The 72089-nt window shown below is 37.6% G+C and overlaps 4 protein-coding genes and 1 non-coding gene across 8 annotated transcripts; 4 read left to right on the top strand and 1 right to left on the bottom strand.

The window, feature by feature from the left end:
• Positions 1–4933: 4933 nt before the first annotated feature.
• pnoca (prepronociceptin a) lies at positions 4934–23217 on the top strand. Of its 2 annotated transcripts, none has more exons than XM_030131081.1 (3): positions 4934–5086; positions 19603–19733; positions 21446–23217. In XM_030131081.1, the coding sequence occupies exons 2-3, from the start codon at positions 19614–19616 to the stop codon at positions 22055–22057; spliced, it is 732 nt and encodes a 243-aa protein (XP_029986941.1). In that variant the 5' UTR covers positions 4934–5086; positions 19603–19613; the 3' UTR covers positions 22058–23217. The 2 variants fall into 2 exon arrangements, with proteins under 2 accessions (XP_029986941.1, XP_029986940.1); XM_030131080.1 differs by having other exon boundaries at positions 4937–5086; positions 19600–19733.
• Positions 23218–24126: 909 nt separating this feature from the next.
• Positions 24127–24199, top strand: trnaa-agc (transfer RNA alanine (anticodon AGC)). The gene has a single exon. It is a non-coding gene; the product is annotated as a tRNA-Ala (tRNA).
• Positions 24200–25171: 972 nt separating this feature from the next.
• pdpr (pyruvate dehydrogenase phosphatase regulatory subunit) lies at positions 25172–38673 on the top strand. The gene is made up of 18 exons (XM_030123588.1): positions 25172–25306; positions 25936–26209; positions 26395–26528; positions 26659–26740; positions 27022–27185; positions 27452–27573; positions 27714–27831; positions 27983–28132; positions 29353–29545; positions 29760–29884; positions 31717–31872; positions 32104–32237; positions 32564–32712; positions 32791–32903; positions 33767–33861; positions 34100–34189; positions 34354–34536; positions 35872–38673. The coding sequence occupies exons 2-18, from the start codon at positions 25947–25949 to the stop codon at positions 36277–36279; spliced, it is 2679 nt and encodes an 892-aa protein (XP_029979448.1). The 5' UTR covers positions 25172–25306; positions 25936–25946; the 3' UTR covers positions 36280–38673.
• A 10127-nt stretch (positions 38674–48800) lies between these two features.
• mrps11 (mitochondrial ribosomal protein S11) lies at positions 48801–51310 on the bottom strand. Its single transcript, XM_030130883.1, has 6 exons — positions 51113–51310; positions 50901–50987; positions 50684–50782; positions 50005–50134; positions 49739–49804; positions 48801–48978 (listed from the first exon to the last, which is right to left on the bottom strand). The coding sequence occupies exons 1-6, from the start codon at positions 51199–51201 to the stop codon at positions 48871–48873; spliced, it is 579 nt and encodes a 192-aa protein (XP_029986743.1). The 5' UTR covers positions 51202–51310; the 3' UTR covers positions 48801–48870.
• A 473-nt stretch (positions 51311–51783) lies between these two features.
• Positions 51784–56159, top strand: mrpl46 (mitochondrial ribosomal protein L46). 3 transcript variants are annotated; one of them, XM_030130879.1, is made up of 4 exons: positions 51784–52066; positions 52903–53104; positions 53577–53747; positions 55750–56159. In XM_030130879.1, the coding sequence occupies exons 1-4, from the start codon at positions 51806–51808 to the stop codon at positions 56013–56015; spliced, it is 900 nt and encodes a 299-aa protein (XP_029986739.1). In that variant the 5' UTR covers positions 51784–51805; the 3' UTR covers positions 56016–56159. The 3 variants fall into 3 exon arrangements, with proteins under 3 accessions (XP_029986739.1, XP_029986740.1, XP_029986741.1); XM_030130880.1 differs by having other exon boundaries at positions 51785–52066; positions 55768–56159; XM_030130881.1 differs by having other exon boundaries at positions 51785–52066; positions 55771–56159.
• The last annotated feature ends 15930 nt before the right edge of the window (positions 56160–72089 follow it).

A 72089-nucleotide genomic window follows, 5' to 3' on the forward strand; every position in this document is an offset into this window, starting at 1 on the left:
ACAAAAAGGCAGCAGTAGGAGATAAGCAGACTGGAAAGTTCTAAATTGTGCCAAACACACATAGCAGCTGGGGAATGACGGAAGGCTGACTTCATACTGTGAGTGGGAGAAAGTAGGTGAGTGAAACAAAATGATTTCTGGTGGGAAAACGTCAGGAGGGAGTTAACGACCGACCAGCAATTGAAACAGATGAGTTGATCATTATGGACAGGACATGCCAACTGACCCCTTTCACAGCAGGAAAAACACAAGTGATTCTAATAATGTTAATGATGGACCTTTTCCACTGACGGATACTTTCACATCTACCTTGTTTTTTCCATTCATTCATTCATTTTCTGAACCCGCTTTATCCTCACTAGGGTCACGGGGGTCGATTGGAGCCTATCCCAGCTACTTATGGGTGAAGGCGGGGTACACTCTGGACATGTCGCAGTTCATTACAGGGCTGACATAAAAAGCCAACAATCAATCACTCACATTCACACCTGGGGTGACATGGTGGTGCAGTGATTAGCACTCGTGCCTCACAGCAAGAAGGTTCGATTCCAACACCAGTCGATGGGGGGTGGGACCTTTCTGTGTGGAGTTTGCATGCTCTCCCCGTGTCTGCGTGGGTTCTCTCCGGGTACTCCGGCTTCCTCCCACCATCCAAAGACATGCACTGATAGGTTAATTGGTTAATCTGAAATTGCCCATAGGTGTGAATGTGAGAGTGATTGTTTGTCTCTATATGTTCAGCCCTGAGATGAACTGGCGACTTGTCCAGGGTGTATCCCGCCTTCGCCCCTATGTAGCTGGGATAGGCTCCAAGCGACCCCCGTGACCCTAGTGAGGATAAAGTGAGTTCAGAAAATGAATGAATGAATGAACATTCACACCTACGGGCAATTTAAATTAACCTATCAGTGCATGTCTTTGGATGGTAGGAGGAAGGCGGAGCACCTGGAGAAAACCCATGTAGACATGGGGGGAACATGCAAACTCCACACAGAAAGGTCCCACCCCCATCGACTGGTGTTGGAATCGTACCCAGGACCTTCTTGCTGTGAGGCACGAGTGCTATCCATGGCTGTTTTTCCTGTTTAATTCAAACAAAAGTTTCAGTAGTGAACACCCCCAGACTCACAGAGGTGGTCTTGTGTGATCTGTAAACCCTTTCTGGATAGTTCAAACTTTAAGACAAATTGCAAGAAGTTATGCAAAAGCTGTTGTTATGAAACACAAAATAGGACAAAAAACTAATGGAAGAAATCAAAACATACTGGTGTCAGATGCACAGTGGTGATGGGGGAAAATAAATAGATTTTTTTCTTACAGCACTTATTGTGACTTGAGAAAGAGACTTCACAAGATTGACTTTTATCATTAAAATTATCTGTATTCCATTGATATTGTCAGTTTGGCTTGCCTTAGAGTTGTGTATAGTGGTTCAGTGGACTTGCCACGTATACAGCATCTACCTGGAACAATGCCATTGTTAATATTTATCAGTAACACGTCAGTGCCTTTACAAACCAGAACATCTGCACTGAAAAATAACAGTTTCACAAAGTCAAGGATCCTTCATGAGTCAGGTTTGGGCCCTTCGCACTGATCAATATATTTACCTCCGCCAAGGAGGTTATGTTTTTGCCAGGGTTTGTTTGTTTGTTTGTCTGTCCGTTAGTGTGCAACATAACTCAAAAAGTTATGGACAGATTTGGATGAAATTTTCAGGGTTTGTTGGAAATGGGATAAGGAAGAAATGATTACATTTTGGTGGTGATCGGGGGTGGGGGGGCCCATGGGGGGGGCACTGATCGTTAGTGTGCAACATAACTCAAAAAGTTATGGACAGATTTGGATGAAATTTTCAGGGTTTGTTGGAAGTGGGATAAGGAAGAAATGATTAAATTTTGGTGGTGATCGGGGGTGGGGGGGCCCACGGGGGGGGCCACTGATCAGCCTTGGCGGAGGTCTGCGCTCTCCGAGTGCTTCTAGTTGAGAATGGAACAGTCTTGTAAATGTGTAGGTTGCGTCACTGAAATGGTCCCACCCCCAGTATGATGACGATACTGGGGTGGGACCAGTACCATGACCAGGGTTATCATTAAAACATAAATAAAGGCGGTCACAACAAGCCAACTATACCTCTTCACACAGTCTACCTCACTAAGTGACATTTTATGAGGCTTTTTTTTTTTTAAATATATAACTTTACAGTGATGGTAGAATTTTGGTAGAGAACTAGTAATGACACAGCATTAAGTGTGTCTGCTCTATATGTTTTACTTGCAAAATACCCTCTTCTAGTCATTTTTAGAATTCTGTATATACATTATTGTCTTATATTTTTTGTAGCCTGTTCCATTGTGCTTTAAATATATTCTTAATTTTTTCTGTCTTTTAATATTTAAAACCTTTTTTAAATTTGTCTAGACATTCCATTTATTAGATATAATTTATGTACTCGCTGAATTCATTCATATTCATAGATAGATAGATAGATAGATAGATAGATAGATAGATAGATGTACTTTATGTATCCCAAACTGGGAAACAACAGTGTAGCAGCAGCATGGCATACATACAATAACAATAGAGTACCACAGCAAACATGAGGAAAAAAAGAAGTACAGCACAAGAGCAAACACTATACACTATACATAATAAATTAGAAATACAAAAAGATCTGGGTAGAATCTGGATAATAACTGTGATAACTGTGCTAAAATAGAACTGTAAGGTGCAAAACAAGTTGAAATCTTCCAAATGAGGATGTACAAAAGGACATTTTAGTGCAAATAGATTTATGACCAGAGACATCAGACAGAGGTGAGTTATTATAGAGTGAGATAGAATGTGACAGGAAAGATTTCCTGAACCTGTCTGTTCGATAGCAGAGCTGCAGCAGTCTTTTTGAGATGGTGGTCCACTGTCTGTCCAGTATGTGGTGGAGAGGCTGCTCATCATTGTCTCAAAAATATAGCCCATTTACATTGAAATGCATGTTGCACTGGAGAAATGGTAAGCTCTCCTGATCAGATGAACTTTAATGATATAGCATCTCATAGATGAAGCTGCAAAGGATCCCACCCTAACTTCAACTGAGTCTGGAGATGATCAGTGACAGCTGTAAACCAACTAATATCTGTATATCAAAAGTAGACAGAGCCACTATAATGCCGCTCATTGTTTTCTAAACTGCCAGTTTTGAAGTCAGGAGTTTGCTGTCTTGGCCATGGTCGTGTGACCATATTTGGACAAAAGATGGAGCTGCAACAAAGTGAGTGGCATGGTAAATCAATAAACTTCATCAACCTATTGTGTCCTCTTAAAATGTCTTACTAGCCACAATACTTGAGCTATTTGTCTGGACAAAAATACATTTTGTTCAATAAACCAGCACTCTCCAAATCCATAAGTGAGTGTATGAAACACACCTGTCAATCAAAGTTTCTATTCCAGGGGTGTCAAACTCATTTTAGTTCAGGGGCCACATTCAGCCCAATATGATCTCAAGTGGGCTGGACAAATAAAATAAAAACATAATAACCTATAAATAATGTCTTCAACCCCAAACTTTTCTCTTTGTTTTAGAGTGAAAAAAGTGAAACTGTATAATGAAAAATATTTACATCTATGAACTATCCTTTAAAAACATATGAATAAACACAAATGCAGTTTTAACAATATTATGCCTCAGTATATTGTTTATACATGTGCATTAAAAATGACAGATCACAGTGGATCACAAAACTTTTAGTAATAGGCAGAATATTGCTAAAATTTTTGTGAAATAATAGTTTGTAAAAGTACATATTTTCATATAATTTTACTTTTGTTATACAAAAACAAAGAGGAAAATTTTAATTGGACTGTAATTAAAAGGATTTTGATGTCCTAAATTTTGCATTTCACAAATTCATCCCATGGGATTGGTCCTGGTTTTGGCCTGCAGGCCGTATGTTTGACACTCCCGCTCTATTCTAATAGATTCAATAAAAGCTTATTAATGTAGCCAGTGACCATCAGCAGTATTACACTTTCCAAAACTTCCACAATGGCCTCAGTTGGGATCTGAGGTCACACAGTCTTTATAGTATCATTATTAAAAATGTAGGGACTAAAGGTCGAAATTAGCCTTGGCTATAATCTTGTATATAAGCCCATATTGTGTTTATTAATATGCACTGTCCCTTTGGGAAAAAAACAACTTCAAAATAATAAATTTTTATCAAGCATACTGGGGGAATTTTTAGTTATTAAAAATCCTTCTACAGCCAGTGGAGGAATCAAATAAGATAATTTACACTTTTTAAAATATGTTATTTAATGCATTTTTTTTATTATTGTTATGTGTTTTGAGCTTGTCACATTACTAACCAGCCTTATTGGAATTATTTCATTAGACAGAATTATATGAAATTATGGTTAGAAATTAATAAAAGGAGATGTGTATACTTGTGAGGAAATAAAGCCGACAAGCAGACAGATTTATAAACAAACTGAAAATTTGCTAAACAAAGACATGAGTGTAGAAAATGGACAAAATATTAAATCATCCACTGACTGCATCTTGTCAGTATATTGTCTCTTAGAATTATGACATTTAAGAGATTATTTTTGTGCAATTACATAATGTTTTTTTGTGACTGACCTTTTACAGCAAAGAATAACAGACACATTAAAGATGCATGGGTGCATTACATTTCATTTTCTCACCCCTCCTTCTTTTCTCCATCCTTTTTCTCCTCGGTCCTGTTTTTTCCACTCTCTTCCTAACTCCTGCTGTCTTTTCCCTTTCTTCTTCTTCCTCTCCTCCCTCTCACTTCCCTTCATCTCTCTCTCCCTGCTCCAACACTGTCCTTCTCCCTCTCTCCACCACCTCTCATTCTCTCTGTGATGAAAGTGGGAGTTTTAAACAGAGAGGGAATCCAAGGAGGAGGTTGAAGGGGAGGGGTGGCTCCCTATAAGAGCAGCATCGTCCAGCCTCCACGTCGCCAGAAAACCACACTGACACCGAGGGAAGGAAAACGTACGTTGACAACACCGACCTGCACCCAAGGGACTCCCAGGCACCCACAATCTCACCTAAACACAGGTAAGGCACTGAGAAAGAAAAGATATGAGAATGGGAAAGGTTTGACCTTTGACCCTAGATGCAGAATCCTTGACATTGGTGTTTTATATTCATAGGTGAAGGGGGTTATTTTGTGTATCCTGACAACACTATATTGATCAGATTATATTCAGCAAAGTCTGTAGGACAATTTGACATGTTTTACCCAATGCTGTAAAGGTTTGTGGCAGAGTTCAAAGCATCCATCTATTTTTTTTTTATTAATAAGTGCATCATTTTTATTAATAAGTGTATAATAAGCGAGTAAAGCTTTTATCAGCCTAGTTAAGTTGGTCCTGAGAGCTGAATGCTTGTAGTAATCAGAAAAAGTTAAAATTACAGGTTAAGATAGTATCTTTACACCAGCAATTCTACTTCTTACTGAATCATTGTGTCACCTCTAAAAGGCGCAGAATGATTCCAAGGTTAAAATACTATGTGTGAGTGGGTTAAAAGCTTCACCCAGCAGGAACCTATACCCAGTCTACAGGGAGCATGAGGTGCTGTGTGCAATTTGTCTTTTGTCAGTGAACTGGTATTTAGTAAAAGGTCAAAAATCCTTCGTCCTGATTAGTCATTAATCGTTAAGGCCTGATTTACTGTTGCGCTCTAATGGTTTTCATGAATGAAGAAAAGTACTACTAAGTGGCTATGTTTACTGCTTAAGACACAGAGTAATTGAAGGTAATTTAGGTGAGTGCAGGTTGGTTAATCACGGTTAGACTCGGAGAAAAAGTTTATTTTTTTAGCATTTACCTGAAGGTGACTGAGTCAATATTTTTTTGATGGATTACCCTGTTAAATTATTTATCATGAAGTGGTATTTAGGGGTATTATTTAAGGAGCTTTTCTACTCCAGATATTCTGGTGTTGTATCTATTTTTTAAATTGTGTATCTGTAATCTCAGTCTGATTTAAGTTTTATTTGGTCAATGCAGTGATACTAAATGGTCAGATTTTACCTTAATAAAACCTTTACATGATGCTGCTTCATGAAAATAAAGAACTGTTCATTTAATTCTCCTATAGTACATTCTTCTTGTAAGGCTTTACTCACTTATTATTTATGTCATGCTATGTAAAACTCATTATGTGATGGATATTTTTTTCATGGTAAATGAAAAGTATGTGCAGTTAATATAAAAGTTTTAAATTAAGCCGAACCTTTTTTTTTTTTTTTTTTTTTTAAAAAAACAATGAATAAATTACATTATGTCTTAGCTTAGCCTGGGGCTCTTTTTATTTGACCTTGAAAGCATATGTTGAAAATTAATTATTTGAAGTATTTCACCAACCTCTGATGTGTGTTTGAATTTAATTAAATGAGTGTAAGAGAAGCTTCTGGGATAGAAAAGAGGTTACAGATCTCAGGCAGAAACATCGTGCTCTAGACAGAATTAAAGGTGGATTCATTGCACTGTATTGCTTTGGGGTAGCTCTGCTGTTTACCTCAGCTTTGATTTCTATTAGCTGATGTGTAAAATGAGGGCAGTTAATTTAATGTACTGTAGACTGAGGTTATATATAGGATTACATTTCAACAGGCATATTTAAAACATCTCATTATATCATGATCTTCCTTTTATTTATCACACTTAAAGTCTGCAAACCTCTTCTAAAGAAGTGAACTGAAAAGGTTTGTTGGTTACCATTCCTGTTTTTTTTTCAAACATAAGATATCTCCACTGGTTGAATTCTATGACCATCGACACACATGAAAAGAAAATTAAGTCCAGGAGGTATCATGGATGACTGTGTCGATAGGTTGTCTTTTTTTCAGGCAGATACAAAAAGATGAATCACTTTGCACTCTCTGAGCAACATAGGTAGAAAGAAAACATAAAGATCCACACTGCCTCTCCAAGAAAACAAGAAAATACACAATCTAACACAGAAAATGTTGCCTTTTACTACCAGAAGTAATCTTCAGATGTTAGAACACAGACAGATCGCACTAAATATCAGTTTCACTCTGACACAACCCCATTTATCATTCGTGCCTCATGTATCTTATGGCTTAATGGTCATCTTAAAATCCATCCTCTTCCCTCCCCTTTGAAAGATTCAGTAGTTTCCCACATAACACAGCACACCTCATTAAGTTTATGGATAAACTACCCTGACCTTAGAAAACCAGTCACATTCAAATGGCTGAATGTGGAAGATGGAGGTTGGATAAAGAGTGCTGGTGTGTATAGCTCTAGTGGCAGCTCTGAATTGGCTGCTAACGTGTGGAGTTAATCTAAGGATACAATGTTCCTAGCACAGCAGGGACCCTGTTCATCCTTTTGTACAGGGAGGATTTTGTAGATCCTTCCTCATGTTTCTCTTGGCCCAGCGTGCTCTCGGCCTCCCTCTGTTTCTATATCAGAGGGAAAATGGCTCTTGTTTGTATAGATTACAACTGTCAAATGTAAAGCTGCAGCTTATTAAGTCCTTATGTACAATATCTGTGCATTTAAAGCCACAAAATACTAAAAATTGGAACAATTATCATAGACCTTATCTAAATAGTGGACTGAACTCCAGATGATACCCATTAGTTTGTAAAATGCAGTTTTTAAGCATTGCAACAGATGGGTGCATTTTATCTAAGCAGGCGTTCATCATTACTGTCTAATTATGTTGTAATAAACACCATGAAGTAATTTCAGCTTGTTAATGTTTAGACATAGTTGTGTTTGATAGAAATCATGTAAAAGTTGTCATAATTACCCTGACCACCTTAGGGCCCCTGCACTCCCTCAACACCTTCAAAAAAGCACTTGACATTTCTGTTTAGACAGACTTTTCCCAGCTCTCAGTAATGTTTTAGCAGTTGATTTTACTCCATTTACTATTTTATTATTTTATTTTTTAAGATTTTAATGTTCGTCATCATCCATTCCTTAAAATGTTTTTTTTATTTCTCTGTTGCAATTGTTGCACTAAATGAAAAGTGTTATTATTATTAGCAGGCTAGCTGACAGCTGACAGACCATATAATTTAATATGAATTAATGCTAACATCGGCTAATGCAGCTAAATGACATCATTTACTGTAATTAACCACCAGTAAACTTCACAAGAATATCATTTGACAGTTTTGTTGTGTATTTCCTTCCACACAACTATGACAGACCTGCCTGTCATGGAGAAACAAAGTTTTATTCAACAAAAAAAGAGCTCCATGTTAATGCTTACTGTCAATCAAAGCTGATACACCACAACAGACACTGATACTCACCTGTCAATCGTAGCGCCCGCTCCCTTGATGATGCATGAATTTTGGGCTTCGGATAATTTTAATGAGTTAGATGTATAAATTCACCGCCCCTGCAGGTGTCACAGATAGAGACCAGGCTGTAAACATGTTTATTTGAGCTGTAATCTTACCATGGAGGTCTATGGGAATTAACTCCCTTTTGGAAACAGCCCCCAGTGGACATTCAACTTCCTGCAGATTTTGACACCACCCTGCCTTCACTTTTCAAGGTTCAAGGTTCAGTTTATTGTCATTACATGTAGTATATACATTAAATGAAATCAGCACTCAGGACCAGCAAAGTATCATAAAAATTCCTATAAAAATTAATCTTATATTGAAATAATAACAGTAAAACCTGATAATAACAGTAACAGCCCTAGTGGTTACTGCTTGACAATGTCAAAGGAGAACTGGTTCCAGTCAGATGCAGTTGCACTACTTTAAATGGACAGCAACACATGTTTCTGTTTTCTGTTGTTGATCACACAACATCAGACCTTGTTAAAGACAGTTGATCTACTTTGTTATCTTGTAATGGAGGAATAGAAGCAAATATGGACCCTTAGTGTATTGCAAAGTAAGGCTTTCTATTTATTTCTGCCAATGACTGCCTCCTTACATGCAGCAAACTCACACACAGCATCACTGAAAGATGTCAATGTAAGATAAGGAACATTATTACCCCACCCCCCGAAGGGGAGGCAAGGGCTATTGTTTTTGGTTCGGTTTGTTTCTTTGTTTGTACTTTTGTTTCTTTGTTAACACTCTAGCAGCAAAACTATTGGCTGAATTCATACCAAATTGGGTTTATAGATTGCCAGTGACCCAGAATAGATCTCATTACACTTTGGGAACAGTAGGACGAAGTTCAAATTTTGTATGAATTTTTCAAATCTTTTTTCCCATTTACTTATAATGGACAAAATTTCAAATGTCTGTAAGAGCAAAATTATTGGTTGAATTCATACCAAATTAGGTTTATAGATTGCCAGTGACCCAGAATAGATGTGATTACATTTTGGGAAAGGTAGGTCAAAGTTCAAATTTTTAATGAATTTTTCTACTTCTTTTTTTTTTCTTCTCCCATTTACTTATAATGGGCGAGATTTCACGTCTATATAAACATCTTTTTATTATTTTTTTTCAATTTACTTCCAACCTGGCACATATATAGAGGCAGTTATGTTGACATCAGCACAGGCATAGACATGATGACAGCAGCTGGATTTGATGCCAAAATAAGCTACAATACGTTCAAGGGTTGTGTCTGGCACCACTTGCTACTCTTTTACTTTAGTTTTATGCATGGAAGAATCTAACAGGTTCACATGATGAAAAAACCAATAAGAGATTTATACTTTTCTCATATTTAGCAGAACTAAAATATATCTCAGTACAACTATATGATGATGATACCTTTTGGTCTTTTGGATCACAGCTGTTCTCAGTTTATTTCGCCTGGTATGACTATATTTATGCTAGTATTACTTTTGGTTGTTGTATAGTAGGATAGCCTACATGAATGTACTATTATGGTTGAACAATGTTCTGCACAGTGAGCACAAACAGAAGTAAAAAGAAAACTTCTTTTTTTGCTCATTTGTTTGGTTAACAAATGTAAACCATGACTTCTTATAATACATTTATTTTGTGGCATAAATATTCAACATCATCTTCATAAAGTGACAACACATTATTACATCTTGTTTATATGTATAGATGTTGACCAGGACTCCAAGGATACAAAAAACTATGTTCATTACATTAACCCTTTCATGCACGAATTATTAGAACCTTAATCAAATTTTTTTCCTGAGTGTTTTTATTCCTCTTTAGGCATGAAAAAAACAATGCGGTTGAAAATTTTCTTCTGAAAAATAAATTAAAAAATAAAATAAATAAAAAAATAAATAAATAAAAAATAATAATAATAATAAAAAAAATAATAATAACGAAAAAAAATTCTTATGAGCGTATTTTTCATGAAGTTGCAAAATGTCCACCCAGCTGGACACCACAGGTTTCATTTTTGACACACAGAAACATGTATTTACTGATAAATTGTGTGAAAACTATGGAGAGGGCTTGTGATTCTGGGGGTTTATGCTCAGGACAGATCTACATAATGTTACCAATTCATGCCAGAAAAGATATGTAGTGTCTCAAAACTTTAATAAAGATATGTGTAAAAAAAACAAAAACAAAAAAAAAAACCCCAAAACAAACAAAAAAAAGAAAAGAACAACAAAATCCATGAATATACAAGAGAACAGCTGTAGAATAGCTGTCCACTGGAGTGACCACTATGCATGAAAAGGTTAATATCAGCACATGAAACCCAATAATACAAACAACAGAAAAAGTACTGAGAACCAAAAGTAAATCTCAGGATTGAGATGAAGTTTAGTATTATGTATAAAAAAAACGAGGCTTTTGAGCTTTCAGCTCGTAAAGACATGTAACCCTTCTTTGTGATCACAAAATCTAATCAGTCATCCCTTGTCAAATCCATTGATTATCTTAAATTAAACTGTACACGCCTCCAGGCTGGCAAATTATATCTTTCTGCCTTTTTTTTCCTGTTTTGTTCATTCAAGCAATTTTCAATTTTCCTCTTGCTTGTACGTGACTCCAGAAAGTATGGCTCACCTCAGGTTTGACTTTCCGTTGTTATTTTCTCAGTGTCACATACCTGCAAGGAGGCAAAATAGAAAAATTATGATCACACCTTATGTCTATGAAAGGTATCTTCATTAAATTAATTTTAGGCTTCTCTTACTTTGACTCCTTACGAAATAAAGGTACAACTTAGAATATAACTAATGACCCTGGTATTTTTGCTTCCTGCAGTCGTGTACCTCTGTTTGTGTGTTTGTTTGTGTGTTTGTTTGTTTGTTTCACAGTCAGCAGAATTACATCACTGCACTCATGCACCCACAGGCCTTAGATTTTATGGAAGTATAAAGTATGGGGCCAGGATAAACCCCAAATATCTTCTGAAGCAGATGGAGAGGACAATGAGCTCCATAAAAACATTAGTTAACATCAAAAGGAATATTAATACAAAACAGCTGAGGGTAGCATCTAGTCAGCCTAACCCAACAAGAAGTAGAAGGTAGTGAAGGCTTGTTTTTTTTGTCAATTTTCTGACTTTGGAGGTAGAGTGGGAAGAATTATAGGTCTGTGAGGGCCCTGTTGAGGTGTGTACCATTCTAGTCTGTAAGTAGTGTCATGCAGGGATTTGGAAATCTCATAAAACCTCATAAACAAATGAACAGATGTAGAAAAAAAAATGTAAAAGTAATTTTGAATTTGGTAGCAGCAACACTTTAAAAAGTTGGAACAGATGACCAAGTATGGAACAATAACAGAATAATGTTCTTGCAAAGATTCATTATACTTAATCATCTACAGTGCATAGCATAACTAAAAGATTAAGAGAATCTAGAGCAGTGGTTCCCAACTGTTTTTGACTCATGACCTCATTTTAATATCACAAATTTCTGGCAACCCCAGACATTCAAAAACTGAGACATTTCTTTTGCTAAAATTAATTTGTTTTTGATCATGTAATAGTTTGCTATACTATGTTGCAAATAAACATTAATTTTAGATGACATTTAGGCTAAATAATGTATATTATTATGGACGGAGGCAGTAAAGCCAGGTGTAGATTACTGCACAAAGTGATAATTTTATTTTCCTTGGTCAGGATATGTACAGTCAGTCCAGCTTGTATTTACAAGGCTGACAATTAATACTGAACAAACAATAACTCAAACTATGAATTATGAAAGAGCTGCAGCATCTGAAACCGGCCACAACAAACTTTTGAAAGATAAACAGTACCACAGTGCTTCAGTTTCAGCTTCACTGAAAAACACTGATCTAGAGAAACCTCTGTGCGCAGTAGACAAGATCAAAAATCAGAAATGGATGCCCATGATATTGTAGTCCATCAGGCGACACTGCATTAAAAAGAGGGAAATAAGTGGATGGGATCAGGAACACCTCCAGAGATCACTATGTCATCCACATATACAGGTTGAAGCTCTATCATGTGAAGAAGAGGCCAAATATGATCAGAATCTAGAAATGCCCCCATCTTCTCTGGGCCAAAGCTAATTTCAAACCAATGCTGAATCGCATTCTGCATCCATTTCAACTCTGTTTCATAATAGACCTGTCTGGGTGCTGAACTGGCCTGCCTGCAGTTCAGATGTTTCACCTATTGAGAACATTAAGTGTATCATGAAACAAAAAATATGACAGAGAAGACCAGGGACTGTTGAGCAGCCAGAATTGTATATATAGGGACAACATTTCTCCCATTAAATTCTATCATTTGGTCTCAGTTTCCAGATGTTTACAGACTGTTGTTAAAAGAGGAGATGATGCTACAGTCATAAACATGGCCCTGTCCCATACTTGGAGACATTTTGCTGCCATGAATGACCTATTTTAAGCTTATTTTAAACATTTAATATGCTTTCAATGTTCCATTGTGATCGTTGTGTCCCCAACTGTCTTTTGGAATTGGGGTTGTAGGTCTAAGGGAGTCACCCCACAGAATCATCAAGTGAATGTGAAATGACTCTGATGTGACCCCTGTGGAAAGTGTTTGTGTGGGTCCACCTCCCAACCATTAATCGACTCTAACTGATTAGATGCATTGAGGGGGAAATTGACTTAGCTTAGCATGTCTGTCTGTAATGGCCTCAGCATGTAATCTTCTACTACACAGTCTGACTGACAGGGAACGTCATGACAGACCTCTATAGGTTCCTTCTAAATATGGACTCTGGTCTGAAGTCCTGTATGTCAAAAGGGACAAACACCTGCTGACCTAACATGAACTGAGAAGTACTTTTAATAATACTGTTGACCCTAAAGTTGGAATAAGTTTGTTTTCAGACACATTCCTGTTTTTATTCCTATTTATACACATCAGTAAATACTTTTGACAAGGTGCAATGATCACATACTCAGTCAAAGTTACACTTTATCTATCAAGAATTGTATTGAATGTAGTATTATACACTATAACAATCCATTAATAAACCAGTCCCTCAAAATTAACTCTTAAAAGTTGTTAGATTATAGATAGATTGGTTATTAGATTTTAATTTATGGTCTATTTTGTAAATAAAGTTTATTTTTCATTTTCTATTCTATTCTATTCTATTCTATTCTATTCTATTCTATAAGGACACTCAATAAATTTGTCTCACTTTTTGTTCATCTGATGGAAAATCATTTAGAGTCTTTTTTCTTTCTTTCTTTCTTTCTTTCTTTCTTTCTTTCTTTCTTTCTTTCTTTCTTTCTTTCTTTCTTTCTTTCTTTCTTTCTTTCTTTTTTTCTTTCTTTAATTGCTACAGTCTTTAGCTGTTAAATTTGCCGTATTTTAAAGAAGACATCATTTAATTTATAAAGACAAAAAATAATTTAATCATGATTGATTTATTTGATTTAGTGATTTATTCTGAACATGCAAGGAAATTTAACATATATGCCCTTGCAAAACATACATAATAATACAAATATCAAGAATCATAACAATCTTAGTCAGAAGAAAAGCACAATAATTCCATTTACATGCCCGAAAAGGGGTGGGAAGAAGTATAACTTAAGTAAAGTAAAATATACTTGAAGTAAAATATACTTGATTCTGTTCATTTTATTTCCCTCACATATTGTGTTTCACTGTATTTCAGCAACAAACCCTCTGAACCTTTGAGATCTTAAGCAGCTGTCATAGTGGAACAGTAAAACTGGAGGTATCAGCAGTAGGTTTAGTTTTCTGTGTGTGGAAAAAAAAAAAAAAACATACTGTGATTAACCGCGTGTGTCGAAGAAAGACAAGGAGATAAAGTGAGTGAGTGGGTGATGATGAGGCTTAAAGACGCAGGCGGTCGTGTCTCCACAAACACAGGTTTAATGACAGGTTTATCAGCAGGTAAACAGTGCATGTGGGCAGTGACAGAAACAGTTAATATATAGATATAATTTTTTTAAAATGAGCCTGACCTGTCAAATCAGTGACCTCTCTACTAATGCACTGGTTAGCTTTGGGTATTAACACAAAGAGTGCAATGTGTTTTGAGTAGGCATGGAACAAGTTGTCAGTCAAAGGCACTTTTTTGACAGATAAAGTGGTCTGCAATCTGCCTCCAAGCGAAAGACAAAGTAACATTTAATTACCTGTCAAACTCACTCATCAACTAACAAAGACATCTCTGTGAATATGCTCTAATTAATATTTGATTTCTTTTCCTTAATATGCTGGTCCTGTGTCCTGTAAGGAGCTATTGTCCTTGTGAATTATCAGTATCAAATATAAAACAGCGGTTTATCAGTGTAAAGTTAAAAACATGAAATACCTCAAATCAGAACAGGAATGCGATAACACAACGATTTAATTCTTACTTTAAAACTAATTTGAAAGAAACAGCCAAAAAACATGGAGTTCATTTGCATATTGATTAAACTGCACTGCACTTTACATGTAAACACGTTTATTGTCATCATTCTACTTTTTTTTAAAAATATATATGTTACGCAATACTCTGCGGCTCAGCTTTTAAAAATAACTCCAAAAAACGCATGTACACTGCTTCAATCACCCTCGCGTGAATAATCCGGCTTTAAGACGTTCTTCGGGCTGGGAGTAATTTATTTCATATTTCCCATTCTTGATGGGAAAAGGGCAGTAATGTAGAAAAAAAAATAATGGAGGAAAAGCTGATAACACTGTGTGGGAATTACTGAGGACTAAGAACAGGATGTGGACTGGAATTTACAGTAGATGCTCATGATGTTTAGAGACATTTTAACTAAGCAAACTTGAGAAAATGGGAAACAAAAGTCTGAGCCTATACAGTGGATTAGTGAAGGTTGCTCATTATTTACCTACTGATGAGTTTTTGGTGTGAATAACAGATGTGCCAGGTATTAATTATGATGTTTTTTAGGTAGTAGATGAGATGAAATGGAAACAAACTGTAAGAGATGAATGGAGATGGAGCAGATCCTGTTGCTGCTCCTCAGTTTTTGCTCCGATATACTTAAGCAGATTTGACTGATTCTTTAGTTAGAGGATGGAAACGAACAGGGAACGTATTCTTGAAGGTGAAGCAGATCAGATACAGTAGCACTTTTTCCAAACCTGATGGCAAATCACATCAGACGTAGACGTGGGTTCCTTTTAATCTGAAAGACGATCTTTATTCATCATCTCCTGGACTGTAAGACCTCCATCAGCGGCGCCTCAGAGCAGCACCAGACAGTAATGACTTAATTAACTGGTTTATTTAATGGTTAATCAGTTCATTAAAAGCAGAGTAATTGGGTTTTAAAAGCTCTCGAGAGAACCTGGAAGGCGTCAGAAAAAGACCATAGGAATGATCGGTTGTTGAGAGGTGCAATTTGTTTCCAGGCAGATGATATGAGGTGAAAAAGTTTATTAAAAAGACAGAAAAACAAAGACAGAGGCAGAGTTTTGGCTGAAGGCTGAAGGACAATAGATAGGTTTTACTCATTAAGGATGAAAACACTGGGAATCTGTGTTCAACAGAAAAGAAGCACATTAATGATCAATTATTAACCTTTATTAGTGCTACATGAGGACACACCTGGGTATGTGACTTTGTGATGAAGTCAGGAACAGACACAAGATGATGAGAAGACTCCTTCATGCATTATCTGCAGTGACAGCAGTTACATCTGGGAGTCACAAGGAAGAGTGAAAAGCATTTTGGACAAATGAATGCACTTGAGCTGTTTGTCTAAATCCGGTGCCATCTGGCAAACCCAGCCCGCCTTCAGATGTCCTTCAGTGTTTCTGCCCAAAATGAGTTACTGGGGCCTTTCTCCTTCATTAAACAATACCTTTTTTTCTCAAGATAAATAAACAAACAGGTTTTTAACACATAAAGACCCAGTGCTTCTTCTGTGGCAGTTTCCAAATGATTTTGTCGATCTATTTAATAATTCTTAATTGATTTATCACCATTTACTATATTATCCCTTATATTTTTTATTTTTATTTTTTTTATATTTATTATTTTTCTTTTATCATGTAGATGTTCATAAAAGCTCAGATTAAATTTGTGTTTTATTATACACAGAAACAGAGAAAACTGAAGAAAAAGTGACCTTTTCAACAAAATATATCCATAACTGAACATAAAAGTGTGTCCATCCACTGTCATTGATCCAACTCCATGGGTTTTACTGGTGAATCAATGTTGTAGAAGATGACGGTGTTTCCATGTTCTCTACAGAGCCTCTGAACATCCAAATGGGTCATATCTGATGACCGTGAAAAGATGACAAACTGCATTTTAAACCAATAGAATTAGTGAATCAACAGGTATTAGACAGTTTAGATCAATAGATGATTTTGGTCAACAGTGGCTGTTTGGGTCTTTATGGGTTAAGATGTGTACATGTTAATTAATTTGTTTTTTTTGTTTTTTTTTGCTTTATAGTTAGTTACAGATCTGAATAAACTATTCTGCAATTAAACTTTTATCAGTTTTTAATTACTTTGCATAACATCCAAATTTCCGAGATGTTCGACAATAGCATTTGAAGATAATTTAGTTGTACTTTCTACTCCATCAGTTTAATAGATAATGACAGTGCAGTGGTGTGTTGATGTGTGTTTGAGTGTGTCCATGTACTGTATCTGGGGAGTACACAGTACATATGTGTTGTAATGTGTATTCATGTGACTAAAAATGCCAGAATGTCATGTGTGTTATGCATTTACTTGAGTTTGAGCGAGTTGCCGAGTGTGTATGTGTAACACCAACAATAACAAACAGTGAGTCAAATTGTCGCCAGAGGCATTAATCGAGGCATCAATTAAAGGAGTTAACGAGTTTGTTAAATGAGATGAAAACTCTGTTTGTGTTTCTGACGTCAGACTCACCAGTCTGGGCTGTTCGTATCAGAATAAGGTCAAAACCATTTTATGTTCATACGCACATTCTTAAAGTCTTTCTCTGTCATATTTTAATTGTGTCCCTTGTCTTATTTTCAGAGGTCAACATCCTTAGCAACACAGTATACATAGCTTATTTATGTGAAGTATGACGTGGCATATTAACGGACAGCCACTCTTGAATCAATTTAATGTGACTTTTAACATTAAGGGGCAAACAGTAGACACTCCAATAACATAAAGCACTTAAAAGACTCTTCCATACTGTGATTGCAGGTATAATGAAGGACACTGTGACCTCTGATTTAATGGTGGACAAGTGCTCACCTAAGAGCTTAAGGGAATCAGCCACTTGCACCCAAACTACATACTTACATACATCATATTTACACATATGTTTGTAACATATTACCTTTCTTAACTGATTTATCACCATTTTTTCATATTATCCTCTGTGCTTTGCATTTTTTTTAGTGTAAATCATGTATTTCCTATATTTAATCCACAAATCATGCAGATGTTCATGAAAACTTAAATTCAAAGTTGATTATACACTGCAAAAATTAAAACCTTACCAGGTGTATTTTTCTCATTTCTAGTCAAAATATCTCATCACACTTAAAATAAGACATAATCACCTAAAGAGTAATTTGTAATTGAGATATAAGAACTTATTTTTAGACAATAGATCTTGAAAATCTTATTTCAAGAAATCTTACCAAGATAACCACTGGCAGAATTTTTTGCTCGAATTAAGCAAAAAAAATCTTGAATTAAGCAAAAAAAACAAAACAAAAAAAAAATCTGCCAATGGAACAAGTGAAATTCATCCTGATAAGATTTCTTTAAAAATTTTTTCAAGATCTATTGTCTAAAAATAAGTTCTTATATCTCACCGAAAAGTTACTCTTTAGATGATTATGTCTTATTTTAAGTGTGATGAGATACTTTGACTAGAAATGAGAAAAATACACTTGGTAAGATTTGGATTTTTGCAGTGTATCAAAACAGAATCAGAATCAGTGTTGATTATATCAAAACAGAGAAAAATGAAGAAAAAGTTACTTCTTCACCAAAGATGTTGCTAAATGAGTGTAAAAACAAGTGTGTCCATCCACTGTCATTGATCCAACTCCATGGGTTTAATTGGTGAATCAATGTTGTAGAAGATGACGGTGTTTCTATGTTCACTACAAACCCTCTGAACATCCAAATGGGTCATATCTGATGACCATGAAAAGATGATAAACTGGATTTTATACCAATTATTTACATATATTGATAGGATTAGTGGATTAACAGTTATTAAAAAAATTGTATCTGTAGATGGTTTGTGGGTCTCTATGGGTTAATGACTTCCTCTATGGATTAACAAACTTAGCAGTGCTTACTAATGACTATTTATGCACTTAAAAATGTTGCCATTTGTCTGAATGATATGAGGAAAATGTACAATATGTAAAACCATTGGTCAGTATTGGGATGTCAGTATGAAATATGAGTTTGCATATAGGCTGTACAGTTTATGTGTCTTTGTGCTTTACACCAAACACTGATACCAAACTCTGAATTGTAAATAAAGGCTGCAGTTTTTGCTTGATGTGTGTATCATATACATTCGAATTGAGATGTTTATCATTTAGGACAAATCACCAACATTTTTCATTGTTTAAGTTTCATATAAAATATACAGCACCTATAAACATAATGACTAGCATCATTTTTGTGGGATACATATTAACCCTTAAAGACCCACAATTATTTTTTTTTATCATAACTTCCAAATTATTGTTTTGTCTTCCCAAAAGGATTTATCACCATCTTCTGCATTTTGTATTTTTCAGTGAAATTCAGGTATTTTCCTGTATTTAATTAACTGATCATATTCATAAAAGTCTATTGTACATTCAAAGGTTATTAGACAAAAAATTTGGAAAAAGCGACTTATTCAACTAAATATGTTATTAACTTAGCATTGAAGTAAGTGTCTACAACCACTGTCATGGATGTTACTGATGATAATGTTTCCACGTTCGCTCTGGAGCCTCTGGACATCCAAAAAGATTATATCTGATGACCATAAAATGTTAAGAAACTGCCTTTTACCTGAAGTTTTTACATGCATTGATATGATTAGTGGATAAACAGTTGTCAAACATTGTAGATCAGTAGATGCTTTTGGTTGTCAGTGGATCTTTGGATCTATATAGGTCTGCAGATTTGTGCAGCTGCATGTTAAATAACCTTTAACGCATGCATCTGTCATTATACTGAAAGTTTTGTGGTTTCTTTGTCGTGCAGCAGACAGTGGGACCATGAAGACTGCTGTGGCTCTGCTGCTGCTCTGTCTCTGTGATCTTGGACAGAGTGACTGCCAGGCCGACTGCCTGTCCTGCAGCAACATCCTGCCCAAACAGCTCAGTTTCAACACTATGGTGAGGAGTTGTGCACACACACAGACACACACTCTGCAAAACACATGGGAGCCAGGAGCAGTTTGGCTCCTCTTAACAACAAATGAGTTCCACTGATTGTTTTATTAATATTTTTTGGGGGGTGGTGGGTGGGGGTCTGTAATATTGACAATATGCTACTTTTGCTATAAATTAATTACACATGATCATCGTGGATCATGTGTAAAATTACTGATGTATGATTCATGCATGGGGGTGACTCATCACTAATTCACTGTAGTAATGACAGTGTGTGTGGTATTCTGGCCCTCCCATCATAAATTTGTTCTGTTTACTTAACCCATAAAGACCCAGGGTTACTTTTGTGTCAGTTCCCAAATGAATTTTTCTCCCAAATTAACTTTTCTCAAGTGATTTATTATAATATTATCCTGAGTATTTTTGCATTTTTTCAATGAAAATCATGTATTTTCCCATACTGAATTTACTAATCATGTAGATGTTCATAAAAGCTCAGATTAAAGTTGATGGTTATTATCTCAGAAACAGAGAAAATTCAAGAAAAAGTGACTTTTTCAGCCAGGATATCATTATCTGAACATAAAAACAAGTGTGTCCATTTACTGTCATTGATTCAACTCCATGAGTTTTACTGGTGACTCAATGTTGTAGAAGATGATGGTGTTTCCATGTTCACTATGGAGCCTCTGAACATCCAATGGGTCATATCTGATGACCATGAAAAGATGACAAATTGTATTTTACACTAATTATTTACATGTATTGATAGGATTAGTGGATCAACAGGTATTAATTTTAAATCAGTAGATGGTTTAGGTCAACGGTGGATGTTTGGGTCTTTATGGGTTAGAAGATTATGTACAATGCTGCTGTAAGACAAAACAGTAGAAAAAGAACTGTGATGGAGACCAGTATAGTGGATTGACTTTCATGTCAAAATTCAATAAACACTCACAATACAGAACATCTATTAAGATTTTGACTTTCTCAGCTTTATAGACAAGGAAATAAGTTAATTTGACAGACAATGTGACTATTGACACAACCATTAATACTGAAACTGGATCACTCTCCATGCACCTAAAGTGTTAGAACATGTACAGAAACAACTGCTTTGCACCTGTCTTCTTCTGTATAGTCTAATTAATGGCAATAATGATCAATAAAAGCTAAGTTTAGTGCTGGATGTGTCACTTTTGATATGAAAAAGTGAAAAACTCATTAGCTGAACGTCACTGGTTGAACATCATTGCCTACTGCGATACCTTCAGTTTTGCATTAATGTTTTCAGTTTCAGTAGGGATTACTGTGGAAAGGAGAAAAATATAAGAACACTTCCACTCTTTTAATTTGGTGATAATATTAGGTGGAAACTTTCATCTTGTCCTCACTGGTTCTGACTCAGCATAACATACTCCTTTGACATTTGAGTTTTAATTTGTTGCTGCTAATTGATTCCTGAGGATAGATGTGTATTCCTTATTCAGTGCTTGGGTCTGTCATTTTTTGTCTTTGGTGAATTTCTTGCACAAAATAAGACATTTAATTTAACATGGTTTAAAAAAAGAATATTTATAAAAATGTGAGTTGTTTTTTTTTTTGTAAGACTTCACTATTGATTAGAGGTGAATATGAAAATTGGATGCTAAAACTGTGATTTCTCTGCTTCAGAAACTAACTAAGGATGACCTTTTTGTCTTCTTCCCTGTTAGGTTTGTGTCATTGAGTGTGAAGGCAGTGTGTCCCCAGCCTACTCCTGGGACTTCTGTCGTAAGGCGTTATTGTCCTCCATTTCGACCCTTAGCGGCGCCACACGGAAAAGATCTCAGGAGGAGGTGGAATCCCTGTTTCCTGATGAGGAGGATCAGGTGGAAAGAGGCCTGCTGCTGCCCATGGCTGCGCAGAGGTTTGATCACATGACCCGGGCGCTTGCAGTGGATGATCTGGGTGGCAAAGGCAGCCAGATGAACACGGCCTACAACCCCCCAAACCCCCTGTCTGTTGAGGATGACTATGAAGAAGAGGCAGGACAAGAAGAGGGTGATGCTGACATGACAACAAGAGGACAAGGTGACATAGGCCTGAGTGTCTCCAAGAGGTTTGGCGGCTTTGTCAAAGGGAGGCATGGCTACAGGAAGCTGATGTCGCCGGGGAGGTCGTACCAGAAGAGGTATGGAGGTTTCATTGGCATCCGGAAGTCAGCCCGCAAGTGGAACAACCAAAAACGTTTTAGTGAATTCCTGAAGCAGTATCTGGGAATGAGCGCTCGGGCCACTGAGTTCAACAGCGTGTCAGAGGACCTCACCTCACAGAATGAAGTTTAGCAGAACCCAGCTTTAACTGCCATAAAACAATTTCCTGAAGTATTTCCACTGATTTTGTTTTGGTTGGTTTAAATCACCAACATGTCAAACTTTAACAAGTGTCCCAAAATGACCAATTGAATTTACAGCGTATTTACCAAAAGTGTAAATTATATGATATTGGAGCCTTATACGTCCTGAGACTTTTTTTTTTTTTTTTTTAACGGGTTCAATTATGTTGCAAGTCATCATTAAATGACCACCACTCTACAGTATACAGTCTTTACCAGCGTCATCATTCTAAATTATAGACCTCCTGGGAAAAAATGGAAAAATACCTGTTCTCCACACTCTTTGTCTGATACCTTTTAAGTTTTCCTTAGCTGTCCAAGCTAACTTTACAAGTTTTCCCTGTTTGAGAATTCCTGGAGTGGTTCTGGCATGGTTTTCAACAAAACAATCGTTTCATTTTATCTTGCAATTGGTTAAAGGCAAGAACATTAAAATCTTATCATATGTCTTTCTGTTTATTATATTATACAGTGTTGTTTTTTTTTTTTTTTTGCTAGATTATAGAACAATTCTTTAATTCTTACTCTTGAAAGTGTGCAACTTAAATCATTGTCTTTATTATACCACCATCTTGTGGCAAAAACCATTATTTGGTATCAGTTGAAAGCTGTAGCAGTGTTTTTGCATGTTGTCAAACTATGAAAAGAACGTACTAAGTATTTGCTGTGTGTATGAGTGAAAACATGCAAAAACATGCTTTTACTAGACAAACATTTACTAGTAAGGCCTTGATCTTTGTAGTTTACAGACACTGATTTATCACTGTGCCAAAACTCACCAGAGACAGGGCTATGGAAGCAGGTTTACTTAAAAATCCTACAACCATCCGATGCAAATAAACTTAACATCAACACAAGTGAAAATCACTCAATATCTATGTATATTTACAACTCAGCTATGTGCCAAACTGTACAAGTGAACATCATCTCTGCCTGGATTTTATGTTCAGATGCCAGATGTATGTATAAAACAGTATGTTCTTTTCGAGCTGTAATGGTGTGAAATGTTTTTTTCTGTTGCCCACAGTAAAAACCTGTAAATAGCTGAATTTAAACATGTCAATAAAAATAGTTTACTATTTCCTTCGTGACTTGTCATGCAGCAACTGATTCTGTGTCTTGAGGTGTTTTGTTCTTATTATGATATTTATTGTGATTCAGGAGTGATGCAAGAGTCACTGGTCAACACTCAAATGAGTTTTAGCAGGAACTTTTGTCTGTTGCTCAAAATGAAGTGAAATTTTGCAACAATTTCTCCACCACTCAGGCTATGTACTCAGTTACAGACGGGTCAGAAGGCATCTAGTGCCCCCTAGTGGTAAGATTTTATAAATGCACCACCACACCACAAATTTATAACAGGTACATATTTCCAACCAGTGCCCCTACCCCCAGTGTTCCCAGTGACAGCATCTGAAGTATGTCTGTCTGTCACCACGTGTCTGTTATTATTAGACACAACATGCCCACGTGTCTTTGATATGTGATTAGTTATTATGGTGAGGTTGAACAATAAACTAAAGGGAACAGACCAACACAACAGCGGCTTGGAGAGAACCCATCATGTAAATATGATGGTAAATCAGAAGAGTTAGGACATTCAATATTTGATAGTGCAAAAGGTTCTCAGAAAATGTGGGCATTGATCACGCTACCTCTGTCGCAAGCAAGCGGTAGAGGGTTCGATCCCCGCATCCTCCAAAAGCAGATTTCTTCTGTTGAAATCAAATTCGTCATCTTGCAATTCTTCATCTCACTTCCATTAAAGCGTAATACATGCATGTTATTTATTATATTTGGCAGTCAATCTTGTCTTTTGCCTTTGAATTAATAATGTTTTACTACTTCCCACAATCAAGCGTCATTTTGGAGGAAAAAAACCCATAGTGTTTCCACTGGTCGGTGCTCATTTCCCTGTCTCTGGAGCTTCAACCGTGAGAAGTATGTATGGAAAAACAATAATACCAATACAAACAATTTGTACTTGAACAGTTTAGTCGGAAACATATGATATATCGAGGGGGATTAGCTCAAATGGTAGAGCGCTCGCTTAGCATGCGAGAGGTAGCGGGATCGATGCCCGCATCCTCCAATCTTTTCTACTTTATTTGCAGAATAAGTTTTGGAACGTTCAGTGAACGATTCCAATATTCCGACAGCTGTGTGAATACGCAGTTCGCATCTGTATATTTGGAATGTGTCCACTCGAGCGGCGAGCGCTTCACCATTTCAGCTAATTCCCCTGTACGACATCATGGTTTACCAATAAAAGAAGACCCTAAAAGTATGACCATTTTGGAAATAAGTTAACCCGACATTCATGAAAAACCTTTAAGCATTTCAGTAACTCAATACTCTCACATACACGAAGTAGGAGACGTATAGTAGCTCCTAAAACTGCTCCACTTTAACTAATGTTGCAGTTCATGCATCAAGGTGAATCACAACCAATACATAAAGTACTAAACAGTCTGTGAATAATATACAAAGGCTATAAAGTAATGTTAAAATATACAGTGTGCACTGGTAGAGAAACATTGCTTTGGAAATATTTCTCTTGAAAGAATGTATTGAATAACTTTAAAGTTTGTAACCACAAACAATTAAAACTAAAGAAAATGAAATATTAAATAAATAAATAAATAAATAAATAGTTTTGAGGTAATCTCTGTGATTTTCCATACCCTTCCTGTCCAGCAAATAAATAACACATGACAAACATGTCAAATCATCTTATATAAGAGAACACTGCTGTGGACTAAAGTATAAGAATGAATGTAGTGCAGCAGTACAGCAGAAATGTACTTTAAAGCAACATTTGTGATAGTGAAACTCTGAAAAGGAACCATTTTACTGCACAGTATAGCTACTTGTCACACTTCCATGTTTTGCTGAGAACAGCTACTTATATTTTGCTTGAGTAAGGTTCTGTTTGTAGGGGAGTACTTACTTCCACAATTTTACATGTATTTAAGTAAGGGATCTGTATACTTCTTCCATGTCAGTCATTTAAGAACGTAAGAACGTCAACAACGACGACTTTTATGTGGATAGTTTTGACCGGAAGTGCTCATTGTCAATGCTGCTGGCTAACATGTCACAGTGACAACTGCACCCAAACAAGAGTTTATAAGATATCAGCTAGTTCTCTGTTTACAATTTGCTCTTAATTCTAAAACATCTGACTTGAACTGAATCGGTGAGTTGTATACCGTTGTACATAATAAAGACAGAGTCAAAGAACATGTTTTTGAACATGTTTGACATTTAGCTGCTAGGGTAAATAATCCACATTAGCTAGCCTTTCGATAGCTTAAGCTATATATAACATTAAGCTAGCTACCAGTACAAACAATGCTAACTTTAATTTGGAGACGCTCGATAAACACGAAATATACAACCTCCTCAAGCTGTTATTTCAAAGCTCGTGTTCCAGTATAATTTAGTTAGGTTACGTATTCGTATGTGTGCTAAAGCTAGGTGTGGAGTGGTAATAACAGCGATCCTTTGAAGCTAACACTCTGAAATATAAGTGACAGCTGAAGGTCTAACTTATTGTTCACCTTGTTGGAGTCTCAGTCCGCGTATTTCTGTTCAATACTGAATGCTGTATTTTATGTTAGTCTGCATTAGTTAGCTAAAAAGAACTCACGAATGTTGGCATTAGACACATAACTAGTTGTCTGTTAATTATGGAAAAACTGCGTCTATTGCAACAGTATGAAAGTACAACAGTGGTCTTCTGTTTGACAGTCCTTTCCAGGAGACTTCAACATGTTCTTACATTATTCTGTGTCTGTCTGTTTTCTGATATTCGTGTTGCTGCAGAAAACACAGCTATGTGCAGCTGTGTGCGGAGCTCCAGGGCTCTGTCCCCTGTCCTGCTCCCCAGGCTGCTGCCTCCACAGACCGGCTACAGACTGGCTGGCAGGGGTCTCTGGACCTCCCCCCACCTCTTCACTGTCAGTGGAGACTCCCAGCTGCTCCCACTGCCTGGCCAGGCCCGTGTGGTGATCTGTGGAGGAGGTATTGTGGGCACATCAGTGGCTTACCATCTGGCCAAGTTAGGATGGACTGATATAGTGCTGCTGGAGCAGGGCAGGTGAGATTTGATTTCTATCAGGAAATTTTAGAAATGTGTTGGAAACGTTTTTAGTGCAGCAGGTACAATCTATGCAATGAAATGCAATCTGAGTGCAGTCTGAGTGGTGAAAACAAGTGTGTATTGTTTAAGACAGAGCCACTAAAGACATCTGATATCTGAAAACTTGTTTCCTTTTTCTGCAGACTTGGTGCAGGTACGACCAGACTGTGTGCTGGCATTGTCAGCGTCGCTAAGCCAATCTCCATTGAGTGTAAAATGGCCAACTATTCCAACACGCTTTATGAACAGCTGGAGGGAGAAACTGGTGTTAAAACAGGTCAGCCACTTTGACAGGTTTTTATTTCAGAGCTCTATTTTCCTCCATTATCATTACTATGCAGGGGTCAAACTATTTTTTGAAGTTTCATAATATGTGATTGCTATGTGTGTGTATGTGTGTGTTTTAGGTTATGTGAAGACAGGCTCTTTGTGTCTGGCCCAAAATCAAGATCGCTTTATCTCTCTAAAGCGCTTAGCATCCAGGCTAAAGTAAGACTGCTCTTCCTCACCTAATATCACTTTTACTATACATTTATATCACAGAAGACCCTCTTTATTTAGAGTGCCTTTAGAATTATTCACTCTATTCTGGCAGTGATCATATAAGATGTTAAATGCTGCCAACAGCAATTGCAGTGAATAAGTACTGTACACTTCCACATTATTCACAATTATATAAAATATATTTTGTGTGCAGGGCCTTTAAATCAAAATGTCTGCATTATCACAGGCTCATTTTTCTTATTATATTTGTCTTTCTATATTTTCAGAGTAATGGGGATCAGCTGTAACATCGTTAAGCCTAAAGATATAGCTAAACTACATCCTCTTGTTAACATTCATGACCTGGTGGGGGCGCTCCATCTGCCTGGGGATGCTGTGGTATCTCCGCCAGATGTTAACCACGCCCTAGCTGTTGGTGCAGCTGGTCAAGGTTAGGGAATGAAACCCATAACTGTATACATTCTAAATTGAATTTTAGAGCAAGATTTATCAATGGACGTATCCTACGTTCTACTCTTTTTTTTGTCTGTTAAAAATCAGCTTCTTCCTTGAGCATATATGACTGTTTTTTTGTCATGCCTGAATATAGAAAATTGAATTTGCATATATTCATGCATTTCTTATTGTCACTGTATTTTATTTTATTTTTAGCTTTGTCTCATCTTCCTTCTCTTTTTCTTCCTTGTTCATACTCAGGGGTTCAGATTCTAGAACGAACCACTGTCCAGCAGGTTCTGGTAGAGAAAGGGCACGTGATGGCCGTTGAAACAGACCGTGGCTCCATTGAGTGTGAATATTTTGTCAACTGTGCTGGACAGGTATAGATAAGTGTATTGCATGAATGTTTTAAGTCAGTTTTAAATCTGCAGTTTTAAGGATTGGTTGGCACAATATACCTGTGTTTAGACCAGCAGTTATATATATATATATGTATTTGCTCTATCTGTTTGTCGTCCAGTGGGCTTATGAGCTGGGCCAGGCTAGTGAGATGAAGGTGTCGGTTCCTCTTCATGGCTGCGAACACTTCTACCTCCTGACCAAACCTCTACAAGAGGCAGTTCCACCCAGCACACCAGGTCTCAGACATCAAACACACATAAAAATATATTACAGTGAATTGTACTGTTTTGCTGACAAAAGCTTTGCAAGATTGAAATCACTGGATAAACTGAAAGCATATTGATACCAGTTTAATGAAGTCTAACTGTGTCTGTGTCTTGTCTCCAGTGGTGATTGACATGGACGGCAGAATATATGCACGGCAGTGGCATGGGGGCTTTCTGTCGGGGGGCTTTGAGAAAAACCCTAAACCCATCTTCACTGAGGGTCGGAACCAGCTGGAGATCCAGAACATGCAGGAGGACTGGGACCACTTTGGTAATGGACGGAGGAATGGGAGGGATTTGTGGTGGAAATTAACAAATATTGTTAGTACTGTAGTGGACTTGTCTCAAAATTAGACATGAGGAACATACTTAAATTACATTTTGTCTGTAACACTGCCATACTTTGACATAAGTAAGTTTTTGAACACAGGACTTATGTTTATGCTGGAGTATTTTCACAGCACCTTAACTTAGGTAAAGGATCTGAAAACTTCTACTACCAGGACTGAGTAATGGGTAGATTGTCATTCCTGTAAAACATTCGCAGTTTCAGTTTATTTTCAAGATTCCAGTGAAGTGTTTTTACACACTGTATGTGGATACTGTGCTGCACATTGCAACGCACTGGAAGCACTGATTGTACAAATTTACATAAATCTTCAACCTTTTTGAAGGATCATGTATTGATTTATCATTGGACAGACCTTATGTATTTTTAGACTGAGCTTCCTGCATGATTTGGAGTGTTTTAAGAACATTGCGACATGGTTATGAGATTCTGGACCTAAATTTAGCTGACCGTAAATGCTTTAGCTCTTGGCTCTACATTTGAAGTTGTTTAACATATGCCAACAATGTCGTGAAAGGTTTTTCCCAATTTTCTTACACTACATTTTAGATATTTCTTTGAATCGTGGTAAGTATTGGTTTTCTGTTTATTCAGTAAGTAATTTGTCATTTGTAGTAAGCTTGGGACACTGGTTTGTGCACAATAATCCTTTCCTGTGCTTCAGTCATGGACTAAAAGTAATTGTCCCACCTGCAGTGAAGAAGACTCACTGGGTCAACACACACTGGGTCACTTCAGAACATATCCACCATACTTATGTAAATGGACACCTGTCTTTTTGGCCTTGCCCTCATGTTATCTGAGATTCCCCACACAGTCCCACAGCTTGCTCTAAGAACAGCAGTATAAGCAGTAGGATTTCTACACCATTTTTTTCTCTTGTACAGTTTTATTTTGCACTGGGCTGACATTCATGAAAACCAGGAAAACCTGCTGGACTGTTTATGATTAAACATAGCATAAACATGTGCTTTCTCTGTAAGAACTCTCATAGTAAAGGAAAGGCAATAAAATCCATCTCCAATGTTCTTTTGTGTTCATGTAATGCAGCAACATTAAAATGACAGTGAGGTTTTCTGAGTTAACACAACACATTAGTGCAGAATTTGTATATATCTCATCCTGTTGCCTTTGACCCTCAGAGCCCATGCTCACTTCATTGCTGAGGAGAATGCCAAGTTTGGAGTCAGCTGAGATCCATCAGCTGGTCAACTGTCCAGAGTCCTTCACCCCTGATATGCGCTGTCTGATGGGAGAAACACCGGGTGTTTCTGGCTACTATGTGCTGGCAGGAATGAACTCCTCTGGCCTGGCCTTTGCTGGAGGAGCTGGAAAGTATGCAAGTTCAAAAAGTTTGACCTACCAAATAGTTTTAACTTGGATACGTAGACCATAATTTGTGTAGGCTAGACTAAACACATTTTGTCTGTGGGCAGCTGAAATATATTCTATTGAAAAAAGAAAAATCACTTTATTTCAGTGGTAGATATTGTGAAGTCAGGTTTAACTTGTGAATCACAAAATGTAAGTTGTGTGTTTTGCTCTTCAGGTACCTGGCAGAATGGATGACGTATGGGTACCCCACTGCCAATGTCTGGCCACTAGACGTCAAACGATTTGGTAATCTACAGAGCAGCCGAACCTTCCTGCGACACCGTGTAATGGAAGTTATGCGTGAGTAGTCAACTCTTCTTAGATTGCTTTAAGTGTCACTGACTGTGTTAAGTTAGTCTAGGCTACTTAACTAGAGATTCAAGCATAATTTAAAGATGCATACCTATAAAATATTTAAATCTAAATGTAAATAAATACTTTTATATTTCATGTTTCACAAGTGCATATCTTATCTTATCTTATATGGTGTAGGACTGAGGCAAGAAAAGTGCACCATATCTGAGCACTAAATTTGAAAAAAGTTGAGCAGAGAAAAAATATCACTATCCAAAAAAGTCTACTGAGGATCAACAGCTATGATTTAGGTCTGGGAAATGTGATTTAAGTTTATTTTGATGCTCTTCTTAACTGTTTTTTGAAAATCGAGGAAACATTCTTGTCAATTCGTGGAGCAGTTAGTTTTGACTTTAACTCTTTAAGTGCCAGACAGTTAAGGGGCTAATAAGCCTTAAAAGTGCCACAGATTTTGGCCGTTTTTCAGTATTTCGCGTCGTTTTTATAATATTTGAAGAATCCTGCAGGAAACCGCTCCGTAACATCCGACCGATTGCTGATTAGATTCAAAACGCACCGGACGCAGCCGATTCATTATTGATCGTAATTTGCAAAATTTATAATAATAATAATAATAATAATAATAATAATCTTTATTTATATAGCATTTTTCATACATTAAAAACTGTAGCACAAAGTGCTTTACATATCAGTTTAAAAATCAGTACCGCCCCCCACCCACACCCACCCACTCACCCGCACACACACACACACACACACACACACACACACACATATGCAAACCCACAAGCTCACACATACTTAAGAAGACTGACTGAGCACGGGTAGACCAGAACAAAAATGTACAAGTAAAAGTAAAACATCAGTTTAGGAGGCGCTGTCTCAGGGAGCCATCCGCACCAGGAGGCAGCCGCCGAACCCGACGACCAGGCACCAGCAACACAGCCCCGCATCCCAACTAGTGGGAGAGGGCCAACTGGGACCCCCACCCACCAGAAAGGAGCGGACCCCAGTGAGAGAAGGCGCCACAGCCCCCGGAGTTCACAGCCGCCCCCCGGCATGGAGGGCTCCCTCTGATGAAACACCGGAGAATAAGAAACATTAAAAAGATATAAAAATATTATTCGGTCGCATGACCTCAAATTCCCGTCTGCTTGGTCTCAAAAGGGGGACACAGAAAGAACGTCATCGAAATGTGAGAAAGAAATGGGGGTGGATGGTTTGTTTGTACACAAATGTGGCGTGTTCTCCAAAGCCGATCTGATCGGCCCGTGGCACTTTACAGGTTGTTTTCGTAAAGCCGATTTAATCGGCCCATGGCACTGAAAGTGTTAAGGCAGTGGACAGAAATTTGTACCATGTAGTTTTACAGTACTTGAAGACTTATTACCAAAGACCAGAATACAAATATGTACTTGTACCAAAAGCCAGAGAATAAACTCTTTGTTTTTTCTCATTTTACAAACAAATGCAATATGACTTTTCCAGGATAAGAGATGATATTATTACCCTGAAGTATTTCTGTGAAAGTACCTACTTGTTTTTTTCAGTATGGATAACAATAGGAACATTATGAGTGTCAGATGGTGAATCAAATACAATTTCCTCTAGTTTCTTCCTCGTCTACACTGTAATGGAACAACAGAGAACAATAGTTGATTCAGTGAAGGCCAGCGACAGCATTAAGAGCCCTTTAATTACAGACTCATAATTTAGTACTTCCTATTCTTTACAGGTTCTTAATAAGTGTAATGATGTCTTATTTCTGTTATGATTTGATCTATACTCTTTAACTGTCTGTATATGTTTGTGTCCAGCTCTGCTGTATGAACTGAAGGTCCCCCGATGGGACTTTCAGACTGGACGGCAGCTGAGGACCAGCCCTCTATATGATCGTCTGGACACCCAGGGGGCTCGCTGGATGGAGAAACATGGTTTTGAGAGACCCAAGTACTTTGTTCCTCCAGGGAAAGGTATCACACAGATGAACTGAACTGCACCATGTAACAATAACCTTTATGTTGAAATCTAAAAAAAGAAAGAGTGCTATCACAAAATGAAACAAGACATGCGATAGATGGTTTTAACAAATAATAGCCTTAAAGATTCAGCAAGTTTAGATTCAGTTCTAAAATGTTTTAAAGTAAGTATAGTTCAGTATAAAACCTTTGATTCACCACCTTTGTTTTTGTGTATGTGTTTAGACCTGCTCTCTCTGGACCAGAGTAAAACCTTCTACAAGCCAGATTGGTTTGACATTGTTGGAGCAGAAGTGAAATGCTGCAAAGAGGCTGTCTGTGTCATCGACATGTCCTCTTTTACCAAGTTTGAACTCACAGTGAGTCGCATTACTGTATAGGTAACTCATGAGTATTAATCAGCATCTGGATTAGACAGAAAACTGCTGCTTCAGTGCCCTCTCTGAGGTCAAACTTCTTAGAATATCGCTCTACTGCCTCTATCAAATCACAGCATATGTTTCCCTTTGTTGTTCAGCCTTGCCATAAAATAAAAGAACCCACTGAATGTCTAAACCTTGAATAACAAAAAGAATAATATAAAAACCCATCATTCATAGTCATGTATACAGTATTTATAAACACAAGGAGGCAGTACTTTTTCCTGTGATTTAGGTCAATCTATGGTTCTGTCTTCATGTTTCAGTCAACAGGAGACCAGGCCCTTGAACTGCTGCAACATCTGTGTGCAAATGACCTCGATGTTCCGGTCGGACACATCATCCACACTGGCATGTTGAACGAAAGGGGAGGCTATGAGAACGACTGCAGCGTGGTCCGTCTAAGCAAGAACAGGTTGGAAACACCTGACAAATAAATATAACATTACAACTGATAATGATTATTTAAATTAAAACATTTTTTCTCCTGCAGCTTTTTCATTGTGTCTCCAACAGACCAGCAGGTTCATTGTTGGTCTTGGATAAAGAAACACATGCCCAGTGATCCACACCTCCACCTAGAGGATGTCAGCTGGAAGTACACAGGTCAGAACGCTACCAAGAAAGGCCTCCTTTCACTGCCATCTAGTCAATTTAACCTATAAAGACCCAAACAGCCACAGACGACCAAAACCATATACTGACCTAAAATGGTTAATAACTCCTGAACCCCTAATCCTATCAATACATGTAAATAACTGGTGTAAATACAGTTTGTCATCTTTACATGGTCATCAGATATGACCCATTTGGACGTTCAGAGGCTCCATAGTGAACATGGAAACATAGTCATGTTCTACAACATTGATTCACCAGTAAAACCCATGGAGTTTGATAAATGACAGTGGATGGAGATGCTTGTTTATGTTTAATTAGTGATAGATTTTGCTGAAAAAGTAACTTTTTCTTCAGTTTTCTCTGTTTTTGATATAATAACCTTCAACTTTAATCTGAGATTATGTGAACATCTACATGATCAGAACATTAAATATAGGGAAATAGATGATGCTCACTAAACAAATGCAAAATATAGACGATAATGTCATAAGAAAATGGTGATAAATCACTTAAGAAAAGTCAAATATAGAGAAAATAAAGTATTTTGGAGCTGCCACAAAAATAACACTGGGTGTTTATGGGTTAAGGGTGAAAGCAAAACACTAGAAGACACAGTAACTGGCAATAAATCTACTAGGCTTTTCTCAGCTGTTACATTAGGATGTCATGTGAGTGGACGCAGGAAGAGTGGCTATTTATAAATGTAATTAAGTGTTTTTTTTTTCTGCTGAAACCATTCATATTGACATTGTAAAGAGCCCTGATGATGACAAATATTGCTTTCATAACAATCAATTTCTTTTCATTAGTACAGGATAATACAGTGTTTAATATGCTCTGCTCATCAACAGCTTTAAATCTGATTGGTCCTCGTGCAATGGATGTTCTGGCTGAGTTGTCATATGTTTCCATGACACCTGACCACTTCCCATCCATGTTCTGTAAGGTAGGACGCTAGTACTATTTGCAGTACATTAATTATGTAACAGTTATAATATGAAGATGATAATAGGACAGATCATAATGCTAAGTGTATGGCTGCAGTAGTAGCATGAATATTAACTGTATCACTGACAGTACAGTTTTTTAGAAAACAACTGTTAAATGTTCATCAGTAGATTGTTGCTTGTCCTTTTTTTGACAGTAGCAGAACAGTATCTGACTCTGTATATGTCCTTTTACAGGAGATGAGTGTGGGTTACGCCAATGGGATCAGAGTAATGAGTATGACTCACACAGGAGAGCCAGGGTTTATGCTCTACATCCCTATAGAGGTGCAACTCACTGACATCTGCACACATAAACATGCATACAGCTTATTACAGTGTGATTGATTGGTAAAGTCACATGGATTAACTTGTAGAAACATGCAGAAACCCTGCTTAAAGAACTGCTCTTAAATTCACTATATCAAGTTTTATTCCTTTGCTTTCCACAGTATGCTCTGCATGTGTACAATGAGGTGATGTCAGTGGGTCAGAAGTATGGGATTCGTAATGCAGGGTACTACGCTTTACGCAGTCTGCGCATAGAGAAATTCTTTGCCTTCTGGGGCCAAGACCTTGATGCCTTCACTACCCCGCTGGAGTGTGGACGTGAGTTCAGGGTAAAGTTTGATAAGGTATGTAACTACTCCAAGGTAAGGGCTGTCACCTCATGACATTTTAGTTGATGAGTAATTGTCATATAAATTATTTCAATTATCAGTCCAGTTGTCTTGACTGTTCACTTTGTGCCACTAGCATAACACCATGTTTAGTTTAGTAATACATGTACAACTTATGAGGAGCCATTTCTAAGTATTGAGATGTAGGAAACATTTCTAGTTGCTTTTCACAGTGCAGTTATTGTAATGTTAATTCTAAAGCATGTCGAGATAAGGTTGGTGGATCTAATTGTCCACTCAAATACCAGCATCTCATAGTAAGAGGAGGATGATAACAAGATGATTCATTTAAAGGATATCAAACCTCAAACTACAAAAAGCTGAAAATAAATGTAAAATGGTTGCACTAAAGTGCAGTTATTGCACTCAGGTAATCATACAACAAATGGTGCAAATGAGCTGGTCAATACCCGCTCACACCTCTCAATGTATGCTATCTGCTGCTAGTTGCGAATGCTTATGCTAATGCTTAGTACTGTGTGAGTATTAGGATGGTAAAATGCAGAGACTGAATTTCCCTACAGGAAATTAGGTACAGGTAATAAAGTGAGCTAACCTTAAACTGTAAACCTTTTAAAATCTGACAGGTGTTTTTTGTAAAAGCATTTACTGATAATAGTATTTAGTCTGAGTATTATTTATTACTGCAGTGTTTGAGTTATCATCAGCTGTATTAACTAGACTGTTTTGATGAGGGAGAGCCTCAACCATAAGCTGTATTGATCTACTGATTTTTTTTATATTTATACACAGTGACTTCAACTTTTATACTTCCATTGGTTCCTAGAGAAGATAGTCACAATGATAAAAGGTTGGCAGTCTGCTTTGTTAGACCCTGGCAAAACATCTGGCTTAGACCGTTAGCTAGGCTGTAGAGGGATGTTTGTCATCCAGTAGCACCTGCAGGCACAACAGGTGGCACGTTAGTCCAACAGTGGGAAAGTTTACTGTCACACTAATTTGGAAAACAGTTCAACATCAGGTCTGCCGCACAGAGCCATTATGTCGGCACATTGTTAATGATTAGATGCCAGGGTGTAAAATGGTTTTCACAAATTGCTTTCAGGTCAGCAGTCAGCAGAATCTCATTTTAAAGTCAAGTTGAACAAATTAATGAAAATAAAGGTGTTTTTTGTCTTGCTCCACTGTTTATCCTTACAGAGCTGCACAGTGTTGACTCTTGATTACTTATGAGCTGTGTTATATAAATATGTAATGTCGGTCCTTTTCATATCTCTTTGCTTCTTGACCACTCCTTTACTGACATCTCCCTTGTTTCCTACACTTCAGGACACAGATTTCCTTGGTCGTGAAGCCTTGCTGCAGCAGCGTCAGGACGGCGTGACTCGGAGGTTTGTTATGCTGGTTCTAGAGGACCATGACACTGAGCTGGACCTGTGGCCATGGTGGGGTGAACCCATCTACCGTAATGGTCAGCTGGCTGGTACGACCACCAGCAGCGCCTACAGCTACACCCTGGAGCGCCATGTGTGTCTGGGCTTTGTATCTCCACCGCCAGGCCCAGAGGGGCTGCCGACACCCATCACTCCAGACTTCATCAACCGTGGGGACTATGAGGTGGACATTGCTGGCCAGCGCTACCCAGCTAAAGCCAAACTGTACCCCTTCAGCTCCCTGTTCACCCAACAGAAGCGCCGCAAGGATGACCTGGAGCTCAGCAACCTACAGGGGAAGTGATGTGGAGTTTTGGAAGGCTTCACTTTTGCCTCATATAGAGGCTTCTGAGACACTCCAGTTCACCAAATCCTCTCCAGCACTTTCCTCACAGTGCCAACCCGTGCTCCCTTTTCTAGGTCCCAGACAGAGGGCTGATTGTACAATCACTCCATATCTTTGACTTGCACACTGCATCTCCCTCTTTCAAAGTGCAATATTAAAGGAGGCACCAAATACTTGATCTGTATCAAACACAGTGCTCCCATGTTACCAGATTCAGCCCTTTCCTGCTTCACTCTCATATACTCGAATGGCTGCCTCACTGGGTTTAAGTGCCTTTGTTAAGGCAACATCAGCATTAGCTGTCAAGGACTCTGGTCTTTATTCTCTCTCTCCCCCCCCCATTCAGAAGGGATTTGAAACGACAATCTCAAGTTGAATGGACACTCTAAAGTTTCAGCACTGCACAGACACTGAAAAGTCCAAAATGACTTTCATTCTGTGCTGATGTGACATTGCCTAAAGAGTGAATTTGTTGACTTTCAGAGTTCACTTTTCTGAGACAGGTCCTTGAATGGAAACTTACTATCTTGGAATTCAGGTCATTTTTTTAAGATCTGAGGAGTAGTGGTCAAATAAAAATATTCATCAGTTTGTTCAGCTTCCAGGCAGGTTATGACCAAATTTTAAGGTACTTTTGGCAGCTTATTGGTGGTCTACAACTTGGTCCTGTTATTTTTGTGAAACCTTAATGAACCTCTCCTACATTTTCCATGTGGAGCTTTTACAACCAAGATATATGGACTAAAATCTGAAAACACAAATGATGAAACTGCAGGGTAAATCTGAGCCAAAGGGGGTGATGCGAATGCTTGACTGAAGGGACACACCCGATAAATCTGTGTCCAGGCACAGATTAGTAAATTATTATTTAACAGCAGTAATAAGAATGAGTTGAGAATTGGGAGATTCCATGATTTTCCTGCTTGTAATCAACATGTGGATACATCTTTCCATACTCATGGTTAGTCATTTTGGATTGATCATTCTGAGGTTTTGGTCCATGAATTGTGACAGAAAATGCTGCATATGACAAATCTAGGGTATGCAACTGCGTATGTGCATCATTTCAGAAAAAAACTAGACTGTTGTAGAGCTCTAATATGCTCCATCACATGCTTACAATAGATACGTGGAACTAAGCTATAGATTTGACATAAGGATTTGAAATTACTGCAGACAAAAGTGCGTAAAAGTTTGGGTATCACCTGGTTAATCTGAAATAAAGTTGGATGATTATTTCTGGTTGACCACTACTAAAAAGTTGGAAAGTATGGCTAATTCTCAGGTAATATGTTTCCAGCAGTTGGGCCTGTCTTAGACAACATGGCTGGTATCATAGTACACGTTGTAAATTTGTTGCTGTGAGTGATGTGATGTGTAGAGTGGTGTGGCCTGATTCAGATTTACTGTCCGCTACATTACACATAACAGTGAATGAACATATCCTTCTCAGATGAGGAGAAAGGCATGGACAAACATCCTGGTGTCACATGTTAGTAAACAGTTAAGTATCCTGATAGAGTATAACCTGTCTTGTTTAAAAAGCAACAAAAAAAAAGCTTCCCAGTTTTCCTAATGCCTCAAAGGGAAAAATAACAAAACTCTTTGACGATGTTTCCATGGACAGTCAGCTGTTCCGATGTTATTTTGCTGTGTCCAGCTCGTGGTAATGTTCGTATGGTAATATATCTGAAACTCTTATTTATGTTTTGTGTTTTTTTCCGAAGCAGCGTTGTCGTTTTAATGCTGAGGTCTTATTTTGTTGATGTTTGGTTGAATGTGTGGCCATTGAGAGACAGTAGAATGGTTGGTGTGTTGGCTGAAGTCTACACTATCGTACAGGGGTGATTTGATTTGTTGTTTTGTTTTTTTTTCCCCGATCAGAGTTGAGATGTCTGTAAGAAAAGAAAGGGAGAAGTTCGTTGAGATTTGAAATAAAGCAATGTATTTTTGTAACTAGTGTGTATGAGATCTATTTTCAGTACTGCACATAGTCAAGTTTCTATATCAAGTTTTAAGTTATATCGAACTATCTATGCTTTGATCAGCTGCAGTTATCTGCAGTGGTGTGACAGTTGTCTTCATGTGCATTTGAGGTTGGACTGGAGGTGTAGTCGAGATGTTGTCTTATTGTTTTGTCGCACATCAGTTAAGTCTGTCTTTGGTACATCCGCTGTGTTTCCGAGTATGAGCAGGTTTTGTGTCTGAAACTAAAACATCACCGCACTCACCTTAACCTGAAATCTGACAGTTTGCAGCTACATGAGACATTAAAGTGTACCTGTACTGGTCATAATTGACATTAATTGTAATTTGTGTGTTACTTATAAGCAAGAGAAGCACAAATTCAGTTAAAAAATGGCGCCACACTGGACCTTTTTAGTACGTGAATTAGCAGAACCTATGGGGAGCAGCCATTGCGGGTCATAAGTGATGTACCATCATTGTTTCCTTATGATTGAGTAAAAAATTAGTGGTCAGTGAGCAAGATTGAGTGGAAAAACTCATATTCGCACTTGTTTGTGCAGCCATAAGTTTTGCATTCAGTCATTGTCCTAAAGATGCGACCCAGCATTGGTTGATAATGTGTCATCTTAGACTGGTGTCTGCTGCATGGGGTCAGTGACCAATCCATTACAGCCCGTGAAGGAGACAGCATGTCTCTGACCATGCCTGACTGACGGAGCAGTGACTAATGGTGTGTTCCAAAGTGCTGGGAAGTGGGAAGTTTCTGATATCCAACTTGGTAAAATGGATTGGCCTGTCGAAGCAGGAGGTCCTAGTTGCAAATTGGGGCCAGATCGAAGTACCCCAACCTCACCGCGAAGTACAACGAGGCTGCAGCTCAGTTGGTAGAGTGGGTCATCCAATGACCAAACGGTTGGTGGTTCAAATCCTGGCTCTGACTGTCCACATGTCGAAGTGTCCTTGGGCAAGACACCTAAATTGCTCCCAGTAGGGTCTGGCAGTGCCTTGCATGGCAGCAGCCCCCTACTGGTGTATGAGTTTGTCTGCGAATGGGTGAATGTGAGGTCTTATAGAGCGCTTAGGGCACCATGAAGGTGTAGAAAATGCGCTATATTAAGAGCAGTCCATTTACTATTTACAACATGACATCAACACAACAATGGCGGCACACAGTGTGCAAGTTCGCAATGAAAAAAAAACTTCACAGTGTACAAGGGTCAAAAACCCAGTATTTGAAATCTCTCTGACACGACATTTTGGAGACAATTTGACAGATTAGTGTTGCTAAATGACCCACATTTTTACTTTTAAATTCACTAGCTGCATTGTACCCGTACGATAGCGCCATCCCGTGGTGCAACAGCGGCATTGCACCCGTATGCCCTCCCATGCTGCAACACGTGTTGGACAAAGACGCACCGAATGGACACCGAACACGGGGCGGGGCCGAAACGTGCATTATATAGTAGGATTTTTACTTTAGTTGGATCATAAGGGATTATCCAAAACAAGAAGATACTTTATATTGAAATAAATGTTGGAATGGCAATCAATTGCAGTTCGCTTTCTGACGGGACATTACTGTGTTTTGACCCATAATTAACTCATCCCTCATTTCACCTCTTCCATCTCGTTTGCCTCTATGAGAACACTGTACTGTCAACAGTCAAAATGCCTCTTCGGTGACAAAGCGAATAGGAGCTTATATCTGCGATCCTCCATCTTTGTTGTTAATGTTCAACATGGATTGTCTGGAATGCTTTGAGGTGGGATGTAGTTAACTCCAAGTGAGATATATTTTACCTCCCAGCACTTTGGAATGCAGCATTAGCACTGAATGCGTACTTGACAACAGCCTATGATGTAAGTTATCGGACAGAAACACTAGTACTATACATGATCTTTTGAGATAACCAGCAATGAAAATTTACTCTATGTACCCTTTGTTTCAGATATTTTTTTTATTGTGAAGCCTTATAGTACAGCCTTGAGATCCTCTGATTGGTACATTATGCTTCATTTTTGATATGAATATAACAAATGCTCAATCAGAAATGAACTACAGGTACCCTTTAAGAATCAGTGATGCTGTTGCCTCCATGTTTGTCACTGGACTGCACTGTAAAGATGAGATCTACTGTATGTCACTCCTGCAGTTTTCACTCCTAAAGCCACTCATTACATCCACCAGCAACATGCAAATAATTGAAGTTATTTGCATTTTTCAAGGTAGTTAAAGATTTGTTTACTCGGCACCTCCACCTCTTCTCTCTGTAGACCACACTTAAATTACTGACTGGTCCTATGTTTAGACACTCCAGCAGCAGCTTAATTTGTTTGGGGAACCTCTGAAGCACTTTTACCTCTGAGAAGGGAAAACATTGCAACAACAATTCTCCAGTCTGACATACCTATCTATATTTTGCTTACTTTACAAGCTTTTCTGCTTCTAGAAGACTGAATATGAAGGAACAAATGCACCAAAAGATAGTTGTTTTTTTTTTTTACTCAGAAATCACCTTGTTCATATAAAATGCTGCAATAAGGTGTCAGTCATGTCTTGTATAAAGGGCTACTCTTTTCATGTGTGCACTTCCTGTAGGTTTGTCACTAAAAAGGATTTATCAAATTAATGATTTGCATCATAGGGTGCAGTTGATAATCGTATTAGAGTATGATAAACCTTTAGATGTGATACTTTGCTGAGGCTTAAATGGTGGACTGGGGAGTTTATAATTTAACTGCTGCCATGTATCCTCACACATCTCAGTGCGTTTTGTTAGTTTTTATCAGAGCACAATTTGGATTTTGTGTTAAGACTGAAACACATTGCTGTCTGATAGATAATACTGATCACATTTCCTATTTGTCCTTTTACTGTCCAACTACATGCACTCCTGTTATGTTATATGGTTAGAAACATTTGCACTAAGCAAGAGCACTACACTCACTTTGATTGTACTAATTTTTGCAGTTACATCTTAAATTTATTAAGGTATTTAGAAATTCTTTTATTTCAGACCACTATCCAAATTTATGATAGAAAACTAATAGCGAAAATGAAAACATTAAGGTCTGTTAAAGGAAATCAAAATGACATAACTAAACCCAACACATGCTGCATGTTTGTCTCCTATTCAGTGTTTCCATTTTAATGTTAATACTGGACTCGTCTGTAAATGCTGTTTTTGTCTCCAGAGCTTTACAACGATGTATTTGTACTATGTTAAATACGTGTTTGGATGTCTAAAAAGTAAACTACAAATGAACCTGACTTGTGAGTTGGCTATATTTTCATCATGTATTTATTGTCTGACTTCTGTTTGGCTTATTTATCAGGAGTTGATTAATGTTTTAGAGTGGATCATCTGGAGGGACACTGCAAAAGGTAGTTAGCAGGGAATGAGAAACAAGGATTATGTTTGTGTGGAGCAATGTGGTACATGTTTTAGAAATGCTGAGAGGTACATGTAGATGTGTATAACTGAAAATAAATAATACAAAATGAAGAGGAATCATCACTTATCCCAACTACCTGCACATATAGAAAAAATGCCCATCATTTTGGCAAAAATCGAGTTGATTTCTACAACCCAAGGTTATAATAGTTTAGGAGTTTTAATTATAGTTTAGTTTTAATTAGTTTTGACTTTTTTTTCTCTAATTCAGTTAGTTTTAATTAGTTTTTGGAGCAGGTTTGTGAGTTTTTATTAGTTAGCGTTTTTTTCTGAATGCTTAGTTTGAGTTTAGTTTTGTTTTAGTATTAGATTAGATTAGATTTAATTTATTGGTCCCCGTGGGGAAATTTGTCTTCACTGACTGAAACATTACAGGAAAAAGACATTACATAACATACAAGAAAAAGATAACATAACATTACAAGAAAAAAAGACAGTAACATTATACAATACAGATAACAACAACAACAGTAGGGGTAGACATTAGTTTTAGTTATTTCATATATTTTATCTTCCTCACCATCCTATTCAAAGAAATTAGTGAGGTGCGAATCAGCGGGTTACTCTGGACACTTTATTTGGGGGTCAGGTTAGGGTGGCTCATTGACTGAGCAGAGACACAAACACATGTACAGTACAATGTATAAATTCCCTAGAGCAGGTTGGGGTGTGTGTGTGTGTGTGTGTGTGTGTGTGATCCATACACAGCGTCACTTACGTGAAAACAATGCGAAGATGTGCAAAGCGTGAGAGGAGATGCACAAAGCAGCCAGCAGTTAAACCAGATAGAAACATATATAAACCAGATAAAAGCATATATAAACCAGATAGAAGCATATATAAACCAGCTAACCAGCAGTTAAAGCAGACAGAAACATATATAAACCACTTATAAACATATATAACCCAGTTCAGCAGCAGTAAACCACACCTTAGCAGATATCTAATCTCTTAATCATCTCCAGTTCCATTATTAGCCAACTTTGCTTCAGTTCAGTTCAGCTAGCTGTAGCTAGTAACATCAAATGTTTTTAACATTCTAACAGGTTCCATACCTCTGTAATTGGATTAGTTTTCCTCCTCCTCTTTTCTCCTCTTCTAAACTGTGCAGTTCAGGCCTTGGAAGGCCTTTTCATGGTGATAAACTCTCCAGTCTTTACCTGAATGCTAGTTCAACACTGACTCTGTCCTTTAGCTCCACTCTGTCTCTGTGACTCACACGCACACACATGGTGCACAAAAAAAAAAAAAAAAAACCCCGACCCCACTCATCACTAAAGTAAATCCCAGACAGGACTGTGCTGCTGTGTCCCAGCTTTAGTCTGTATGTTCTAGGTAGAGTGGGGACCAGAAGACGACTGGAAACCACAGTGACCAGACATGACAGACTGTGAAGTGTCGTACGGTGCCGCTAGCTAAAACTGCTGGGGTCAAATAAATCAATTTGATATCAATTGACAAAGACGAAAACGAAGGGAATTTTATCCATAATTTTTATCCGTTTTAGTTAGTTTTGTAAGCTCACAATACAGTTTCAGTTAGTTATCGTTTTTTTTTTTTCTTTTAATTAGAGTTTTTATTTATTTCAGTTAATGAAAATGTTTTTTCAATTTTAGTTTTCGTCATTTTGTTCATTTTCGTTAATGATAATAACCTTGCTACAACCCATTTTAATTCCTGTTTAATTTGTTACGTCTATAACTAGTTACGTCACAACATTTGCACATATAATTCCAAGACTTCTGACGAACATTTCTCCAAGTACACCTTAATTGTTTGTCAGCAGCAGCAGTTGTAGTCCATACTGAAAATATGTCCAAACTTCAGATCGATTACCAAAAATGTTCAGTTGTTGGTTGAACGGGACAGAGCAGCACAGTCAACAAATTGGAGGGGGTGGGGCCTGAAGTGGCTCATGTGCATTTAAAGGGCCAGCGCTCAAAATGACCTTTCTGGTGTCATTACTCAGAAATAGGGTTGAAGATGGACCTGTGGAGTTGAATAATGAAGAATTCAGACCCAAGCATAGCATTTACAGTTTATGTAGACCACAGGGAAATGTTTTAAAATGTATAATTTTATTTTTAAAAAAAAGCAGAATATCACTCCTGTTGAAATTTAACCTAAGATCCAACTAAGGGTTTTTGTGCATGCTTGTTTCTCAGCTTTATTAAACAAAACAAAACAAAAAACACCTGTCTGTTCAAAGGACAATCATTACTACTACTACTACTACAGTTATTATTATACATATATATATATATATATATATATATATATATATATATATTTTTTTTTTTTTTTTTTTTTTTTTTTAAATTATCGTTATTATTTTAATGTATCTGTTGTTTTAAATGTAAATGTTGTCATGCTGTTTTCACTCAAGACAATTTTGTCATGCAAAGGGCAGGAACTTGTACTTTCCTGGGTCTCAGGATGTTAAATATCACTTATTTTATTTCTGAAAGGGAAAGTTTTCATTTTGTGAAAGTTCAGACCAAACTGACTGTGTAAATTCTGAATGTAATTTAACAAATAAAATGAAACCAGTCATTTAGTGTAATTTGTAGTGAAATCATATGAAACTGTAAACTACAGTCAGACTCCCTTTTAGGAGGGAGATTATTTTTTAATAGTCTCACATTCAGTTCAAAAGGAGAAAGTAATGTCAAAATCTTTACATTTAGTTGAGTATTTTACTCTTTTCACTTAAACGAAACACTACTGTCTCAGATTCAGAACACAGTTTCTCAACTATTGAACAGATATAATCACAAAGGGCTTTTTATTCAAACTTTCTATTTCACACTATGTCCAAGATATGATCATTTTCTTCGAAAGAGCAGGAGTCTTAATCTTCTTCCACACAGTATAACCCTAACTGTATTCTTTATTTGCGACAAAAATACAACAAATTTACCATCAGTGGGGGACGCTGTTTATCGGTGTTAGATTTCTAATGAAAAACTACTCAATAGGTGTGATCTTAGTTCCAGTTGTATGGATAAAACTAACAGACTTGACAGAAAATTTGCTTAAATTATTGTTACAAGGCACTGGCCATGACTGAACAGACTGTTACATAGGAAAGGAGATCTGAATAAGTAACCTAAGTCATTTATTGTTAATTCTCTGCTCGTGAAGCCGTCCATGAAGATGAGTTTTACTGTGTTGAGATGCAGCTTTGAAGAGTCTGTCCATGGAAAATTCTTCACCGAAAATACCAAAATGTGAATAAAAATATTATTTCCCTGAGCAGCACAAGGTTTTCAAATGTTGAATTAATTGCAGCAGTATTACAGTATTTTGCATCCCAAGATCTTTTACATATTTTTTTTTCTTACACACTTTTTGTGCTTGACTCACTCTGTCGAAACTCTCCACACAAACCTATCAAGATACAACACTTACAGCTGAACATCTCACTGTGGTGAAATGAATTTCTGCAAGACAATCCTTTAGAAAATGGAACTTTTGCTGGTAAGTGATCCACACATGCACAATTTCAATGTCTGTATCAAAGCAGCAACAAGACACTGATGTTCATATCACTGCTGTCTTTAGTGCCTTTCAGGCTTTTGTGAAAGACAGGGAATGGGAAAATATCAGCTTCAAGTCATTGGAAATACGTCTCTGTCTATTGCTTGGTCCTGTCTCTTTTACTTGTCCTCTTATGACTCCTTATTTTCTTCCTCTTGGTCTGACAGGAATATGGTTAAATATTCAGAATGCTACCCCTGAAGGGGCTGCTACATGTAAGATGAATATCTTCCTTCTTAGCTTCATTCTTTTTCATCTGTTTCCATGATGTAGCAGACATCTTGTCAGAATTTCCAAGACTTTGGAATTATTGACTGTGAGAGAATATTTCAAAAATGGCTAAAGGTGTTGAAAATTCAGTTTTTTGGATAAAGTAGCAAGCGCGCAAATCTAACGCAACCACTACATCCTGATTTCAAGCTGGAAGCGCTGAATTATGTTCACATTTTTTGTAGGCCTACTTTTTTTTTTTTTTGTGCCCTCTGGGAAATTCAACCTTTGCATTTAACCCCCACATGAAGCAGTGGGATGACACTGAAGGCCCTGGGGCAGAACTAAACCAGTATCACAGTCGAAACTGACAGACTGTTGGGGAATTGTTTGCTTGCTGCAAAATACAAAATATTGTGCTGGTTTTGTGTGTTTAGTGTGTTGAGCTTTGCCAAAAAACAGTTTGTTGTTTCAAAAACCATGCCTTAGCAATTACATATCAACAACAAAAAAAAAGTAAAGCATTTATTGATATTTTCCTCTGTAAGAAGGTTTTTAGTCATAAAAACACTATTCATAAAAGATGATCAGATCTCACTGTAGCTCTGAGCTGCATCAGTAAGAAGATTCCAAACATCCTCTTGACCTTCATCACACTCACAGTTGTTGTTTTGGTTTTTTTTGTTTTTGCTTTTCAACTTGCAAATTTCTACACATCAAGTACATTTGCCTCAGGGCAAAGTAAATGAGGAAATAAGTGTTCCACTGACTTACTCAAAAGTTTTAACTAATTTTTTCCAGCAACTTAGACAGTGTTCAGTTCTTGAAATTTCTACATTTACATATATTGAAAAAGATTTTGACCTCGCAGTCTCAAATTTGTTAAGAGCATTTTTTTAAATTGTATTTGGGTAACAGTTTGTAATCAAATCACGAAACACTTTGGAGTTGCCGGTGACTTCACAGAGATGACTGAGATGGATCAAAATGTATCGTCCTGTCTTAGCCTGAAAGAAAACACTGAGGTGGGTATGTTTCACAAAAATCATGATGTTGAAACAGATTTTCATTATCATTCATAAGATATTATAAAGACCAAACCACATTAGTTCTCTGTTCCTCTTCATAAATACTATAAGTATCTGTAATTCCATGTTAATGTTATGATTAATATTAATATACTTAATTTACCTTTATCTAACTTGAATAAATCACCTGAAAATAGGGCTTGTTTTATTATTTGTCTTAGAATGATAGATACTGTGTGTAGGACAGTGACATCTTACAGTATATGATGCATAGTTGCAGATTAAACCACCAAAAATGATATGATGTAGTAAAAAGGAGCTTAAATAAAAACATTTACAGCAGCAAGATGCAACACACACGAAGTAAAAATACACTAAATACCACTCCCTGCAGACGGTGTACATCTGAACACTGAACATCTGGCCCTGGAGCTCAAGAAAGACTGAGCTGATATTATTCAGCTGAGAAAATAAAAGTGTCCCCTAGTATTGATCTTTAAAAAAAATATGGTTCCCTGTGGTTCTGCATTGACTTCAGATACATTAATGAATTCTCAATCTTTGTCTCCGAGTTTGGTCTTGTTCCTCTTGTGCATTTTGAAGTGCATTTTCATTTCTGCAGTTTCGTTGCACAACTGGTGTAATGACAATAAAGCCTATTGTATTGTATTGTATTTATACAGATCATATGTAATAAACAGCTGAAGTGTTTTTGTTTATCTTTTGCTGAATCCATGTGATGTTACCATCCTTCCATGCCACTCCTTTGTCAGCTTATGTAAAATGTTCTACATCCTCCTCTGTGCTCTGAGTTGATGAGCTGTTTCAGAGAGTCAGAAAATCAAAGTTCATCTTCATTCTGCACCTGAACAAGGGTTACTGGCATCTGGCCCCAGAGACCAAAGAACTGACGGCCCTCAAAACACCTTATGGCAGCTCAGGGTAGGGGGAGGACATCACTGCCTACCTCACTTCAGCGTGGCAGATGCCTCGCTGTGCTGCTTATGTGTGTGTGTGTGTGTGTGTTCACAATTGTAGAGCTGCTACTAGAAAACCCTGCTGTTACAGTGGGATCCCTGTTGAAATGGTACCAAGTAGTACCATGATACATTTATTTTATTTGTTTGTAAGTGTAGAATTCAGTTATGTCAATGAAGATTTTTTTTTCTATTATTGCCACAGGTTGCTTAAAATTATTGAGTGACTTTCTCTATAGAGTTGTGACAAATCTCAAACTAGTGAGACATCAAGCAAAAGGGGCCCAAATCTGATCTTTTGTTTGTGACTCAGATCCTTTTTCTAAAAACAGTGTTAACACAAATAAATAACTTATACTTTAAGGTTTTAAATACACAGCTTTTACTTGTAGTGGAGTATGTTATCTGTAAAGGAAATAATCTGAACACTACTAACTCCACTCCTTATGTTCATATGACTCAGTTCAGGACTGTGATGAGTTCACACTGGAATCTGATATTGTTCCTTCAACAAAAATCTTAAAAGCCAAAGAAAAAATATCTCAGAAATGAGCACTAAGGCTGGGAATGTGAACACAGCCATAGGCAAGAGGCCTCTCTCTCTCTCTATTTATATATGTATCTGAACCATAACAGACCAGATTCTGTGATGCATTTTGCACTGTTCGCAATGTCAAGACAAAAAAAAAAAAGGACCAGTCACATATGAGGAAAAAGCTCAGATTTGGACCATTCTTCCTGCAGTCTCAATGTGCCCTTTGATCTGTCACTAATTTTCCCTTTTGTGTAACGTGGGCAGTTCACGCTTTGTCCAGGCTGTAAAATCACAGAGGACTATCCTTAGAGGTTTGACAAAAAAAATTCAAGTATAGCTACATTATATCTGATCTGTATGTTTATGTTGTACGGTCATTAAGCTGCCAGGGTAAGTTTTTGAACGGCTAACGCCTCATCAAATGACGTCCAGGAAAACAGAAGAATCACAGCAGATCTAATCTAGTATTATCAACCCGTAGCCGTGCAGCCAGGTTCAGGGCTTTTGTCGCCATGGTGACAAGCTGTTTCTAAACAGCAGACATGTACAGTGATGTCAATGTGAAAACCTTATGTTGTTTTCTCTTCCCACATAAAACCATCAGTCAGTTTCTGTTATCCACTGTGAAGTGTGCAAACATCGGTGTGCTGGCAGTTAGACTGAAGGTTTTTTTTTTTGTGCACCACTAGTCACAGCAGACTCTGACACCTGTTTTCTACTCAGTAATGACACAAAGAACTATGCAAGGTCAGAACCAGAGGAGTCACACATGAAAACACTTTATTAGTACACTACAGTTTCCTCCTGTTGCACATCATTTGGGTATATAGAGATCACAACCTCCTGGCTTTACGTGGGCGGCATCCATTATGTGGCACGGGGGTGTTGTCAGTGATCGATACCACCTCCAGGCCTCCCATTGTCAAGCCTTTGATCGCTGACTGCACAACACAGACAAAAACATTCAGTAATTAACATAGCAAATACAAACAGATTAAGATGGCTGTAAGTTGTTAACCTGATGTGATCATCTTTATCAAAAGTCTGAAAATAATTAGGCCTGATATCCTCACTTGGCGACAGCTTCATCTATGTTCCTACTAAGTTTAGAACTGGATCAGTAGAGATACAGGAAGCAAAGGGAAGGAAAAAAAACTACATAAGACAAACAGGCATCTCTATCTGTTGCTGTACTCTTTCATACTTAAATACTGACATGTCTGAGAGTACCTTGATAACACTGCAACTTTAAACTGAATTTGAGAACTAAAACGACCATTACTGATATAAATAAAAGACCCACTTCTCATGTTGTACCATGGTGCTGAACTTTGTTGATGTTCCAAATGAAAACCCAGAGAAACACTGGGTGATGGCAGCCATTTGTTGGTGTCTTTTTAATACCACATTTACATTTTTCCTTGTACAACTTGAAAGCCTTTATACCCAATGTTTATACTTAAGAGCATTTTCTTGCACAAAATGGTTCAGGCTTCATATACCATCCCCTTCAGCACTTTTCAACCAACCACTCAACCCAGAGAGATTTTAAGTGATTTCAAAATCATATTTAAGATATTTTAAGGACAAAAAAATTCTGATTATTGGATTTTCAACTTTTTATGACTTTTAAGAACCTGCAGAAACTCTGAATACAAGACCAAAGTAGAAAATAACATCCTGAACAGTACTTCTACTCACCAGACGTCCGGGACCAATACCTTTGACCAGGACACGAACATATGTCACTCCCTTTGCCATGGCTTTCTGTTCATGGAGACACATAAAAGGTATTTGTTTTATGTGTGCAGTCAATGATTTAACTTTCCTACCGAGGTCACCCGGATGAGATTAATTTTGGTGACCTCTAATATTCCTCTGACATATAAGTAGCTTAAAAAGCAACATGTGCTGAATAAGAAGACCTGACAGTTGTACACGTCTTAGAAATAAATGTGAAAACTTACTGTAGCTGCAGAGATGGCTGCAACCTGAGCAGCAATAGGTGTTGACCTCTTGGAGTTCTTAAAGCCCTCTGTTCCACAGGACGTTCTGACCATAGGTTGTCCTTCATTGTCTGTCAGCTGGATGTGTGTGCTGATACAAGACAGGACAAGTGGTATTTATCTTTGAGGTCTCAACCGCATATACATAACACATTGTCATTATTTTAATGCAAATACTTTACACAGTATTTACTTTAAAAAAAAAAAATAAATTTAGATCTCATGTTGACAGACTTATTTACTTATTTGAATTGTTTCTATTTCAAATGACAAATCAACAATCCATGCTCAAACAGAAAGCTTCCTAGTTTCCTTAAAGGTACATGAATATCCAATTGCAAACACTGATGTGGATTTATTAGATATTATCTGTTATGCACTGATATTGACTGGATCTATGATAAAAACAATACTGGTGCAAACAAAATGGTACAATTTTGCAACAGTGCTGCAACAGGCTTTCTTTTAAGTATAAATAAATAACTGACACAATCCTTTCAATCAGGTGGTGACTATATATCCAAACCTTAAGCATATTCGTTTGTGCAGGAATGAGTACCCTTAATTTACAATGAGACTATTATTACTCTATAACTGCTAATGTGAAACTTTTTTATTTAAACGTGCAGTTTCCACTTACTTGTTGTATGTGGCCTTTATGTGAACAATAGGTAACTCCTCAAACTTTTTTCCACCCCACCTCAGCGGACTATCCTGACCAGGCAGCGGTGGAAAATGGCTGAAACATTAGCATTAAGTCATCATCTGATCAACGCCGACTCAATACAAAGAAAACCTCAATCACAGTCTACTTTGTTGGCATGCGTGTGGATGGACTGGTTGTTGGGTTTTCTCACCTGAAGTCTCTGGAATCTGGGGGAGATGCTGCATTTTCCTGAAATCTGACAGCACTGCTACAAAACGATCGCTGCAACATACCCCATCTAAAAAGAAAGTGCACGTTTTAATTTTTATCATTATCCTCGATTTTTAGTTTTAGTTAGGCTAATAAAAACACATTAGCAACAGACTGACAAGTTAGCTAACAGGGACGTTAGAAGACACTTACCGTGTACTTCCGTTTGCATTTAAGGAAGCAGCAAGCTGTCGGCACACCAGACTCACAGAGTTAAGTAATACACCATTTAACTTATTCATATTTCCTTTCGTTATAAAACAAAATGAATGTCAAATCTCAAGCTAATAGTTACACATAACAAAACGTGACATTGAAGCTGCTACATTCAGAGCATCCCAGGCAATGTTGTCTTTAATTTGGGGGTGTAAAGGGTACCAACAACATATTTACTACGCATAAAAATAGAATTATTATCTATAAAATATAAATAAAACTATTATAAAAATGATATTAATCCAAGTATAAGTCTTAGTTGAATATATAAAGATGTTTTTTTTGTTAAAAGAAAATCAAATCACTTGTCAGAGTCCCCCACTGTTATCCAAATGGACTATTCTACTTTTCTGAACAGAATTGTGGGTAGTAGTCTGGAAAACGATGCCTTCAGGTACTTCTAAACCGTAGTAAATATGACTTTTCCAAAGGTCCCCGATCAACCACAAAGTAAATTGTCCATCAAATTCTGGCATTCATTTAAATTTAACGATAAAATAGACTATATAATATTGAATCTATGTAATTCTAGTTTTTAGGTTCTGGTATTCGAGATGCATCTCCGTCATATTTTCATGGGGGTTCAGGTCACGACTTTTCCCACACACATTGTGAACGTACCAGAGGAAAATGGCGGCGCCCTGCAGGAGGGTGGTGAGTCGTCCTGTCATACAGTTTCTGTCCTCTTTTTCCCGGACAGCGGTCGGGAAAACGGGATTTCGTCAGTTTTCCAGCAGTTCTGCTTGCCGTGTGACTTTACAGACCCAAGATGTTATGGAAAGAGCGACTTCTCCGTATAGTTTAGTGGCAGCGGTGTGTCTGCAGAGGCTGCCGGTTATATCAGCGGACTACAAACCTATAGAGCAGCAGTTCAGGGACATGATGCTCCAGGTGAGTTGGGCTGAAATAAGTTCACCAGAGAGAGAAAAAAACATACTGTTAGATACCGACAGGTGATCATGTGTAATAAACCACTCCGATCTGTGACCACTGTAGTAGAGGTTTTCAGATGCTTTTAAGTGAATACATATGGAAGTAGGATTTTCTATGCAGGAATTTTACTCCTGCATAGAAAATCCTACTTCCATATGTATTCACAGCGAAATGTGTCTTGGGATTTAAGTAAAAGTACTCCTTAGTACCTCTGACTTAAGTATTACTATACATAGCATCACTTCAAGGGGTGTAAACATTAAGACAGGGGCACTAGATACATCTGAAGACTGATCACACGGATAATGGGAAAGGAAAGATGAAAAACAGATCTGTCCTTGAACATTAAAATATAACAGTAAGCTCTATTTTATACTCTTGATACCTGATTCATTGTGTAAAATCTTTATTTTATATCTGAACCTGTCAAGTACAAGTACTGTCCTTACATCTCAAAGTATTTGAGCAGAAGTATAAAACACATGCCTACAAACCAGTTTACTAAGTAGGCTACAGAGACAGGTTCTATTAACTAAGTGTGACAAGTCATTAAAAATGTAGGAAACAGCAGCTGTAATCCTAAAGTTCTCTGTAACACTCATTGATGTAACAGCTGGTTTGTTGTAATTGTCATCCATTACATTGTTCGCAAATAGTGAAATCAGCTGTATTAATTTGTGTTGTAAGCTGTTATTAAGTAACAGATGATATGGGGTAAATGAAAACAATGATGCCAGTAACATCAGATGAAATCCTAAAAGGTGTGATGGAGAGCTGCTACCGCTTTGTTTCAGATGGAACTGGAGAAGAGTGTCCTGTCAGACCACGAGCTGCGGCTACTGGAGGACGCTGAGAGACTGAGACGCAAACTGGCAGACGACTACGACTCGGATGAAGAGGGTAGCCACGATGACCAGGAAATCGTGTTGGCGCAGGACCTGGAGGACTCCTGGGAACAGAAACTGAAGACCTTCCAGCCAGCGCCAAGGGTCAGAGGTCAGTATGAGGATGGACTAAAGGTTTCACTAGTAAGGGAGCACAAATATACAGCACATGGTGAAATTGGTACAGCTTGGTGCTCTAATTATATCCTTACATTATTATTCAGCTTTTTGTCTTGTTCCCATCAGTAACAGAGGAAAACAGGATGCAAAAGAACATCAGATCACTGTGTGGCAGCACAGACTGTCAGTTTCGCTCTCATGTTTCAGTTTTGAGGAATGCAATTTCTGTCTGGAGGCATCTCATATGCCTGGGTTGAAGTTAAATTACCAGGGAGGAGAGATACTTGTATCACTTTCACTGCAGGATCCTGATGTTTTCTTTGACATCCAGGCAATCTGTCTGCTTCAGCACTCCAAATTAGCATTTTATTTCCTGTCACATGCTTCAAAGGGTTCTGTGAATTTTGTTCGTGCAGAGACATAATTGTTCCTGAAGCAGCCTGACTGTTCTGTCTGTCATTCAGATGATTTAGATAAGAACCTGAACTCTGTGGAGCGCTGCTTGGCTGACTCGCTGGTTCTTCTGGCCGAGCAGCAGGTCGGTGGTGAGAAGATCTGGCTGCTGCCTCAGACTCAGTGGCAGGAAGGAGAAACGCTGCGGCAGACGGCGGAGAGAGCCCTTGCCTCCCTTCCAGGTGACGTAGCAATTAGTTTAGATTTGAAATGAAATTAGAGGAAAATAGGATGAGGCGTCAGGTTTCCAGGCTGTTTTTCCCAAACTGGAGTCAGCAAGAGACCTTCGTTATTTCAAGAAACATTAGTTTATATTACATATTTAAAGGCTCTATGTGAAAGAGCCTTTAAATATCATATTTTTCATATTTTCATATTTTGCTGAAGTTTCATTTCTGGGAAACATTTTTAGCTGATTTCTTTTGATTATAGAAATCATGGTTATTTCCCCCAAAAGATGGATTTCTGAACTCTTCCTAAGTTTTAAATTGATATGAACTTGTTTTACTATTGCAGTATTCAATTCCTAGAAGCACTCTTTTTTATTTTAACAGGTTGACATTTTTTCCAATATAAATACTCTGAATGTCATTATTTCTATTTGGATTTTAGGAGAAATGCCATTTACCAATCTACAGCAAACATATATGTTAACTTTACTCCTAAATATGCAAACAAGTTGTAAAACTGGTGGTTTCTTAATTCTTTACAACTTGAATTAAGAAAAATAAACATCTTCGGTATTTTTATGTTCTATTATATTTATCTTTGATATCAAAAATTGTAACATGACAGGTTAAAAAGGTCCAATAAAATGGTCCTCTCAATACATCAGAGTGAGAAACTGGCTTTTTTTGAAAATACTATTGACTGGGGAAATAAGTATTTAACATTCTTCATTTGGCTAAAATAATTTGTTTAAAAATACTTATCCATTGTCACCTATGTGCAGACTTGAGGATGGTATTGATCCTCTCATGTAAATCTTGGCCTATTTCTCAAACTGCCAATCTTTCAGAAACCCAATCATCTGATCATACCTAAACTTGGATTCCACTGCATTAATTGATTTTAACCCACAGGAAGGAAGATAAAGCCCCTTAAAACCACTTGTTTTGTGTTCATTTGCATATGTCTGGAGTTACATATTGTTGAAATCATATTCTCCAGTTGTAAGAGAACATACTGTTTGGTGAGGACCCTAAGAAAAGATTGAATTTAATTTTTTCTAGTGGATATGAAATTAAAAATTACCTTTCCTTTTAAAATCACGATTCAATCACAGTATGTGTCAATGTGATTGCAGTATTTATGAGCTTTGGAAATAATTATTGCACCACTGTGATGAAATTGTGAAAAATCTGCACTGAAAATGTGACTAGAATAAATGTGACCTATAAATCTATCAGGCTTTCCAAATGAGAGTCAAAAGATAGTGAGACGCTCATGAAATGTTTGCTTTACGTATTAATAAAGAAATAAGCTGTATTTAAATGAATGACCATTAAAAATCCATTTTTCCCCATAACAAGAAACATATTCAAGAATAGATGAAAAAGTCATCAGATAGAAAATTATGGACGTCTAATAAAAATTGATATATGTCAGAAATGAGACGGTGTAATTATCCTTCACATGACACATATTTCACTCAGACTTTTGTCTGTTCATAAAGTTAAATCAAGCACTGAAACATTTAAATAAAACGTCACTCACAGAGTATGTTAAAGCGTTTCACAACATTGCTCATGAACTCTTAATATTCCAGCCCCATCAATTACTCTCCATTAAGGCTTTCTGTTCCACATTAACATGTGCCAGTTGGTTCTATTTTAAGCGTCTTACAGTAGCTGGAGTTGATCCATTTTTAATATAGCCGGACGCTGCAGAAATTCCCTAACGCGACTGTGTGTGTCTGCGTGTGTGCTTTTATCCGTATATTGAGCCAACTGAGACTATGTGATTTAGATGACATGAGATTAGATTAAAACTTAATGGAGATAATTGTGTTGTTGCCGCAGCAGAGGATGAGAAACTGCATTAGGATAATTTAAGACTCAATTATACCAGTCAAACAATGATAATTCGGGATAATAACGTATAAATACAATGGATACAGCTGCAGCAGGATAACATCAGACACATAACAGCTGCATTTGACCATGCGGTGATGTTTACCCACAGATGCTTTTCCTCCCACAGCAGCTGGTTTTAAGGCGACTTTCCTTGGCAATGCCCCCTGCGGTGTGTACAAGTACAAACTGCCCAAAGCTGCTCGGACGGAGAACTCAGTCGGGACGAAGGTGTTCTTCTTCAAAGCCATTCTGTCAGACAGCAGTCCGTCCACAGCTCCAAACAAGTCTATCATGTGGCTGAAGAAAAGTGAACTGGAGCGCTACCTGAAACCAGCGTACTTCATGAAGGTCAACCGCTTCATCCTCAACCTGTGAAGACACAACCGGAACATTGATTCATAGAAGAATATTTATGAGACCCAGAAAATCATCATTCTGTCTATTGTCATGTATTATAAATTGTAATTTTCATTCAGTTTTTGAACATTTCGTTACACAAATAAATTGTTTTTCAACTCATATTGTTTCCATCCTAAGTATTAATTGGGTCAAATTTTCAGCTCTGTCCTTTGCACCTTTTAAGTCCAGATCGTGCTCACTGCTCTTGCACAGCATCAGCATTTATTTATTATTTATAGCACTGTTTGAACCCCTTAAACACTTCTCACAACGATGCTCTTAAACAGACAGTGCTCTGTACGTATGATATTCACAGATATAGGACAAATACTCACCTGTGGGAGTGTCTTAGTGATTCTCTGTTGTGTGTAGCACATATTTTATTCTACATTTCATTATATTCCACATACTAGTGAAGGAAAAAAAAACATGATGATGTACCACAACAAGTAACCTAGAGGCCTAGAGCTATATTTGTGATAACTTCAGTCTTTCCTAAGTGGTTTATCACCATTTAATATTTTGTACTCTGGGTTGTTCTGTGAAATTCAGGTTCTATTATAGTTTAGTTTTTTTTTTATTATTATTATTTACTGATCATATAGATGTTCACAAAAGCTCAGTAAATTCAAAGGTTACACTGGTACAGAGAAATGTGAACCAAAGGTTGATGTTCTCAACAATATATCATGAACCCAATGCAAAAACAAGCATCTACAACCACTGCAATTTGTCAAACTGTATGTTTTTTGGTGATTCAGTGTTCCAGAACACAACAGAGCCTCAGAATATCCAAATGGGTCACATCTAATGCCAATGAAAAGGAGAGAAAATGCATTTTACCTGAATTATTTAAATGCATTGATAGGATTAGTGGTTAAAAAGCTAAACATTGTAGATCAGTTGATGCTTTTGGTCACAGACAGCTGTTTAAGTCTTTAACAAAATGTAAAAAGTCATGTAAATATTTTAATTAAGATTTAAATTTGCTCTTTTTGAGTACTCACAGTTTAACCAGGGCAGTAAAGCTGCAAAGTCGTAAAACCATATATTGAATACTACGCAGAAACATATAGCAATAGGACAGTATTAAAAGGCATTGTCTGATGACACCCACGCTTCATCAGTTCTATTCAGTATTTATTATATAGCCCAGTATCATAGGACAGATGGGCTCAAAGGGCTTTGCAGTTTGTACAATATACTGCACCTCTGTCCTTGGACCCTTGGTTTGAGTGAAGAAAAACTCCCCCAATAAACTCCTTTACCAGGGAAAAAATAGTAGGAACCTCATGATGAGCCTCAGGAGCGAGGTCCATGTCAGTGCATTTTGATTTTTAAATATCTGACAAATCCGAAGAAAATTTATTCACCCGTTGTCATAACCAGCATTTCAACATGAAGTAATCGTATTGTATTTAAGCACAGTAAATGTATTTGCTGGTTTTTACATTCATTCTGTAACTTAAGGTGATTACTTACATTCCAACAATGCACATAATTAGTTATTATCATAATTTTCTTCACAAAATCTTGCAGTATGTGTTCATGTCTTCTGTCTTCAAGAGATATGAGACACTAGTACACACACACACGAGCCTGTGCATGTAGGATGGGCAGACCATTGTCTATTTAAGATCACTGTTGTAGAAAATGTTTCTTTTACTCTTGACAAAGTTCTAGCTGGAGGCCAAAACATCAGTGTGATGATAAGAGCATGAGCTTTCGTTTAAGAATGAAGTGAATGTCCCAGTGCACCCGTATCAGCGAGAGTTGTGAATATTAGCTACGTCTTCTACCGAAAAACAGATTTAAATTTGAGAAAGGGTAATAAGCAAGAGTTTTGTTTGTTACAACTTGAGCAGATAATGAGTACACAAACAGGCGAGCTCTGCGGAGTATAGCGCAGCTTGCTGTTTTGAGTGCACACTAGAAGATGAACTGTGTGGGCTTGGGAGGCCTTTTGGAAGTAAACTGTTGACCCTCAGCAGGCAGGTCCTCACAGAGCTCCAGTAGGTGGCAGTGTTTGCACATCAGCCACAGAGGAGGACTGTGATAAGCTGTGTAATTATGGCTGTGTGCTGACCTCAGAGCGGCACTGCAGAGAGAGCTTTTCTGATCAACTTGGCTTCCTTTTATTCATACTGAAAATATCCATCATGCCAGGATAATGTTCCATCGGAATAGCTATGATAATTCTTGGTAGGTAAGAGCATTGTGATGTTCCCGACCCATTTTCTGCCTGAGATCAGCCTGTTATTTCTGTTCATGTCTGCAGAGACAAAGAGTTATTAATGTTGTAGAATTTCCCATCTTTATACTTCAGGCTTTGTTGAAAGGCTGCAGTCTGTGCTGTTTGTGAGATTGGCTGAGTGCAGCGCAGCCCTCCTCTTTCAGTTGGATGTGAAGGTCAGGGTGAGCTGATGAAGGCCATTTCAGCCTGTTTGGTTTGCACACAAAACCAGGGCTCACTGTTCTCTTGGCCGACACTGGCTGCCTGACACCCTGGGTCCTGTTCTGGTACCTGATGTTAAATTCGAGGCAGTTACACATACAAAAAGAGCAACATTCACAGCTTTCATCTCCATGGGAAGTCTGATGAAAGCATCTTTACTAGTTGGTAGAGAAAGGGCCTTAGAGAAATTGACTTTGGATCCAGTAGGTTGTGAAAACCAAGTCACTCTACTCTTGCCTGGAAAACAAATTGTTCTGTAAAGGCATTCGTCCACACTAATAAAAAAGCATTTGGAAACATTTTTTTCTTTGCATTTGTTATTTCCTTGGGGAAATAATAACATCAATAAGTGTTTGGTTTTCATAACAGACCTCACAGTTTTTTAAGAAATATATATTGTCCTCTACCACCCACAGTTCCAATGGCCAGAAGAATTGTCTTGTTTCAGTGAAGATGTATTATTTGAAAAACAGAAAGAAACAAACACTGAAAGTTTCAAACCATCTACTATTATAATTATATAAGTTGTATGATGGTATATGAGGGAATGCCAATTTGTTACTGTAGTATTAGTTGTATTACATTAACATATATATAAGGTTGAAATCATATTGACATAATTTTACATACATTTTCATAGATCATAATCAATGCAGAAATGGTTGAAACTTGATACTTTATTCCATAAAGCACATCTAAGACGTAATCAGTAAGAGCTGATGTCAACAGGGTTATTTTCTCAGACGTGACAAAGCTCTTCTCGATACTTTGAAGATATCATCCAGCTGTTCACAGCATTCAAAATAACACGAGTTCCAAATACTTATCTATTTGGTGCAATTATCTTTCAAAATTCGAGTCCTCATCTCTGGAGTGCCTTTTTTGTTGCTAACTCCCTGTGAGCCGATGAAGTGGAAAGACAAATTGCAAAAACATATTAGCATTATTTTTTTTTTCAACAATACCATACTCAAACCAAATAGCAGATGTCGTACAGGTAGTTTCAACACCTTCTTCAATAAACACAATAACATACTGTATATCGACTTAAAGTGTGTTCTACTACACAGCTGAGCAGGACATTAAACGTTAAGTGAAGCACTAAACCCCTTCATGATCTTCTTGGAGTTCTCAGTTGAAAATGGATGTAGAGGAATGTTTTTCAGGAATCTCACAGTGTGCATTAAAGGTGCAATGTGTAATATTTGTACATGCTTGTGATGTTTGTGTTGTCCTTTGGCATTGGCTAAGTTAATGGTAACTAGTGTCATACAGTGTTGTTGTTACAGAAGAGGCTTATTCACACAGTTAAAGTAAAAAAAAAGTGTTTTAAACTTTCTTCATAATATGTTCCATATTGCACTTTCAAATCCATAATTGCATGACAGATCAGTATTCAAAAGACTGCTTTGTTTTTCAATGCTGAGAACCATTGTGCAAGGTTTTCAAAGTATGGAAGTAAAATCTTGCCATCAGCTATTAAATAGTTGTATTTCACAAGAATTGTTTTTTAATGTATTTGTAATAACAGGCGGTGCAGTGGTTAGCACTCGTGCCTCACAGCAAGAAGGTCTTGGGTTCGATTCCAACACCAGTCAATAGGGGTCAGCGCGGGTTCTCTCCAGGTACTCCGGCTTCCTCCCATCATCCAAAGACATGCACTAATAGGTTAATCGGTTAATCTAATCTAATCTAATCTAATCTAATCTAATCTAATCTAATCTAATCTAATCTAATCTATGTCAGCCCTGTGATGAGCTGGCGACTTGTCCAGGGTGAACCCCGGACATGTAGTTGGGATAGGCTCCAAGCGACGCCTGTGACCCTAGTGAGGATAAAGCGGGTTCAGAAAATGAATGAATGAATGTTTTTTAATTGTTGTATTTTGTAATTTGAATTTTTTTTTGTAGTTGAATATTTTTTTGAATAGTTGAATTTCAATTTTTTTTTACTCAGAGTTTCATAATCTGAATTCAACTATTAAAAAAAAACAGTTTTTTTAATTCAACCTTCTCAAATACAATGCGTTCATTCATTCCTTATCTGAACCTACTTTATCCTCACTACGGTTGCGGGGGTCGCTGGAGCCTATCCCAGCTACGTGAAGGCAGGGTACACCCTTTACATGTCGCCAGTTCATTGCAAGGCTGACATATAGAGACAAACAACCAGTCACTCTCACATTCACACCTATGGGCAATTTTAGATTAACCTATCAGTGCATGTCTTTGGATGGTGGAGGGAACCCGGAGAAAACCCACACAGACACAGGGAGAACATGCAAACTCCACACAGAAAGGTGTTGGAATCAAATCCAGGACCTTCTTGCTGTGAGGCACAAGTACTACCTACTACACCACCTTGTCACACATCACAAAAAAAAAAAAAATGCAATACACATCAAATTAAACTCTGTCCATTTCATAACAGTATTATACGTCAACCTGATCATACTATAACATATTTTAACTAAAACATTTGTCATATTTTCTTAACATTTTGGTTTTGATTGTCCTTTTAAATGTGTTATTTGATGTAATTGCCTTCAGTTCATCATTGGGGTTGTTTCATAAGTAGATTCCTGAAGTCATTTTTGCAATGCGGTGCAGTCTAATTTTGAGAAACACAGACTCTACTAATCTCAGTAGGTCTGAATGGTGGTTGTCAATGCCAAATTGTGTTTCTTCAATATGGTCCCTGAGCAAAAACACATCCTCTGTGCCAATCTCTTCCTGGACAATATGCGTCACCGCTGACACCTTGGGAGCTTGCCCTAATTGGACCTGGCAAATCACCCGTTCTGCTGCTTTCATCACCTTTATAGAAAAAAAAAAGGAATATCTGAAACCTCAAAATGTATCAGAATGCGATATGTGATATGATGATTTCATATGAGCTTTTAGATCGGTACTTTTCACTGTTTGTATCAAAACATAATCTGTAGGAGTAAAGTAGTTAATGCATTTAACAAATAGGCAACATGAACAATACCGTTGCAATGTATGAGGATGTGGCCGAGGAAGATGTAGAGACTCTCTTAAGTGAGCATACGCCATTGGACCATGAAGGTGTAGCGTGAGGGCAAACTCTGCTCTCTGCTGTACTCATTGTGGTTTTTTGCCAAGACGTGTATCCGAAGATCTGAAATTAAGTTAGCACAAAAAAACAAATTAGTAATGCTGTGTTCCAGGCAACCCATAACTCGTGTTTTTCCAACCTTCTACTGGTGAAAATGCACTGGAATGGGAGTCAAACCCGTGACTTCCTACCTGTGAGTTCGTACTAGATCGATGTACTCCCAGCACAACAATGGTGGCCCCTGTGTATGTGGTGTTTACACAAATGGTTTATTAAAACAAGTTATTGCTCTGACAATATTTATCTGCAAATGTTCTGCATAATCAGCAGCCACTCCAGCATTAGCTAGTTTTCAGTCCATTGAGTGCAAGAATAAATTAATACCAAATATGTATCCAAATATACAAATAACATAACATAAAAGGTAGAACAACTTCTCTTGCCTTATGTGCCGTTTTTCTTCCTCTGTTTCCCTCAAATAAGCACGGAACAAGCACCTTTGGCGATAGAAATGATTGTAAATGAGCATAACTTATGGTCCGCCATGCTGATTTTTTTACATCTAGCTACTACAATTCCTTGCGCTCAGCAAGCAGTTTGGCGTGACTTGCCTGGAATGTTACTAAGTCATGAGTCGTGGTTTGAAGATGTGACTTACAGGCTCAAAAAACGGCCTGGAACACAGCGTAAGACCCCTTTAAATAATAAGGAAGGAGGAGTCTAACAGAGTGTAAACATTAAAGGTGCACTGCCACACATATTTCATTATTTTTGTGGTGATGTCTGAAGTTCTACCATGGACTCTGTAACATTTTTTGTGGAAAAAATGCCTTGGTTACCAAGTTTCAAGCCATTCTAACATGGTATAGAAAGCCTGCTGGAAGACTCAGCTCAGTTTGTGCCAGTTCTCATAAACATTCAATGTGCTAATCTGCTTGAGTCTGACTGGCTAACAGCTAGCCAGTGAGAACCTGGCTTTTCAGTATGCTTTATCCTGCGCAACAAGTAAAGGAACTGAGGGAAACCGAAAGTGAAACTTGACATGCTTTGAACGTCCGACTCCCAGCTTCTATGCCTTGTATGGTGGAGCTTACACAGAATTTTCACAACTTCTAACTTACTGTATATCTGCTCCCCCTTTACGGTGCCCCAGCTTGCTGTATATGAAAAGTGTCACTGAGCTAGATGAATTCTGTGGGTGTGGTCTCACCTGGGCGAGCTCATGAATAGTAATGAGCTCAGGCATTAATACGTCACACTGACCAGCTTTTCTAGTTGACCTGATTTCTCCACTTATTTCTTTTCAGTGGCAGTAGCAGACAGAGGAGATAGCAGTTCATTTTCAAATTCACTAAATAACACAAACATGTACGGACCTAACTAATTTCAAAAAATACAAGTAAAAATGGTTTTGGCACCTTTAAGCACCTATATGAAATACTCGAATAAGTATTTCCATTTTACCAGAGTGGTATTCTAGTCTTTCCTTCAGCTCTTCCTTTACGAGGTTCTTCTCCCTCAGATCCTCAAGTAGAGCATGCACAGTTTTCTTTGCCCTTCACCCTCGGATCATGCTGTTCCTCTTCTGCTCCAGACTCTCCACTCTAGCCAGAGCTTCAATAAGTCTGGCCTTTAGAGCAGTGGGAGAAGCGGGTAAAGCATAATTGTGGTCCTAGTGGAAAGAGGGAGGAAAATATTGAGTGATATTTCTAACTCCTCACACCCACTGCTGGCTTACATGCTTCATCTCATCCTTCAATCCCACTGTTGGCACCTTGGGTTTGAGCATCTTAGTGTCAGGGATACATATTCAACAACTACAGTAGGTTTAAATAGATGCTCATGTGTATTCAAGTGTGTCTAAAATAAGTGACAGAAAGCAACTGTGATGGAGGTTTGAATCTGACCAGGGCCTTGAGGCTCTCATGTGTTTGAGAATTATTACATGCAAATACTTCCAACATTAGCCTGAGAGTCAGCCTCATGGAAATGCCGAGGCAAGTCCACTGGCAGGCTCTTTTCAGCTGTCCTCGACACTTTTGTGGTCCTTGATGGTGCTTGCTAAAATGTAAGAAACATAATACAAAATTTAAGAAAAATTTTAAACATCAGGAAGAAGGGGTGTTATGAGATTAAATAGTGACAACATTTCTTGTTTAAGTGAAAAGCTGTCTTGCAGGCACAGGGTAGAAGCCTATCAGACTGTGAGCCATCCAAACTTCTAGGTAGGAGGTAGGTAAGGTATGTCACAGTACGTACGGAGAACCCCCTGCTAGTAGCTTAACTTATTTCACAATATACAAAACAAATATTACATTGACTAGTTAACATTTCTCAATACATTAATCTCAACACAAACTATCTCCATATTTGTGGTATAAGCAGAAAAAAGTGGTAAGCTGTGTGAACACTGTGTGCCTGCCAAGCTCTGCTCTCCTAATAACATACACAATGAATGGCATTAACCAGCAGCACATTCAGAGGATAGCATTGCGGATAACTTAGCGTGCTAGCATTAGCACAGATGCTAAACTCATTAAAAACTCAACATTAGAAAACTCAAAACTCAACAGAATTCTTATAGGAGGAGTCAGATATTACAAACAACAAGTTACAGAAGTTTCGCCTCCTTTAACTCATGAATAATCATTTTAATGAACTTTTATGGGTGGAGCTCAGCTCTACACCAACTCACCTCCGGCCATATTAGAACAGGCTTTGACCGCTGCCACTCACACACATATACAAGGCTCTACACACACACAAGCAGGAGATAAGAGTGAAACTAATGGTTTTAACAAAAAAAGAGAGGTGATTTTTTATTTTTTAATTCTTGCAAAATACAACTATTCAGTTTCTGATGGCACAGGTTTACTTCCATATTAAAGTCTCTAAAGTAGCTCTGTCAAGTTTAAGAAAATAACCATCTTGACTTTAGTTCTGACTGTAAAGTTGGCCCTCTATGAAGTGTAAAACTAAAACCTCAGCTCTTGTTGCACTGATTTTGATCATTTTTTTGGTAAATTCTGTTTCTTGTGAGACAGATCCCCCAAACTTTTTTTTAAGTGCAAACCAAAATCTCTGGAGTATCCAAAGCACTTTGGAAATTCTGTTAAAAATTCTTTTCCTTAACTTTGAATCACTTCAATTATTCCAAGCAAATTTCAAGAATAAAATCCTTTGAAACCCTGTACTAGTATGCACCTAATTCTGTTGGTTTGTCCTGTAGAGGTGCTGTTCTTTTTTTGAGATCACCCGACATCTGAAAAAAAAAAAAACCAAAGAACAGAATGCAGGTAGACATAGAGTATCATGACTTCAACTCAACCAATAAGTTCCTTTTCCTGCCAGAGGCTGGACCACGTTCTACCTCTTCAACCATTTAGATAGCACATGATAGCACCAGCGTAACAAATGTCAAAGGAAAGGTCTTGGACTTTTTTGGCACTGGAAAGGGTAAAAGAGAGCTGGTAAATGCCGACGACGAGGCACATGGCTGGGAGGTGGCCTGGTTTCAACCTCGGCTGCAGCTTTTGGAAACAGTTGCACGTCGCTCAGAGGATGTTAGTGCTGCCACCGCACTGTCACAGCCACACTGGCCTGCTTCTCACCGGGGATTTCAAACTGATTTTAAAGCAGTAGCTGAATTTTTTAACCTTATTCTAGTGATTCTTTGAAGTTGAGCGCACAGAGCGAGGCGCTGCCAGGCTGTGGGGCTCGGTTCCATTGGGGTGACCTGTGCTAATAATAGAACACTCACTTATGGCACTGTCAGCCTCTATCAGGGGTAAAAGCCCTCACCAAGTGATTTGTCTCCTTATCAGTAACACCATGGATGCAACACATGTTCATATCACCCTGTGTTTGTGCATAATGGAGCTTCAGCATGCATAATTAGTGTTTTGATGCTTTATAGATGTTTTTTTTTTTTTACTAGTGTCTTAGACATCTGGCTGTTATGTATATTACATGTACTACTTTAATATATGTTCTAACATTTTTAAACTGACTATTCATATGAAAATACAGAGATGAAGCCTGCAATTATGTAAATTCACCTTGTCAGCAGCGTGACAAGGCAGTGAAAATGGGCTCAGAGCACCTAGTCAGATTTTTCCACTTTGACCCATCAGTGTCATCTGTAGTTATACACAAAGCCAACTTCAGAAGACAGCAACCATCTGTAGAAAACAGGGCAGCTCTGTTTGGAGTCAGCCTGACTTAGTGAGAATAAAGGGCTGCTCCACATCTCTAGTTACATAAAAAAAAAAAAAAAACAGCACCCCCTTCCCGAATGTGTTTACACACAGCAGCTTTACGCATCTTTTTTATTTCATGCAAATCTGTGAGTGGGACATAAGCAGACCAGTCATTCACAGCAGCTTACCAAAAACATTAAAGAAGATTATTAAGGCTCTTTATGTAACCCACAATAAAGCTCAGAAACATGCAGGTAAAAGAGTATGGTGCAGAGCCGAGACTTTTGGATCCTGCCCAAGCCAGACCACCTTAAGCGTCTTAACCACCACCCTCCACCGTTCAGCTATCCCAGCATGCTGTGCTACCAGCGCGGCACTATATTTCTTACCCTTAATCATACAGTGACAGTCAGCTTAGCATTCCCACCCTCAGCCCCATCCTGCTTTGCCTCCACACAGGTCTGCACACTAAAGCAGACATCTGCTGTGGGAGTTCTTTTTTTTATTAACCATCCCTTCAAGTGCTTTTGCTTATCTGTGTTCCTATTACCCAGGAACCTAATAATACCACCACATCACAGCCACAGCTACACACCGAAGCCATCAGACTGCAAATAATCCTTTTTTTTCCTTTTACAAACAAGCACAATATTGTAGAGTCTACAAAAATGTGCTTGTATCAAACAAAAAAATCTACCAGTAGGGGAATAAAAGTGAACTGATAAGATATCCTAAAGCTAGTGCTACACTGCAAAACAATGTCTGACTCTAAAACAACAAAAAGATACATGTAAGCAGTGGAAATTCTGAGGTAGCATGAAAATACTTTTATTTGAATACAAATAAAATTAAGCCACTTCATGAGGTGATATCAAGGTCTCAAATTCTCATTTTTTCCTGTACTATTTAAGACCACTGTTTACAAAAGCTGTAATGAAAGGGAATGAGCAGGAAAAAAGAAAAAGAGAACATCTTGTATTGTTATTTATCTGTCATATTTTCAGCTATTTGGCTTCATCACATCTGTATGAACATGACTTGGACAGATTTGATTGATTGTGGTCTGGTAATAAACTGTGTCCAACCTCTCATCACATTTTCATTAGACGACAGTTTTTCTTTTACCATTTTGATAGATTCATCTACAGTAATAGTGCCTTTTCCACCTCCACTCATTTCAAATTAGTGAAAAAAGCAAGGACAAAAACACAATAGCTAACACATATTGCACAAAATGATGCTTTTGTGGATCGTGCGGAGCTCAATAAGTCATTTTTCAGAAAGAGACTCTGAAAATAAGCTTCAACAACCTTCAGTTTCCTACTTGACAGTGAACTGACTCCAGCAATCTCAGAATCCAGTGCCTCTGCCCCAGTAGCCAGTTTAACAACTTTACAAGACAGCATTCTAGCCGCAAGAGCAGTCTCTGTAACTGCGGCAGTGTTCAGAGAAAATGCAACAAATGCAGCACCTGCTGAGTTTCTGAGGGTTTTCTAACAGCCGTGATGGCAGAGTGGAGGAGGAGGAGGAAAGAGGAGGAGGAGGAGGAGGAGGTGGGAGGAGGTGTTGTTCGATGTGATGGCCTGAATCTGTGACTGAGTGGGGAGGTTATATGAGCTATCTGAACCCATAGTCTACCATCCATCACAACAGAGAGGTACCAAACAGGTGTAGGCATACAGAGACAAAGAGGAAAAAAGGGCTTGTTTGGTGACCCGTTGCTCTCACTAAAGCCTGTGTTGTGGCAGAGATGTGATTTCTGTCACTCTGCTGGCTGAGTAAACATCTTAATCTTCAATCACAAGCACAGAAGAAAAGAAGAGTTCATTCTGTCGGATGTACAAACTTCAGTCTGAGTACAGAGTTAAGTGCATGTGAAATATCTATTTACTTTACAAATTGTTCTGTGAATTGTTTATTTCTTTCTTTCTTTCACACGAAATTCCTTTTTGCTACTCATATTATTACAGATGTAGAGATAATTACAACAAATCTGTTCTAGGAAACAAAAGTGAAGGAGTAAAGTAACAGGTTAAATAGAAGGAATAGTATATTTAAAAATAGTTTAAAAATCAGAATCTGTAGATGACACAGAAGACTCCTGAGGAACATAAATGATGTTTCATCTGTTTTGTTGGATTGCAACTCATTTCCAGACAAACTTAAACCCTCAGCACTAAAACGCAAACAGCCAGGCATTACCTAATGGATGAATTTCTCTCATTTCAAAACACTGTCAGCAAACAAAATGCTAATGAGCAAAATCTGCTCTCACTTCTGTACGTGTAGTCTGAAAATTCATGTTCAAGCCTTGAAAAACTCATTTCGGAGAACTTAATTAAGATGTAACCGTAACACTATATGCAACAAAAATGTACTACTTTTGAGGTGATGATTTAATTAAACAGCCAACACAATGTAATACTAAAATTCTGTTGAATTTGGGTCGTTATGGCTATTTTTGTTGTTGTTTTTTTTTTTTAGCACCACTTCATGTCTCTAGCAGAATAAATTAGTTTTGCTCAATTGCTGTGGTGATTTGGCAACAATGATAATAAATGTTTTCAAATCAACATGCATAACCTCTGAACCACTGAGCACTTCACCACAGATTTCATTTCCTCAGTTTCCAACAGACTGCAAATATTTTAGCACATCTACACAAATGAGTTAGTACAATTGTCTGTAATTTACACAATTACCAACTAAATATATCTTGCTGATCAAAGCTAATAATTTTGCTTCTAAGTTGAATAGAAGTACTCTCTAAAACATGTGTTAATTCTTCAGTTGGATACATTATCATGTGCAGTATATTTTTTTAACTGTCAAAATCTGTGAGGAATATGATCATCGTTACAGTAATGTAGATTTGTTTCCAATAAATAGATAATTTGTTCTACAAGTAAAACTTCAATTTCACTCAGAAATGGGAAGTTTCTCACATCAATCAATCGATCGATCGATCGATCAATCAATCAATCAATCAATCAATCAGATATTCTGTTAAGTTATCTGACAGGTTATATTGGTTATATTTATATCATATTTAACCCTGTAAAACCTGAACTGTTAAATCACTGACAGAAAATTCCAGTTCTTTGAAACTGGAGCCTTTATTGGTCCTTCTGAACAATCAAAAAATGTTTTTTCAAATATCAATTTCCACGTATGAGTTTCAATTTTGTATCATATTTGATACATCAGGTCTAAATGCTCAAATATTATTACTTTTGAACAAACAAAAACATTATGTAACACAAACATGCCTAATCAATTGGTAATTCCTTTTCAAAATTGCCAAAGTTCTGCCTCCTTCCTCATTAATGACAATCTTGTAGTGTCACTGGAAAGGCCTCTGGTGAATGAATTCCTCCCCCCGGTGGATTATCTGTGTATTGCATGTATCTAATTGTATACATCAGGTTTTTCAAGAAAAAAAGTGTCACACTGATCATGTAGAGGGCTTCAAAACTCATGTATCAAATATGATATATTTTGTGTTATAGGGTTAACATACTTATAATGCTTATGGTTCATCATCATGGAGGAACTTGGCCAAGGAAAGGGGCAACAGGCAGCTTGAGGATCTGTGTTGGTGTAGTGAGGGGAATACAGCTGATTAGGAAAAAAAATCAAAAGACTGCAAAGACTAAGAGCTGTCGCAAATGAAATATGGGCCCCAGTTGTGGACTATTTAAAAAAAAAAAAAAAACCATGGCCTTAAAATGGTAGAGGCAGTTTTTGAGAGCAGCCTAACACAGACTGTGCTACAGTGCCTTCAATTATACAAACATTCTACAGGGAAAACAGGCATGTACGCAGTCAATACTGGAATTATTTATGTACAGTACAAATGCTAGTGATGCAATAGAATTAAATGAGCTATTTGTAATAATTCCACTGTAATATCTTCAAAATGGACTTTAATTTATTTACATTTTAATAAGAAAGTGGAAAAAATGGAATCAAATTTTAATAGCAGGAGATTTACTCCTTTCAGTCCAGCGCAGCGTCATATGTAACCCATGACTAAACCACTGTGATAGCATCACTTTCATCATCTTTGAAAACACAACATACTCAGCTTTTAAAGTTTCATAAATTATTCCTCCTTGAAGGTTATTTTTAAATGCCTCCATGTTCATGCTTCTTCTTTACTGAATGAACTGAGGATCTGTGGTGGGGCAGTGAGGGTATACAGCAGATTAGAGGAAAAATATTATTTTTACACCCTCCATCCCTTCCACCCCCGTATCATAATAACCTTTTACCGAACTTTTAGATTTGTTATTTATTTATTAATGTACATGCTTGCAGTATTTGCATAGTAATGCACATCATAGTTTTTAATGTACTAAAGTGTTTATACTAGTTTTCATACAAGAGACAATGCAGTTTGGTTGTATGGATGACATGTTATGACAAAGTATTCTATTCTATTTGATTCGATTCATTCATTCATGTGTGTCTCAGTAAATGGTAACTGTTTCATTGCAAAGTGTGAAACCTCATTAGGACAACGAGGCTTACACTGTTGGGGGCTGACAGCGACGGTATATCCCCAAAATTCCCCCAATCCTCTGCTATATATAAATCTGTCCACAATAATTGTTAGACAATCAATATGAACTTGATTTTAGCTACATTGACCTAATAGTGGCAGAATAATGGTCAGAGAACCATTTTTTCCCCACAAAACTCCACCTAGTGAATTAAAATGACACCATATGAACTTTGGATGGTAGCAAAAAAAATGGACATTTGTAAAATGATCAATAAGAACCAAATTTTATCTCAATCGGCCTATTATTGATTGATTTATGTCAAAAAGCTGATTTTCAACTGAAGCGCCCCCATTTGGATGACTTATAATATTCATAGAGAAGCTGAAATCAATAGGGTGTGTCCACTAGGGGTCCACTACGTTGGTTATCAGGGGATAAGAAATCCAACCAAATCTGTCCTAGTTATCGCATTCACAACAAGGCTATCCGGCGGTGGATCCAGCAGTGGTGGCATTCGGGGTAAAACCATTATATCACCGAAACTCAGTTTTGGGGATATAATTAGCGGTCTCTGTTAAAGGAGCAAACTTTGCACCTACTACCAACAGAGTAAAAAACAGAACACAGTTGTAAAGTTTTTAAAATTATGGCTGAAACAGAAAAACACTGTTCTCATGTCATGTTTCTCTGTTGATTGTAATGTTTTTATTACCTGTACCTGATTTTGTAAATTTGCATTTCTCTACAATCCCATAATACAGTGCATGTGATGATTATTCATACTGTGTGTCACAGTTCCAATGCGACCAATACATCAATACGTAAATATAACTCTAAATCTAAATAGTCATTAGAGTAAAGAAAGAACATGTCTTCACATTATACCACTGATGTGAATACACAACAGACATCTGTGTTTTACTAGTATTCAGGGAGGGGCTGGGTCTGCTATAATGCCACTGTATACCACTAGAGGGAATAGTGAGCCACTACAGCCTTACTCTGCTGCCATTCCTCAATACACATTCTTGTCTGTTCTTCTGTTCTCATGAAACGTCGTCAGTCGCAGCCCAAGTACTGTTCCAATTGCAAGTTTGCATAAACCAAGAATGCACGGAATACCTGGATGTTGTTCTTGTCCGCTAGCTTGAACCAAGGATGCACTGGTTGGTGACTCGTGTAGACTTGGCTGGGAAATAATTCCCAAGATGCAGTTCATGCCGGCCTGGCCATGAGCCCACTGTTTCGGACAGGAGCCTGGCAGTTATTTTCGGCTGAACCAACGAAATGTATTACAGTTTTGAAAAATATCTAAAATGTATAAATGACATGTAAATACTAGTACAAATGTATTGAAATCAAATCAAGTGACATTGTGGTGATTTGAGGGAAATATGTTAAGGAGCCAATGGCAGAAATACAGCAGAGTCAGGGGGGAAAGTTCGCAAGTATACAGCCGTTCCAATTACAGATAGACTTGCGTTCTTAGGAGGTACAGTATGTTCTTTGAGACCGTTCTTACCAAGACCATACTCGTCGAGTTCTCAAGACCATAGTCTGTGTTCTTGGTTTTGAGAAACGGCCTGCGTGTCTGAGTCGGACATGCCGTAAATAGGAAGAAGACTGGTAGTGATCTGTAAACAATGACAGAAGCGTTTCACAGAGCCACCATTATCACAACCACCACCTGCTGCTGGTGAGAAACAATGTTCACGGGTAAGGGGAAACAAAAAAAAGGGGAAAAACAACAGAAGCCAAACAAGAGTTAGTATTGTCCTCGCTTTTCCCCGGTGGAGATAACTTTCAGGAA

Source organism: Sphaeramia orbicularis, chromosome 3, assembly GCF_902148855.1.
Source record: "Sphaeramia orbicularis chromosome 3, fSphaOr1.1, whole genome shotgun sequence".
NCBI classification, from domain to species: Eukaryota; Metazoa; Chordata; class Actinopteri; order Kurtiformes; family Apogonidae; genus Sphaeramia; species Sphaeramia orbicularis.

What these genes read in the sequence shown, in the direction of transcription:
- pnoca (XM_030131081.1), top strand. Translation starts at nt 19,614, where the DNA reads ATGAAGACTGCTGTGGCTCTGCTGCTGCTCTGTCTCTGTGATCTTGGA. An exon ending in AGCTCAGTTTCAACACTATG is followed by an intron (nt 19,734 to 21,445) that starts GTGAGGAGTTGT and finishes CTTCCCTGTTAG; the next exon opens with GTTTGTGTCATTGAGTGTGA.
- mrpl46 (XM_030130879.1), top strand. Translation starts at nt 51,806, where the DNA reads ATGGCGGCGCCCTGCAGGAGGGTGGTGAGTCGTCCTGTCATACAGTTT. An exon ending in GCCAGCGCCAAGGGTCAGAG is followed by an intron (nt 53,105 to 53,576) that starts GTCAGTATGAGG and finishes TCTGTCATTCAG; the next exon opens with ATGATTTAGATAAGAACCTG. An exon ending in AGCCCTTGCCTCCCTTCCAG is followed by an intron (nt 53,748 to 55,749) that starts GTGACGTAGCAA and finishes GTTTACCCACAG; the next exon opens with ATGCTTTTCCTCCCACAGCA.
- mrps11 (XM_030130883.1), bottom strand. Translation starts at nt 51,201, where the DNA reads ATGAATAAGTTAAATGGTGTATTACTTAACTCTGTGAGTCTGGTGTGC. An exon ending in CCAGATTCCAGAGACTTCAG is followed by an intron (nt 50,783 to 50,900) that starts GTGAGAAAACCC and finishes CTAATGTTTCAG; the next exon opens with CCATTTTCCACCGCTGCCTG. An exon ending in CAGCCATCTCTGCAGCTACA is followed by an intron (nt 49,805 to 50,004) that starts GTAAGTTTTCAC and finishes CTCCATGAACAG; the next exon opens with AAAGCCATGGCAAAGGGAGT.
- pdpr (XM_030123588.1), top strand. Translation starts at nt 25,947, where the DNA reads ATGTGCAGCTGTGTGCGGAGCTCCAGGGCTCTGTCCCCTGTCCTGCTC. An exon ending in AGAAACTGGTGTTAAAACAG is followed by an intron (nt 26,529 to 26,658) that starts GTCAGCCACTTT and finishes TGTGTGTTTTAG; the next exon opens with GTTATGTGAAGACAGGCTCT. An exon ending in TTACCAAGTTTGAACTCACA is followed by an intron (nt 32,238 to 32,563) that starts GTGAGTCGCATT and finishes TTCATGTTTCAG; the next exon opens with TCAACAGGAGACCAGGCCCT.